Raw genomic sequence first — 72089 nt, forward strand, 5'->3', positions numbered from 1 at the left:
AAAAATCTCCCAACAAACAAAAGTCCAGGGTCAGATGGCTTCACAGGGGGATTTCTACCAAACATTTATAGAAGAGTTAATACTTGTTCTTCTTTCTTTTTTTTTAATATATGAAATTTACTGTCAAATTGGTTTCCATACAACACCCAGTGCTCATCCCAAAAGATGCCCTCTTCAATGCCCATCACCTACCCTTTCCTCCCTCCCACCCCACCATAAACCCTCAGTTTGTTGTCGGTTTTTAAGAGTCTCTTATGCTTTGGCTCTCTCCCACTCTAACCTCATTTTTTTTCCTTCCCCTCCCCCATGGGTTTCTGTTATATTTCTCAGGATCCACATAAGAGTGAAAACATATGGTATCTGTCTTTCTCTGTATGGCTTATTTCACTTAGCATCACACTCTCCAGTTCCATCCACGTTGCTACAAAGGGCCATATTTCGTTCTTTCTCATTGCCATGTAGTACTCCATTGTGTATATAAACCACAATTTCTTTATCCATTCATCAGTTGATGGACATTTAGGCTTTTTCCACAATTTGGCTATTGTTGAGAATGCTGCTATAAACATTGGGGTACAAGTGCCCCTATACATCAGTACTCCTGTATCCCTTGGGGAAATTCCTAGCAGTGCTATTGCTGGGTCATAGGGTAGGTCTATTTTTAATTTAATTTTTTGAGGAACCTCCACACTGTTTTCCAGAGTGGCTGCACCAGTTTGCATTCCCACCAACAGTGCAAGAGGGTTCCCGTTTCTCCACATCCTCGCCAGCATCTATAGTCTCCTGATTTCTTCATTTTGGCCACTCTGACTGGCGTGAGGTGATATCTGAGTGTGGTTTTGATTTGTATTTCCCTGATGAGGAGTGACACTGAGCATCTTTTCATGTGCCTGTTGGCCATCTGGATGTCTTCTTTAGAGAAGTGTCTATTCATGTTTTCTGCCCATTTCTTCACTGGATTATTTGTTTTTTGAGTGTGGAGCTTGGTGAGCTCTTTATAGATTTTGGATACTAGCCCTTTGTCCAATGTGTCATTTGCAATTATCTTTTCCCATTCTTTTGGTTGCCTTTTAGTTTTGTTGGTTGTTTCCTTTACAGTGCAGAAGCTTTTTATCTTGATGAGGTCCCAATAGTTCATTTTTGCTTTTCATTCCCTTGCCTTTGGGGATGTGTCAAGTAAGAAATTGCTGTGGCTGAGGTCAGAGAGGTCTTTTCCTGCTTTCTCCTCTAGGGTTTTGATGGTTTCCTGTCTCACATTCAGGTCCTTTATCCATTTTGAGTTTATTTTTGTGAATGGTGTGAGAAAGTGGTCTAGTTTCAACCTTCTGCATGTTGCTGTCCAGTTCTCCCAGCACCATTTGTTAAAGAGACTGTCTTTTTTCCATTGGATATTCTTTCCTGCTTTGTCAAAGATGAGTTGGCCATACTTTTGTGGGTCTAGTTTTGGGGTTTCTATTCTATTCCATTGGTCTATGTGTCTGTTTTTGTGCCAATACCATGCTCTCTTGATGATTACAGCTTTGTAGTAGAGGCTAAAGTCTGGGATTGTGATGCCTCCTGGTTTGGTCTTCTTCTTCAAAATTACTTTGGCTATTCTGGGCCTTTTGTGGTTCCATATGAATTTTAGGATTGCTTGTTCTAGCTTCAAGAAGAATGCTGGTGCAATTTTGATTGGGATTGCATTGAATGTGTAGATAGCTTTGGGTAGTATTGGCATTTTAACAATATTTATTCTTCCAACCCATGAGCATGGAATGTTTTTCCATTTCTTTATATCTTCTTCAATTTCCATCATAAGCTTTCTATAGTTTTCAGCATACAGATCTTGTACATCTTTGGTTAGAGTTATTCCTAAGTATTTTATGCTTCTTGGTGCAATTGTGAATGGGATCAGTTTCTTTATTTGTCTTTCTGTTGCTTCATTATTAGTGTATAAGAATGCAACTGATTTTTGTACATTGATTTTGTATCCTGCAACTTTGCTGAATTCATGTATCAGTTCTAGCAGATTTTGGTGGAATCTATCGGATTTTCCATGTATAATATCATGTCATCTGCAAAAAGCGAAAGCTTGACTTCATCTTTGCCAATTTGGATGCCTTTGATTTCCTTTTGTTGTCTGATTGCTGATGCTAGCACTTCCAACAGTATGTTAAACAACAGCGGTGAGAGTGGGCATCCCTGTCGTGTTCCTGATCTCAGGGAAAAAGTTCTCAGTTTTTCCCCATTGAGGATGATATTAGCTGTGGGCTTTTCATAAATGGCTTTTATGATGTTTAAGTATGTTCCTTCTATCCCGACTTTCTCAAGGGTTTTTATTTAGAAAGGATGCTGGATTTTGTCAAATGTTTTTTCTGCATCGATTGACAGGATCATATGGTTCTTATCTTTTCTTTTATTAATGTGATGTATCACGTTGATTGATTTGCGAATGTTGAACCAGCTCTGCATCCCAGGAATGAATCCCACTTGGTCATGGTGAATAATTCTTTTTATACGCTGTTGAATTCGATTTGCTAGTATCTTATTGAGAATTTTTGCATCCATATTCATCAGGGATATTGGCCTGTAGTTCTCTTTTTTTACTGGGTCTCTGTTTGGTTTAGGAATCAAAGTAATACTGGCTTCATAGAATGAGTCTGGAAGTTTTCCTTCCCTTTCTATTTCTTGGAATAGCTTGAGAAGGATAGGTATTATCTCTGCTTTAAACGTCTGGTAGAACTCCCCTGGGAAGCCATCTGGTCCTGGACTCTTATTTGTGGGGAGATTTTTGATAACCGATTCAATTTCTTCGCTGGTTATGGGTCTGTTCAAGCTTTCTATTTCCTCCTGATTGAGTTTTGGAAGCGTGTGGGTGTTTAGGAATTTGTCCATTTCTTCCAGGTTGTCCAATTTGTTGGCATATAATTTTTCATAGTACTCCCTGATAATTGTTTGTATCCCTGAGGGATTGGTTGTAATAATTCCATTTTCATTCATGATTTTATCTATTTGGGTCATCTCCCTTTTCTTTTTGAGAAACCTGGCTAGAGGTTTGTCAATTTTGTTAATTTTTTCAAAAAACCAACTCTTGGTTTCGTTGATCTGCTCTACAGTTTTTTTAGATTCTATATTGTTTATTTCTGCTATGATCTTTATTATTTCTCTTCTTCTGCTGGGTTTAGGCTGCCTTTGCTGTTCTGCTTCTATTTCCTTTAGGTGTACTGTTAGATTTTGTATTTGGGATTGTTCTTGTTTCTTGAGATAGGCCTGGATTGCGATGTATTTTCCTCTCAGGACTGCCCTCACTGCATCCCAAAGCGTTTGGATTGTTGTATTTTCATTTTCATTTGTTTCCATATATTTTTAAATTTCTTCTCTAATTGCCTGGTTGACCCACTCATTCGTTAGTAGGGTGTTCTTTAACCTCCATGCTTTTCGAGGTTTTCCAGACTTTTTCCTGTGGTTGATTTCAAGCTTCATAGCATTGTGGTCTGAAAGTATGCATGGTATAATTTCAATTTTTGTGTACTTATGAAGGGCTGTTTTGTGACCCAGTATGTGATCTATCTTGGAGAATGTTCCATGTGCACTCGAGAAGAAAGTATATTCTGTTGTTTTGGGATGCAGAGTTCTAAATATATCTGTCAAGTCCATCTGATCCAATGTGTCATTCAGGGCCCTTGTTTCTTTATTGACCATGTGTCTAGATGATCTATCCATTTCTGTAAGTGGAGTGTTAAAGTCCCCTGCAATGACCACATTCTTATCAATAAGGTTGCTTATGTTTATGAGTAATTGTTTTATATATATATGGGGGCTCCGGTATTCGGCGCATAGACATTTATAATTGTTAGTTCTTCCTGATGGATAGACCCTGTAATTATTATATAATGCCCTTCTTCATCTCTTGTTACAGCCTTTAATTTAAAGTCTAGTTTGTCTGATATAAGTATGGCTACTCCAGCTTTCTTTTGGCTTCCAGTAGCATGATAAATAGTTCTCCATCCCCTCACTCTCAATCTAAAGGTGTCCTCAGATCTAAAATGAGTCTCTTGTAGACAGCAAATAGATGGGTCTTGTTTTTTTATCCATTCTGATACCCTATGTCTTTTGGTTGGCGCATTTAATCCATTTACATTCAGTGTTATTATAGAAAGATATGGGTTTAGAGTCATTGTGATGTCTGTATGATTTATGCTTGTAGTGATGTCTCTGGTACTTTGTCTCACAGGATCCCCCTTAGGATCTCTTGTAGGGCTGGTTTAGTGGTGATGAATTCCTTCAGTTTTTGTTTGTTTGGGAAGACCTTTATCTCTCCTTCTATTCTAAATGACAGACTTGCTGGATACAGGATTCTCGGCTGCATATTTTTCCTGTTCAGCACATTAAAGATCTCGAGCCAATCCTTTCTGGCCTGCCTAGTTTCAAAAGAGAGATCAGTCACGGGTCTTATAGGTCTCCCTTTATATGTGAGGGCATGTTTACCCCTTGCTGCTTTCAGAATTTTCTCTTTATCCTTGTATTTTGCCCATTTCAATATGATATGTCATGCAGAAGATCGATTCAAGTTACCTCTGAAGGGAGTTCTCTGTGCGTCTTGGATTTCAATGCCTTTTTCCTTCCCCAGTTCAGGGAAGTTCTCAGCTAGTATTTCTTCAAGTACCCCTTCAGCACCTTTCCCTCTCTCTTCCTCCTCTGGGATACCAATTATGCGTATATTATTTCTTTTTAGTGTATCACTTAGTTCTCTAATTTTCCCCTCATACTCCTGGATTTTTTTATCTCTCTTTTTCTCAGCTTCCTCTTTTTCCATAACTTTATCTTCTAGTTCACCTATTCTCTCCTCTGCCTCTTCAATCCAAGCCGTCGTCGTTTCCATTTTGTTTTGCATTTCGTTTAAAGCATTTTCAGCTCCTCCTGACTGTTCCTTAGTCCCTTGATCTCTGTGGCAAGAGATTCTCTGCTGTCCTGTATACTGTTTTCAAGCCCAGCGATTAATTTTATGACTATTATTCTAAATTCACTTTCTGTTATATTGTTTAAATCCTTTTTGATCAGTTCATTAGCTGTTGTTATTTCCTGGAGATTCTTTTGAGGGGAATTCTTCCGTTTGGTCATTTTGGATAGTCCCTGGAGTGGTGAGGACCTGCAGGGCACTTCTCCTGTGCTGTGGTGTATAACTGGAGTTGGTGGGCGGGGCCACAGTCAGCCCTGATGTCTGCCCCCAGCCCACCGCTGGGGCCACAGTCAGACTGGTGTGTGCCTTCTCTTCCCCTCTCCTAGGGGCGGGATTCCCTGTGGGGTGGCGTGGCCCGTCTGGGCTACTTGCACACTGCCAGGCTTGTGGTGCTGGGGATCTGGCATATTAGCTGGGGTGGGTAGGCAAGGTGCACGGGGGGCAGGAGGGGCAGGCTTAGCTCGCTTCTCCTTAGGTGATCCACTTCAGGAGGGGCCCAGTGGCAGCGGTAGGGAGTCAGACCCGCTGCCTGAGGGGTGGCTCCGCAGAAGCAGAGCGTTGGGTATTTGCGCAGAGCAAGCAAGTTCCCTGGCAGGGACTGGTTCCCTTTGGGATTTTGGCTGGGGATGGGCGAGGGAGATGGCGCTGGCGAGCGCCTTTGTTCCCCGCCAAATAGCTCTGTCGTTTCGGGGCTCAGCAACTCTCCCTCCCGTTGTCCTCCAGTCCTCCCGCTTTCCGAGCAGAGCTGTTAACTTATGACCTCCCAGACGCTAAGTCGCGCTTGCTGTCGGAACACACTCCGTCCATCCCTTCCGCTTTTGCAAGCCAGACTTGGGGGCCCTGCTTGGCCGGCAGGCTGCTCCTCCGCCCTGGCTCCCTCCCACCAGTCCGTGCAGCGCGCACAGCCTCTCCGCCCTTCCTACCCTCTTCCGTGGGCCTCTCGTCTGCGCTTGGCTCCGGAGACTCCGTTCTGCTAGTCTTCTGGTAGTTTTCTGGGTTATTTAGGCAGGTGTAGGTGGAATCTAAGTGATCAGTAAGACGCCTCACGTTGGACTCTGCACTGAGTATGGAGGCTTCTTAAGATTCTCTCTCTCTCGGGGTTCCTGGGTGGTTCTGTTGGTTATGTGTCTGACTTTGGCTCAGGTCTTGATCTTGTGGTTTGTGGGTTGGGACCCTGAGTCGGGCTCTGTGTTGACAGCTCAGAGTCTGGAACCTGTTTTGGATTCTGTGTCTCCCTCTCTCTCTGCCTCCCCCTGCTCATGCTCTGTCTCTCTTAAAAATAAATAAACATTAAAAAATTAAAAATAACAGTTCTATTTTCCCCTCTCTCCTGCTTGTTGTCTCTCTCTCTCTCAAAACCAAATTAAAAACAAGAAAAACACACTAAAGTTTCTAAGATGATTGAAAACATTTTAGTAGGTTTTTCCTATTGCCATGATTTTATAGCTAAAAGGCATTTTCACATATATTTGATTGTTGATGTAAGAACAAGAGAATATTGTCGCTCTCTGGGGGAGTTAAGAAGAGGTACCATGTGAGGTATGTCTTGAGGAGTAATTGATAGTCACTAGGCCAATTGTGAAGAGAGAGGCATTGCAGGGAATAAGGCAAAATACAAAAAAGAGCTGAATATATGCATGATATGATATGGTTAGGAGAGTGAAGTTCAACTAACAGGCTTCATCCAATTGTAAGGTATTAGGGTAAAAATATAACAGAATGAAAGCTTCAGAAATATTGAATACTTCCTTTCTTTGCAGATTATTTACATATACAGAAACCCTAAGGACGTTATGTGCTCATATTTCCACTTTTCAAAGAATGTGACATTACAAGTTACAAGTTCCTTTGAGGAATTTATGGAACAATTTCTAGAAGGAAAAGGTAACTAAAGTTTTATAAACTAAGTAATAAGTCTGGTGTCTTGTGGTGTTTTTAGACTTAGTGAATGGCAGAGGGAAAGAGGATGCTGAACAAGAGTTGCATGGGTCAGTAATCAACATATGAAGCTAGTTGGTAGGGTCACTTGGGTAACCAAGTTCAGCCACTGTTGCAAACACTGATCATTCTCTCTCCCTCTCAGGAGAGTGTCAAGATTTCAGTCATACCACCAGAAAATATGTGCATCTAATATGAAAAGAATATTTCACTAGCACACAGATTTCTGTTCTAGCTAAGGGAGAAGCATCTCAGTTTAGATACCGGTTGGGAACTTTGCACTGCGTATTGCAGGGGGCACCTCCCAGCTTTTTGACAAAGTTCCGTTCTACTTTCTTTTCTTTAAAAAGTACTTTTAAAAATATTTTTATTTGTTTTTTAATGAATCTCTACACCCAACTTTGGGCTCGAACTCACAACTCCGAGATCAAGCGTTGTATGCTCTATTCACTGGGCCAGCCAGGCAACCTCACATCGTTAGGATTGATTCTGAGGATGATGATCTGGAACAGCAGAGTTAACAGATTAGTCTGTAATGCACTGTGCCCAGCTGCAGTGACTCATCAGCAAGTCCTCATGTTCCACGCAGCAGGGAAATAGCTCCATGTGCCTTTGTGTATCACTTAGTTCTCTAATTTTCCCCTCATACTCCTGGATTTTTTTATCTCTCTTTCTTTCAGCTTCCTCTTTCTCCATAACTTTATCTTCTAGTTCACCTATTCTCTCCTCTGCCTCTTCAAGCCGAGCCATCGTGGATTCCATTTTGTTTTGCATTTCGTTTAAAGCGTTTTTCAACTCCTCGTGACTGTTCCTTAGTCCCTCGATCTTTGTGGCAAGAGATTCTCTGCTGTCCTGTATACTGTTTTCAAGCCCAGCGATTAATTTTATGACTATTATTCTAAATTCACTTTCTGTTATATTATTTAAATCCTTTTTGATCAGTTCATTAGCTGTTGTTATTTCCTGGAGATTCTTCTGAGGGGAATTCTTCCGTTTGGTCATTTTGGAGAGTCCCTTGCATGGTGAGGACCTGCAGTGCACTTCCCCTGTGCTGTGGTGTATAACTGGAGTTAGTGGGCGGGCCGCAGTCCGACCCGATGTCTGCCCCCAGCCCACTGCTGGGGCCACAGTCAGACTGGTGTGTGCCTTCTCTTCCCCTCTCCTAGGGGCGGGATTCACTGTGGGGTGGCGTGTCCCGTCTGGGCTACTTGCACACTGCCAGGCTTGTGTTGCTGGGGATCTGGCGTATTAGCTGGGGTGGGTAGGCAAGGTGCACGGGGGGTGGAGGGGCAGGCTTAGTTCGCTTCTCCTTAGGTGATCCACTCCAGGAGGAGCCCTGTGGCAGCGGGAGGGAGTCAGATCCGCTGCCGGAGGTTTGGCTCCGCAGAAGCACAGAGTTGGGTGTTTGCGCGGAGCGAGCAAGTTCCCTGGCAGGAACTGGTTCCCTTTGGGATTTTGGCTGGGGGATGGGCGGGGGAGATGGCGCTGGCGCCTTTGTTCCCCGCCAAGCTGAGCTCTGCCGTCCGGGGGCTCAGCAGCTCTCCCTCCCTTTGTCCTCCAGCCTTCCCGCTTTCCGAGCAGAGCTGTTAACTTATGACCTCCCAGATGCTAAGTCGCGTTTGCTGTCGGAACACAGTCCGTCCGGCCCCTCCGCTTTTGCCAGCCAGACTCGGGGGCTCTGCTTGGCCGGCGAGCCGCCCCTCCGCCCCGGCTCCCTCCCGCCAGTCCGTGGAGCGCGCACCGCCTCGCCGCCCTTCCTACCCTCTTCCGTGGGCCTCTAGTCTGCGCTTGACTCCGGAGACTCCCTTCTGCTAATCCTCTGGCGGTTTTCTGGGTTCTTTAGGCAGGTGTAGGTGGAATCTAAGTGATCGGCAGGACGCGTTGTGAGCCCCGCGTCCTCCTACACCGCCATCTTCCGGAACTCCCCCTGCTCCATGTGCCTTTGGAATCAGCGAGAGGAAGAAGCAGAGGATTCCTTCTTCTGTTCCCTTTTGGTTTTTCTTACCCCATGTTAAGGTGATTTCCTGTCTATATGAAATGCGCTTTTAAGAGACCAATTTCTCCTTGAGTCATGTAATTGTTTCGTGGTGGAAGCTGGATGGTTTTTCCACAACCAGGCGCGAGTGGAAATCTGAAATCTAGCAGCACATTTCCTTTTCCTTCTTTGTTACTGAGGCATCCTGCATCTTCTAATACTGTATCTTATTTTCAACGGGTTCAGCATATTTACCTAATTATGTATCTGTTCTCCCCACAGTGTTGGGAAGCCTTTGGTTTGACCACATCAAAGGTTGGTATGAGCACAAAAGCCTCTTCAACATTCAGTTCTTGATGTATGAGGAGATGAAGAAGGTGAGAAATGTGACATTAGTGACTTCTCTGAAGCTGTAAGTCATCCTGGCCGAATGAATATCAAGGTTCATGCTCAGAACATCCAAAGGACGATATCAAATTTGAGATCCCAGATACAGTGTACCAGGAGACGTTCTTCCAGTATCACTTCTAAGCTTTCTTTACCAGGTGTTCATTTCCAAAGCATACTGGAGCTTTCTTTTCAAAGATTGTCTCTGTGTGAGGAATTGTCTGTTGATGTATGTGGGCATGCATATCTTTGATTATTTTGAGCCAGGTTATTGGTCTCTCTTTCATGGATTGTTAAGTCTGTTTTCTGCACTATGTAATCTAGTAACATTCTACATGTTATGTTACACCTCTTGGGAAATTTTAATCTTGTCTGCATTGTATATGGTTAAGCATTGCAAGAAAAATTAAATGAAAATGGCTGTGTGTGATTAGAAAGAATTCAGCTCCTGGACAGTCAAGTCCAAGTGGCTTAAAACAGAAGAAGTTCTACTGCTTATTGGCTGAATTCCAGAGGTAGGACATCCTGATGCTGGGTGTGGCAGCTCAGACATGTAGAGAATGTCCCTGCATTTTCTGTCTTTCCTTCATATCATATTTGGTGTGGTTATGATGTCTCCCCTCATACTAGAAGAATGGTTGTTGTAGCTCCAAAGTCATGTCCTTAGGTGATAGCATGCATGGGAGAAATAAAGGGAAATGGGAGAAAAAGGGCTTTCTGGCCTTGCACTGTTTGCACCTTTTCTCCATGAGGAAAATCCCTCTCAGAAGTTTCTGTTTCATTTCCTCTTTCTGTTTCAATGCCAAAATGGTGTCATGTGACCACCCCAGACTAATGTCTTGTAGAGGACAATTGGATTGCCATGAGGGTCTTAGATCAATCAGGATCATTACTAGAATGGGCCTGGGCACTGCTGCCAGGACACCCCCCCCCCCCAGGGATCTCTTAGCGAGAAAGAAGACAAAGAGTTCAAAGGCAGGCAAGATGAAGGGCCGATGAATAGTTTTCACTAGTTTGGGTTCCAGCTGCCCCAGTATCATGACAGCGAGACTAGACTGTCTTGTTGAGACCATATCTCCTACCAAATAAGAGATTCAAGTATCTGGCCAGCCTTGCAACCTTCCTCACAATATGGGCCATCCATTGCCTCCAACCTCATCTCCCATCTTTCTCACCCAAAGCCTGTCAGATATAGCTCCAGGGAAACTCAACTTCTAATACCCTATGACCTGATATTTCATACCTTCCATGCAACCACAGTGTTGCAGATATTCTTTCTTTTGTCTAGATTCCATACCTTTAGTTTGTCTACCTAGAAAACTCCTGTTTTTGCTTTAATCCCCAGAACAAATTTCTCATCTTTGTTGAAACTTTCTCTGAAATCTGTTACACAATTACTCTCGGCCCATAGGTCCTACTACTGAATTCCCAGCACTGATCCCCTGTTGTGCCTCTGATCACCGGCACCATCATGCAGGGCAGTGTTTGACACAATAGCTACTCCCCAAATACTTGCCAAGTTACCACAGATAAAATGAAATATGAGCGTTCCTAAAATTAACCCAAATGTGTTCTAAAACGGTGGACAAGTCAAAGTTTAATTTACCAAGAAAGATAAGCAAGTCACTGCTTATGGTCAGCTCTAGTTCTTTTTTTTCTTTTCTTCTAAAATTGTTTTATTTTTTCATTCAACATTATGTATGTTATCAAGTTTTGTATTGGCTTTTTCTTTTCTTTTCTTTTTAAATTTCCATCCTAGTTAGTTAGCATATTGTGCAATAATGATTTCAGGAGTAGATTCCAGTGATTCATCCCCTATGTATAACACCCAGTGCTCATCTCAACTAGTACTTTCCTTAATGACCTTTGCCCATTTAGTCCATCCTCCACCAACACCCCTTACAGCAACCCTCTATTTACTCTCTATATTTAAGAGTCTCTTATGTTTTGTCACTTTCCTTGTTTTTATACTATCGTTGCTTCCCTTCCCTTGTGTTCGTCTGTTTTGTATCTTAAATTCCACATATGACTGAAGTCATACGATATTTGTCTTTCTCTGACTGACTAATTTTGCTTAGCATAATACCCTCTAGTCTGATCCACGTTGTTGCAAATGGCCAGATTTCATTCTTCTTGATTGCTGAGTAATGGTCTACTGTATACATATACCACATCTTCTTTATCCATTCATCTGCCAGTGGACATTTTGGCTCTTTCCATACTTTGGCTATTGTCAATAGCGCTGCTATAAACATTGGGGTACATGTGCCCCTTCGAAACAGCACACCTGTATCCCTTGGATAAATACCTAGTCAACTCCATTTATCAAACCAGCCTTAGTACCTATGATATTTAGTTGTGACTCATGTGTAAGTCTTTCTTATAATGTGAATAATTTATCATACTGTGATTTATTATAGGATCTCAAAGGTTCTCTGTCAAAAGTCTGCAAGTTTTTGGGGAAAGAGCTGAGTGAGGAGGAAATGGATGCCATTGTGAGACAGGCCACATTTCAGAACATGAAATATGACCCACGGGCAAATTACAAGAATATAATAAAGACCCGATATGGGTTAGAAGCTAAAGGTCATTTCCTTCGCAAAGGTGAGGTTGAACAGTGAATGGCTGTCCTACACGATGGTATGAGTGGATTAAAATGTAGCTTCTCAGCTTCTTGGGTTACTTTTATAACATGGAGCTCTCATGGCCCAGTGCCCTTCTGTAGACAGATGATTTTCCATGATTTCCTCTTGGTGCTCTTCAAGAGACTATATATCATATGGTCCCTGAATGTATCTGATTAATAATCTAAAATCATAAGGCCTTCTCCATGGCCCCTAGAATTCCACCAAAGACTAGTACAATGTCTGCCACAAAAGGGATGTTCATTTACTATTAGATTCTTTCCCCCCATTAACATGGGATGAGCACATGTGATGATGAGTTTAATGGTGGGTCTGTTGGCCATCACTGGCTGCTCTTCCATCTCTATTTTTTCCCAAACCTCCGCCAGGACTGATTTAACAACACACTTTTGCTGTTCTCTTGTATTGTGCATGACTATCATGTGTCCTCTACTACCAGAAACTTACGTCATAAAAATGTATGGAAATATCTCCATTAGGTCAATATCTCTTACGTCATCCTGAGTGAGTTTTTAAATGAATTTACTTTCATAAACTAATAAATTTGAACATGTTAGAATATTTTTATTATTTTATACAATCATTCTACTTCATACTTTGTGATATTCTAACAGTACATGGGACATCTATAATACAGAATTTTAGACATAAATTTTCTACTTAATCACAGGGTTCTATGCTTGCATGTATAGTAACAGTAAATATTTGGTTTGATTTCTCTACATGAGTATTTCCTTCACTAAATCTATTTATAGATCTTTATCCATTCAGCTCAACAATGTGAATCACTGGTAACTCGAAGCCAAACTGAGTCCCCTTCCTGTTACTCTCGGCATACCCTGTCATGTTGTAGATGTTATGACCCCTCTCAGCTGCCATTATCATTGTACTTGCAATTTTTTCTTTGAAAAAAGAAAATTTTCTGTTTATACATCTTTAACCCACCTGCAAATGAGACTGAAATGGCCAAGAAGACAAATAGCAGGAGCCAAATTTCCTTGTGGAAGCGAGGAACATTTTCTTATGTTTCTTCTGCCCAGACACGTACTTTTCTTTTACATCTTATGTAATGGAATGTCATTTGCCCTAGCTTTACCATTCCTGCACTATTTGTATTTTCAGTTTCATTAGTATTTCAGTCTGTTTCAGTTATTGGTTTACACTTCCATGTGCTTTTACAATCAGTGTTTCTTTTCTTGCTTCTTCTATCAGCCTCTTTTGTCATCACAACTCTGTGTCTATAAGTTTAAGTAAGACTTTGGTAAACCTACAGTGAGTACAGATGGAATAATTATAGGTGAGCCATTCCAAATGGTATGAGCTTGGCTATATTTTAAAAATGTCTCTGAGCATCCATGTCCTCATCAGTAAATATTTGTCCAAGGAAATCTGATTTTGGGAATTTTTAAAGGACCTCTGTAAACTAACACTAGCCCATGCTAACCTGGAACAAAATAGTAAACAAGCTGCAGGAGTTTTCTCCTTTTCCCTGTGGCTGACAGCTGAGGAGTTGGGCTAATTACTTAAATTATAACCTAATTGCCATGATGAGTTTGTGTCCCCCTCGCTGGCCATAAGGTGGGAGAGGCAGGGCATGGTCATATGCAGGAGCAACTGGGGCCTCAGTGGGGAGGAAAATAAAAAACTAAAAACTGATGTTCCTCCCAACTCTAGGGCATCATGTTCCCTCATCTCAGAATCTTCACTGAGGCAATTTCTTTGCTTTACCTCCCAGGTACCATTGGAGACTGGAAAAATCACATGACTGTTGAGCAGAATGAAAGGTTTGACAAGATTTTCCAAAGGAAAATGAAAGATTTTCCCTTGAAGTTCATCTGGGATATGAATGAAGAATAGAATTTTAAGCAATGCAAACTATTTTAAGAAAGCACTTTCAGAAATAAATATATTGAAGTGTATAATTTCATCTTTGACTACCATTGGCTCATTATTGACAAACCTCAGTGATTAATAAATATATATATGTGCCTTTATATCATTTTCTATCTGTGCCCTGTTTTCCATTTGCTGGAATTCCTCAGTTACTGATCAGGAGAGTATTTCTTTCTTTGATTTGGCATATGATTATGAAATGGTTTTTGTTTTATATTCAGAAATTCCAAAGCTCTTGAGCAAAAAGCAAGTCATAACAGGTGGTTGATTTGACATCTTAAAATAGATGATTCCTAATATATGCAAAACTACTTATGGGCTTTCTTGATATTTAAGATTTTAATTTTTAGGTAATCAAAGAAGTCAACCTTTAATTTTATGGTTTCTAGGTTTTGTGTCTAACTTAGAATATTGCTACGACAAGTATTTTCATGTATTCATAAAGCTTATCCTTATTTAATCTGAATACTTAATATATGCTGTAAGACCAGTATCCTGTACTTTTCTAACAGATAGCCAATTGGCCCAAGGTCATTTATTTAATAGCCACCATTTTCCTAGTGATTGAAAGAGACATAATCTTGTTTTATACAAGTGTATGTACATGAGTTGACTTATGCAAAATGACATATTTTCTGATGATATACTTTTCTTTTTCATTACCATGTCATAATTTCTAACATAAGTTAATAAACTGTCATAAAGAGTAGTGTTGGAATTTTGCTAAGTATTACCCTACTCTTTTTGTTTTTAATATAATTTATTGTCAAATTGGCTAACATACAGCGTGTACCGTGTGCTCTTGGTTTTCGGAGTAGAAGAATCCTGTGGTTCATTGCTTACATACAACACCCAGTGCTCATCCCAACAAGTGCCCTCCTCAATGTCCATCACCCATTTTCCCCTCTTCCCCACCCCCCCACCCATCAACCCTCAGTTTGTTCTCTGTATTTAATAGTCTCTGATGGTTTGCCTCCCTCCCTCTCTGTTTGTAACTATTTTTTCCCCTTCCCTTCCCCCACAGTCTTCTGTTACATTTCTCAAGTTCCACATATGAGTGAAAACATATGATATCTGTCTTTCTTGACTGACTTATTTCACTTAGTATAATACCTTCCAGTTCCATCCACATTGTTGCAAATGGCATGATTTCATTCTTTCTCATTGGCAAGTAGTATTCCATTGTATACATAAACCACATCTTCTTTATCCATTCATCAGTTGATGGACATTTAGGCTCTTTCCATAATTTGGCTATTATTGAAAGCACTGCTATAAACAGTGGGGTGCATATGCCCCTATGCATCAGCACTCCTGTATCTTTTGGATAAATTCCTAGTAGTGCTATTGCTGGGTCGTAGGGTAGTTCTATTTTTAATTTTTTGAGGAATCTCCACACTGTTTTCCAAACTGGCTGCACCAGTTTGCATTCCCACCAACAGTGCAAGAGTGTTTCCGTTTCTTCTCATCCTCACCCGCATCTGTTGTTTCCTGAGTATTTTTTATTTTTTTTTTAATTAATTTATTTTTTTTTTCAACGTTTATTTATTTTTGGGACAGAGAGAGACAGAGCATGAACGGGGGAGGGACAGAGAGAGAGGGAGACACACAGAATCGGAAACAGGCTCCAGGCTCTGAGCCATCAGCCCAGAGCCCGACGCGGGGCTCGAACCCACGGACCGTGAGATCGTGACCTGGCTGAAGTCGGACGCTTAACCGACTGTGCCACCCAGGCGCCCCTCCTGAGTATTTTTTAATTTTCATTTATTTTTGAGACAGTGTGAGAGACAGAGTGCAAGCAGCGGAGGGGAGGGAGACACAGAATCTGAAATGGGCTCCAGGCTCTGAGCTGTCAGCCCAGAGCTGGACGCGGGCTCGAACTCACAAACCGTGAGATCATGACCTGAACCGAAGTCAGATGCTTAACTGACTGAGCTGCTCAGGTGCCCTCCTGAGTTGTTAATTTTAGCCACTCTGTCCAGTGTGAGGTGATATCTCAGTGTGGCTTTTATTTGTATTTCCCTGATGAGTGATGTTGAGCATCTTTTCATGTGGCCATTGGGCATCTGGATGTCTTCTTTGGAAAAATGTCTATTCATGTCTTCTGCCCATTTCTTCACTGGAGTATTTGTTTCTCAGGTGTTGACTTTGATAAATTCTTTATAGATTTTGGATACTAACCCTTTGTCCTATATGTCATTTGTGAATATCTTCTCCCATTCTGTCGGTTGCCTTTTAGTTTTGTTGATTGTTTCCTTTGCAGTGCAGAAGACTTTTATCTTGATGAGGTCCCAATAGTTCATTTTTGCTTTTAACTCCCTTGCCTTTGGAGATGTGTCAAGTAAGAAATTGCTGTGGCTGAGGTCAAGGAGGTTGTTGCCTGCTTTCTCCTCTAGGGTTTTGATGGTTTCCTGCCTCACATTCAGGTCTTTCGTCCATTTTGAGTTTATTTTTGTGAATGGTGTAAGAAAGTGGTCTAGTTTCATTCTTCTGCATGTTGCTGTCCAGTTCTCCCAGCACCATTTGTTAAAGAGACTGTCTTTTTTCCATTGGATGCTCTTTCCTGCTTTGTCAAAATGAGTCATCCATACAGTTGTGGGTTCAATTCTGGAGTCTCTATTCTATTCCATTGGTCTATGTGTCTGTTTTTGTGCCAATACCACACTGTGTTGATGATTACAGCTTTGTAGTAGAGGCTAAAGTCTGGGATTGTGATGCTTCCCTCTTTAATTTTCTTTTTCAATATTGTTTTGTCTATTTGGGGGTCTTTTGTGATTCCATACACAAGCATGGAATGTTTTACCATTTCTTTGTGTCTTCTTCAATTTTCTTCATAAGTTTTCTATAATTTTAAGCATACAGATCTTTTACATCTTTGGTTCGGTTTATTCTTAGCTATTTTATGGCTCTTGGTGCAATTGTAAATGGGATTAATTTCTTGATTTCTCTTTCTGTTGCTTCATTATTGGTGTATAGAAATGCTACCGATTTCTGTACATTGATTTTGTACCCTGCGACTTTGCTGAATTCATGTATTAGTTCTCGCACCTTTGGTGGAGTCTTTTGGGTTTTCTATGTAGAGGATCATGTCATCTGTGAAACTTGAAAGTTTGAATTCTTCTTTGCCAATTTTGATGCCTTTTATTTTGTTTTGTTGTCTGATTGCTGAGGCTAGGACTTCCAACACTATGTTAAACAACAGTGGTGAGAGTGGACATCCCTGCTGTGTTCCTGATCTCAGGGGGAAAGCTCTCAGTTTTTCCCCATTGCAGATGATATTAGCTGTGGGCTTTTCATATGGGGGTTTTATGATGTTAAAGTATGTTGTTTGTATCCCGACTTTCTTGAGAGTTTTTATTAAGACAGGATGCTGTATTTTGTCAAATGCTTTTTCTGCGTCTGTTGGCAGGATCATATAATTCTTATCCTTTCTTTTATTAATGTGATGTATCACATGGTTTGATTTGCAACTATTGAACCAGCCCTGCTGCCCAGGAATGAATCCCACTTGGTCATGGTGAATAATTCTTTTGATATGCTGTTGAATTAAATTTGCTAGAATCTTTTTGAGAATTTTTGCATACATGTTCATCAGGGATATTGGTCTGCAATTCTCCTTTGTTGTGGGGTCTCCATCTGTTTTGGGAATCAAGGTAATGCTGGCCTCATAGAATGAGTCTGGAAGCTCTCCTTCTATTTGTATTTTTTTGGAACATCTTGAGAAGGATAGGTATTAATTCTGCTTTAAATGTCTTAGAATTTCCTTGGGAAGCCATCTGGCCCAGGACTCCTATTTGTTGGGAGATTTTTAATAACTAATTCAATTTCTTCACTAGTTATGGGTCTGTTCAAATTTTCTATTTCTTCCTGTTTGAGTTTTGGTAGTGTGTGGGTGTCTATGAATTTTTCCATTTCTTCCAGGTGGTCAAGTTGTTGATATATAAGTTTTCATGACATTCCCTGATAATTGTTTGTATTTCTGAGGGATTGGATGTGATAAGTCCATTTTCATTCATGATTTTATATATTTGGGTCGTCTCTCTTTTCTTTTTGAGAAGTCTGGTTAGGGGTTTATGAATTTTGCTTATTTTCTCAAAAAAAAAAACCCACGCAGCTCTTAGTTTCATTGGTCTCATGCTTTTAAAAATTTTTTTTTAAATAAAAATTTTTTTTTGCATTCTATATTGTTTATTTCTGCTCTGGTCTTTATTATTTCTCTTCTTCTGTTGGCCTCTGGATTTCTTTTCTGTTCTGTTTCTAGTTCCTTTAGGTGTGCTGTTAGATTTTGTATTTGGAATTTTTCTTGTTTCTTGAGATAGGTCTGGACTGCAATGTATTTTCCTTTTAGGACTGCCTTTGCTGCATCCCAAAGGGTTTGGATTGTTTTATTTTCATTTTCATTTGTTCCCATATATTTTTAAATTTCTTCTCTAATTGCCTGGTTGACCCATTCATGTTCTTTAGGATGTTCTTTAACCTCCATGCTTTTGGAGGTGTTCCAGACTTTTTTCCTGTGGTTGACTTCAAGTTTCACAGCATTGTGATCTGAAAGTGTGCATGGTATAATCTCAATTCTTTTGTATTTATTGAGGGATGTTTTGTGACCCAGTATGTGATCTATCTTGGAGAATGTTCCTTGTGCACTTGTGAAGAAGTGCTGCTTTAGGCTGAAAAGCTCTGTATATATCTGTCAAGTCCATCTGGCCCAGTGTATCATTCAGGGCTATTGCTTCTTTACTGATTTTCTGCCCATATGATCTGTCCATCGGTGTAAGTGGAGTATTAAACTCCCCTGCAATTACCACATTCTTACCAATAAGATTAAGTATGTTTGTGATTGTTTTATACATTTGGTGCTCCCAATTTGGGTGAATAAATGTTTATAATTGATAACTCTTCTTGATGGATAGACCTCATAATTATGATATAATGCCCTTCTTCATCTGTTGTTACAGCCTTTAATTTAAAATCTATTTTGCCTGTAATAAGTATGGACACTCCAGCTTTCTTTTGACTTCCAGTAGCATGATAGATGGTTCTCCATCCCCTCACTTTAAATCTAAAGATGTCCTCAGGTCTAAAATGGGTCTCTCGTAGACAGCAAATAGATGGGTCTTGTTTTTTTTTTAATCCTTTCTGATACACTATGTCTTTTGATTTGAGCCTTTAGTCCATTTACATTCAGTGTTAGTATTGAAAGATATGGATTTAGAGTCATTGTGTTATCTGTACATTTCATGCTTGTAGTGATGTCTCTGGTCCTTTGTGGTCTTTGCAACATTTCACTCAGAGTCTCCCTTAGGATCTCTTGTTGGGCTGGTTTAGTGATGATGAACTCCTTCAGTTTTTGTTTGTCTGGGAGAACCTTTATCTCTCCTATTCTGAACGACAGGTTTGCTGGATACAGGATTCTTTGTTGCATATTTTTACTCTTCAGCACATTGAATATTTCTTGCAATTCTTTTCTGGCATGCCAAGTTTCAGTAGATAGGTTTGCTACTATCCTCATGTGTCTACCCTTGTAGGTTAAGCCTGTTTATCCCTAGCTGCTCTCAGAATTCTCTCTTAATCTTTGTATATTGCCAGTTCCACTATGATATGTCATGCAGAAGATCAATTCCTGTTACGTCTGAAGGGAGTTCTCTGTGCCTCCTGGATATCAATGTCCATTTCCTTCCCCAGATTGGGGAAGTTCTCAGCTATTATTTGTTCAAGTACACCTTTTGCCCCTTTCTCTCTCTCTTCTTCTAGAACTCTTATGATACGGATATTATGTTTCTTTGAATCACTTTGAACCCTTAATTCTCCAATTCTCCCTTCATGGTCGAGAATTTTTTATCTCTCTTTTTCTCAGCTCTATCTTTTTCCATACTTTTATCTTCTATTTCACTTATTCTACCCTCTGCCTCTTAAATCCTCATTGTCACTGCCTCTAGTTTATTTTTCACCTCATTTACAGCATTTTGTAATTCATCATGACTATTTTTTAGTTCCTTGGTCTCTGTAGCAGTAGATTCTCTGCTCTCTTCTATGCGTTTTCAAGCCCAGTGATTAATCTTATGACTATTATCCTAAATTCTTGTTCAATTATATTGTTTATATATGTTTTGAGGAATTCTTTAGCTGTAATTTCTTCCTGAAATTTTTTTTGAGGAGAATTCTTCTGTTTCATCATTTTGGCTGGTTTTCTGTCTGTTATGTGTTTCAAAACTTGTTATGGGTCTTGCACCTGTGAGCACTACTATCTTAAAGAGGGCTCATACACTTTCCAGAGCCTTGCCCTTCAGGAGATCTTTATTGGAGTGTGTTTCCTGCTCTCTGTTGTTGTGACTTTGTTTGCTTTATCTCCCTACTTGTAGTAATGTTTTGGACCCTCCACCAGGTGTGCTTTGATTTGTTTGTTGAAGTAGCACTGGGAAAGCAAGCAAACAAGCAAAATGCAAAAAAAACAAAAACATACAAACAAAAACAAAAAACCAAAGACACAAATAAAAAAAAAACCCAGAACACCAGCTACAACAAAAAAATGGGGTGGAGTGGAGTTGGTGTTGATGGAAGAGGCTTCATCCCATAGAAAGAGATAAATGACAGGATTGGGGAAAATAAAATAAAATAAAATTGACCAGGCAGAGAAACTGTACAGCTTAATCCAGAAAGAGAGAGGAAAATAAAGAAGGAGTTATAGAACAGGCGTAAAGGGGATAGATTAAATATGTCTGCTTAACAACCCAACAACCAGAATAACTAGACTGGAGGAGGGAAGAAATAAGAAGGAGAAAAGGAAGAAAAAATATATATATAATAAAAATTGTCCAAGAATTAAATCAGGAAATACAAAACCACTGGGTGCCTTGGAACCGATGGCAGCACTCATCTGGCAAAGGGGCTGTCCGGTCGCTGTCAATCCCACTCTAGTAGATATGCAGTTACCAGGCGTGGAGAGGCGTTGTTTGCTGTAGGCTGGTCCTGCCTCCTTTGTGGGCTCACTATCCATTCCCTGAAGCCCCACCTTGTTGGTGATGGGGAGAGAAATGGTGACACCCTAGTCTTTCCTCTACAGGCTGGGTGTCCCAAACCACTCTGTTCAGGCCATCCTCACAGTGCTGCAGGCACTCATGAGGTGGTGTGTTCCATTCTCCCAACTCCCGTGCCTCCCTGGTGCTCGACTGGGATTTAAACCCCAATGTCTTAAAGGGTCCTGCTCTGTGCGCTAACCCCCCCCCCCCCCCCCCCCCCCCCGCCCCCCCGGGGGAAGTGCCGCTCTGCGCCTCTCATATCTGGTCTCTGACTGGCAGGTGCAGGCAGTCTTTTTCCTGTCAATGGTTATATACCTTCTTCCCACAGCACTCCAGGGAGGGGATTGCTTTCTCCCACTGTGGACTGTGCCTCTGAACTAGTTACTGAGCCCGGGGCTGGCTCCCCTCCTCCTCAGGTGCATGAAGAGAGCAGCTGACCCCAGTCCAGAGAAAGCCCTGCAGTTAGAGATCGGATCTTTCTCCATCCTGGTCTGTGGTTTTTCTCTTGTCCAGATACAGTCCTACACTTCCCCAGCCTGTCTTTCTCTTCCCTTTGTCTCTCTGCAGAAGGGGATTCCTCCCATCCATGCCTCGCGACCTGTTTTATCTCTCCCAGTTTGCAATCATGCACCTCTGGCCCACCAGGTTGTCCCCTTGGTCCCTGGAGATATCTCTGTCACTCTGCAGGCCGGACTCTTGGAATTCTAAGTCCTTTGGTCTCAACACTGCTGTGTCTGAGGGACAAGGGAACTTTGGGTCCCCCTACTTCTCCGCCATTTCCCAAACAGGTTCAGTACTGCTTTACTCTTAAAACGTCATTTAAAAATGACATCAGCACTCAGGGAGTCTACCCATTCAGAAATAATGTACACTCACCATTTATTTGTGTTTTCTTTTGGATCGTTTGGTTAAGATACATGGTGCTCCCCTGATGAGGAGTGCTATAGCGCTGCTATAAACATTGGGGTGCATGTGCCCCTTCGAAACAGCACACCTGTATCATTTGGATAGATACCTAGTAGTGCAATTGCTGGGTCATAGGGTCGTTCTAAGAGATTCTACTGACAAGAAGAGACATGGGGTGACAATATGGAGGCTCCTGGGTAACAGGAATCTGAGACCTTGGGTAGAGGAAGATCTGTGGTCACCAGCATGAGTGGCTGATGTCATATGACAGACACCTGTGCTGGACACCATGACGGAATGATAGAAGTGTCAGTGGAGGCCTGCAATGTGCAAGAAGGCAGAATATGGGCCAGACGAGGAGAGCCTCCCTCCACCAACATGTGGACACCTAGCTTCTTCAGTGTCACATGCCCTTTTGGGAAGGAGGAATAAAAGGGAAGATCTATTAGGAGGGAAGAAACAGTCCTAACAGGGAGTTTAGACTTACCTCAAGTTAATGTTTTCACGCTGGAGAAGATATGTGATCTTTAATCTATATGCTTATTTATTTATTTAGGTATTTTGACAGTGAGAAGGAGGATTGGAGGATAAAAAGAAGAGATTGGTTATCGAAAACAGAAGATAATCTTTTTTTTTTTTTGGCACATACTGCAGGGTCATGGAGTATAACTCATTTACTGGGTCATAGGAGAATTAAATGAAATGAGGTAATTAAAGGCTTATTCTGCAGTTATACTTTAAGAATATTCAGTGTTAGCGATATCCAAAGAACACAGTGCGTGTGATGGAGTGAGATCGATGCAGGCAGGGTCAGAGAGCCCAGGAGAGGATTCTGCAGGACCAGTCAAGAGGGTCCTTGGCTTCACGTAGGACTGAATTTCAATATGAGCTGGAGAATGTAGAAACAGAGTTTACCAAAAGGTGTGAGTTACAGATAAAGAATAGTGGATGGAGCGCCTGGGCCACTGGGAAGGGGGCTTGGAGTTTATATTGGAAAGGGGTGTAGGGTCCGTGTTCCTTCAGGAATCCAGTGTAGGGTCCGATCAAAGGCGAATGTCAGGTGAACCGTAGGTATTGTTCCATGAGGTACCAAAGGCAGGGGGTGTTGATGCCAGCGTCAGCTGAAGTTTGTTTGAAGTTGGTGTGCTGGATGTGTTCAGGATCTGGCTGTTCTCGGAAGTTACTAGGTATTAGGGGCCTAGGACAAAACTCAGAGAATGATAAACTTTGTTTCCCCTTGGAAGTGGGAACATAGTTTGGCTTATCCAGAGGAAAAATACAGAACATGAGTAAATGAGACCTAACAGAAAAACGGCAGAGATGGAGCCTTTCTAGAATGAAGTGTCTTCAGTTTCCCTACTTCATCTCCCTGCTATGGGATTTTTATCCTCCTCATTCTTATAGGGGGTGTTGGAGGGTGAAGGCCTCATCTTCTGTAACTTCTTCAAGCTGAAAGGGGTTGTAGACTCTGTCTATTGGGAGGCATAAAAATCCCGACCCATCTGATTAAATGAAGGGCTCCCCATTATAAGTTGTCTGGCTTGGAAGAATATATGAGGCCTCCTCACATGAATTAGCATATTTAGATTTGGAAGCCGCGCAGCAACAATTGCATCCACAGAAAAGGAAGATTCCTGTTGTAATTATTATTATTTGTAAAAAATACCGATGTGAAGTGGGAACAGAACAAAGGGAACAATATTTACAGAAGGCTGTAAGGGCATGGAGTTTTAAGAAACCATATTTAAAACATTTTTTTAATGTTTATTTATTTTTGACAGAGAGAGAGAGAGAGAGAGAGACAGAGCATGAGCAGGGGAGGGGCAGAGAGAGGGGGAGACACAGAATCCAAAGCAGGCTCCAAGCTCTAAGCTGTCAGCACAGAGCCCATGCGGGGCTCGAACCCACAAACTGCGAGATCGTGATCTGAACCAAACTCAGAGGCTCAACAGACTGAGCCACCCAGGCACCCCCAAGAAACCATATTTAGAATCAGTATATATATTGAATGTTAACTGCCTAATTGTAGTGCTTAAATTAAAGCAGTTAGTTTAGCCTCTTGTCCTAAAATATGAGGAGGTGGTTTGCCCTTGATTACATCCTGCACAATGATAAATTTTATATCAAGCTTTCCTTATTGCTGTATGCATACAACTGCTTCTATCTATAAACCAGTCAGCCTCTGGATTAGACAGAGATTTATTCTTGAAGACAGGCCTACTTGACTATACTTGTATACTGTTCTTACAAGAGTGGATTAGAAGTTCTTTATTGTCTTTGTCAGGCAATAGAGTATCTGGGTTGAAGTCTTGACACACCTTGAGGGTTATATCAGGGGTGCCAAGAAGAAGGGCTTGTTATTTTATTAATCTCCTTCCACTTAGCCACTGATGTCCTTAGGCCTCTAAAACTCCTTGAACTTGATGTGGGGTCATAACATCCAGATGCCATCCAAGAGTAAGTTTATTAGCTTCTTCAACTAGCAAGGCAGTTGCAACTATTACTCGAAAACATCCTGGCCACCCTCTGCTACTGGGTCTATCCGTTTGGAGAGAGAGATTGCCTGTGTGAGAACAGGCCACAGTTTTTGGGTTAGGACACCCAAAGTGATTCCTCTTCTTTCCCCTACATATAGGATAAAAGGCTCTTGTAAATGACATTGACTGTAGCAACTTCTTATTAGATATGTTGTCTGAGGCAAGGGAAAGAAAAGCAAAAATAAACTATTGGGACTTCATCAAGATAAAAAGCTTCTGAACATCCAAGGAAACAATCAACAAAATTTAAAGGTAACCTTTAGAATGGGAGAAAATATTTGGAAATGACATATGGGGTAAAGGGTTATATCCAAAATAAGTAAAGAATTTATGAAGCAAAACATCCCCAAACCAAATAATCTGTTAAAAAATGGGCAGAAAGCATGAGTAGACTTTCTTTCTGATCCTATAAATGACTATAGGACACATGAAAAGATGTTCAACATCACTCATCATTGGGGACTACGAATCAAAGCTACGATGAGATATCACCTCACACCCTTCAGAATGGCTAAAATTCGGAAAGAACACGAGGAGAAGGTGGAGAAAGGGGAAAGGGAATTTCTAGGGCAGGGGGATTACTTAATTTTTCTTTTAGTTCTTTAACATCCTGGTGGTAACAGTTACCCCATTCCAATCCACCCAAATTGTTCCTCTGAATGGCTCCAGAAAGAGGTCTGGATGTGAGGCTAAACCCAGGGATCCAGATGCAGTGATAGCCTACCATGCCCCAAATGGGGATGGTTCTTTGCTCATGATGGAGTCTTTCTAAACGAGTCCCTTCGGCTTCCTCACCACTTCAAGAGGAATTTCTTTTTTTTTTAATTGTTCCATATTTTTTATGATGACAAATCGGGGAAAAGAAGCACATGCCGAGGCTTATCTGAAAGGGTTGTGAAAAGGAGGAGTGAGATTGATGTGAATTTCATTCTGAATTACCATATGATGCAAATATATTATTACCATTTCATGCGAATTTTTTGTTTATAATGGAGTCCCCTTTGCTAAGCACATGGTATATTCCTCAGACTGCCTGTTCTGGTGAATACGTAAATTTTGTTAAATTTAAATACGTCTTTTGATCATGAAAGGACACCATGGCCATCTTCCAGCCAAATGGAGTAAATTATGCTGAAAATGCTGTGTTTACCAGTACCATCTGGGGATGAAAGAATCCACTTCATTTTGAGCCACCTGTACTGTTCTGCAATTGTGGCCATTTCCAGGGACGAAGGGGGCAAAAACAACAAACAAAACCCAGAAAAATTTATCCCCACTCTGCCTGGCCACTTCTTCAAATTTTGTCTCTCCTCCACCAAATGCTTGCCTTTGCTTACTCTCTAGTATCCTCAGCTAGTTTTGAGGCTTTTCTTTTTTTTCATCCAGTGTTGTTTATAGATGCTTCAAAGATGGCGAAAGGTGGTTAATACCACCATACTGAAACTGGAACTCTAATGACAGTTGATTTTTTTAATTATTTCAATGCTTAGTTATGTTTACATTTTTAAGTTTTTATTGTAATTCAAGTTTCCAGTTTACAATTCAGTGATTCAACACTTCCATACATGTCCCGGTGCTGAATGACAGTGTAGACTCTATGGTTTTATGGAACTTGGAACAACCATGTCTGTTATTGAGGAAGCATTATCAGTAGAGAGTAACAGCATTTAAGGTCCATAACCCAAGTACGTATAGAGGGATTTTGAATAGGCCTTAGAATCCTTTATGGCCATTCTATTTGGACCACAAACCGATTGAATAGAGTGTGAAAAAGAAGACATAAAACGCTACCCGAAGAGCCAATCCCATAACTTATCTCTCCTTCTGTGGTATCACTAGCATGGAAAAGTTTGCAAATGGTGGCCCTTTGAAGGGAATAATGACAGGAAATGTTGATTGGTAGTTGGACGTGTATTAGATTTGTGTCAAGCATATGATAGTCGGATTTGGGAAGGCACTTTATCCTTCAAAGTATTTGCTACTTACAGATGTGGATTTCTTCCCTCCACTTCTTAATTGTTCACACTACACCTATTCTCAATACCATTTCATAAGAGACAACACAAAGATTTAAAGACACTAAGAGTAGTACTAGGGAAATAGAAGCAACTGAAACCATGGTATTAGTAACCTACAGCCTTAAGAGTATTGCGGAGTGGGACAGCAAACAAATCCATCCTTGTTTTTTAATGTTACTCCAAAGCATACTTTGAACCCTGCCCAGGAGCACTGAGTGCCAGTGAGCTAGCTGAATTATTTGACATTCACTTTTTTGTGTGGTAAAGTTATCAAGGCTCTTCACCAGTCTGTTAGATGATTTACCATCATTACCAGCCTAATCCCACCTCATGATTAAGCTGTTGACTCTGGGAGATCTGCTAATTGGTGAATCATTAAATCTCTTCATAGAAAACACAGTCTTGAGCTAAGTCTTTTTCAACCAGTGGCAGCACGATTATTCTTCCCATTGGCATTGATGTCAGAAGTTCAGTCTTCATTTCAACAAGCTCTTATTGGTGAGTAGTTGCATTTTTGATCGAGGGTGAAACCCTTTTCCATTTTCTTTCTATGTTCTTTGGCTGATATAGTAATTAAGTTGAAATAAGACAGGTTAACAGGAGAAAAAAACAAATGTAATTACCTACATATGGCAGCCCCATATAACAGGAAGAGTCAAATACAGTCCCACAACTGAGGTTTATATATTATCCTGAGCTAAAGAGAAGAGGGTGAAAGCATTGGGAATTCAAAGAAGACAAAGACGATTGACAGGAACATGTGAAGAGCACATATTCTTTGTGTTTACTCAACCTCAACCATGTGATTGAGTCTTTATGATGTACAAAGTTATCTCTGGTATAAGTTTTCTTCCTGGTACAGGCCACCTGTGGAAATTCTTTTAGGCAGTTAAGGAAAAGTAAAAAGCTATTTGGGTCTGCTGGATCTGTATTGCTTCTGTCGCAAAAAAATCCACCTGCTAATGCAGTATATTTCTGGGCACAAACTCTGCTCCCCTTAACTTGTCTGAACTGTACTAATTATACAGTCTCAGGTGAGACTTTTTTCCTTCTTTTTAAAAAAAATTTTTTAAGTTTATTTATTTTGAGAGACGGAGAGAGCAGAAGAGGGGCAGAGAAAGAGGGAAAGAGGGAAAGAGAGAATCCCAGGCAGGGGCTGGGCTGTCAGTGCAGAGCCCTGGTGGGGGGCTTGAAACCACGAACCATGAGATCATGACCTGACCCGAAACCAAGACTGAACCACCCAGGAGCCCCTCAGGTGATCTTTCTAAACACTGGGCTAGATAAATATAAGATATCAGCTCATATATTTGAAGCAAAAATATTATGTAATTGTTTTGCATTGATTTTCAATCAACTTAGCTGTTTTGGTTCCAAAATATTTATATAGAGATTCAAGAACATTTTACACTAAAACAAAGATATAATGGACCATAACAGTAGTGTTTTATACTAGATTCTAATACACGGAGAATAGAAGAGGGTAGAATGTATAGTATGTATGATAGCAGAATACCAGATTCATTCTAGTTTATCTTCTTTTTTACCCCCTTTTCGGATCACACTAAGTTTTTTCATATGTTTTCAAATAGTTTACTTCCCTAGAAAAGGAGTCCATCGATGATATGTCCCCTTTTGTCTACTTATCTTGTTACTTTATTTCCTGTTAACACAGCCAATTCGAGGAAAAGGCATGTGTCCTATGTGTCCTATGGCCTTTTCCTTGAGCTCCCTCAGAAGCAATATCTTTTGGCCACAAAAGATATTTTTGCTCTGTTTTCCCCACTTTTAAAGGTATATTCACATCCTCCCTGCCACTTCCCAAGGATTTTAATTGCTACACCACTTCCTTTAGGTATGAACGTTTCTTGCTGTTTGGCCACCAGTGCTAAAGGCAAATCCCTTACTTTCAGTGCATTTCCTGGTGCTCCTGAACATCAAAAATTAGATATTGACAGGTGTTCCAACTAACCTCAACTGACTGTGAATCACCTTCATTCTAATTATAATTCCACATCTATTGTACAAGAGCTTCAACTTTCTACCCTGGGTAATATTACATATGTCACATGCCAGGTTTTCTTCCCATCCAATTTGCAATCACGTTGGGCTCAGATGGGGGCATATGCCTTCCCCTAAAGCCTACTCTACACATTTGGACCCTGAGGAACATATAAGCCCTTTGCTATAGGGGACCCGTTGGATAGCCAGACCATGTCAATCTCTGACACAGATGCATTGTTTACAATGTCCCTGCCTAGGCTCCAGTATTATAAGATACCATTATTCTACTTTTGTGAAAAGATAAAAGGGACCAATTTTCACTCCCCAACATTCCTGTATCTTTTACATAAGTTTTTCTAACTTTTTATCTCACTGTTAGAAGTCACTCTGTATTTTCCATATTCTTGTTAGTAATTCTCATTATTCCCCCATGTTAATTTACAAACCAGGCATATTAAAAAAAAATTTTTTTTTTACGTGTATTTATTTTTGAGACAGAGAGAGACAGAGCATGAACGGGGGAGGGTCAGAGAGAGAGGGAGACACAGAATCTGAAACAGGCTCCAGGCTCTGAGCTGTCAGCACAGAGCCCGATGCGGGGCTCAAACTTACGGACTGTGAGATCATGACCTGAGCTGAAGTCGGACGCCCAACCTACTGGGCCACCCAGGCGCCCCTGTATTTTTTTTTTTATCTTTGTGATTCTATGCTGGTTTAATGTTTTTTAAAACATAATTTATTGTCAAAATGGCTTCCACACAACACCCAGTGCTCATCCCAACAAGTGCCCTCCTCAATGTCCATCACCCAGTTTCCCCTCTCCCTCACCCCCATCAACCCTCAGTTTGTTCTCTGTATTTAAGAGTCTCTTGGGGCGCCTGGGTGGCTCAGTCGGTTAAGCAGCCGACTTTGGCTCGGGTCATGATTTCATGGTCCGTGAGCTTGAGCCCCGCGTCAGGCTCTGTGCTGACAGCTCAGAGCCTGGAGCCTGTTTCAGATTCTGTGTCTCCCTCTCTCTGACCCTCCCCCATTCATGCTCTGTCTCTCTCTGTCTCAAAAATAAATAAACGTTAAAAAAAATTAAAAAAAGAGTCTCTTATGGTCAGGCATATATATTTTTAAATGTTCTCTAAACACGACCTTCCTACTTTTACTAACAATGGATAATTCTTACCTGGTTGCTTATTAGAATTTCATGATTTAATCTTATGAATCCTGTTAAGGCTTTAAAAATTTGTTGCCGGTTTGTGTGGCCACATTTTAATAGCATCATCATGAAGTCACGTTTGTACAAAACTTGTTTACTTGTTCTGATCTTTGCCCTGGCAGTCCTCATGTTGGTCCTTTTGACCCCTGAGTACCACCTCTGATAGCAACAAAATCTTGTTTGCTTTATGAAAAGATCAAAATGTTACGGGCTTATTGTTATTTTTTAATCCCAAGACGTGGAACTGGCTGCACTAAGGAGCCACTGCTTCTTTATAATGCAAGTTACTATTACAGCCCAATGTGGGGATCGAGATGTAAATTATGTTCTTCATCTTGGACACTGCAGATGGCAAAGAGACTCTTTAAATATCTCCAGTGACCGAAAACTCATCTTTCCTGTCTTTCTCCATCCTTTGCTGTCTGGTCCCCCACTTTCTTTCTTGCCTATGAATTCATGTTGATGATTCCAAGTAATTTGGTTTTTTTTCGTAAATCTCTTTTGTAAAGAGAGGCTACCAATCCTAGGTTTTCCAGTAACAGTGTGACTGTGAAAATATATTTAAAGTTGTTTATTTGGGGGCATCTGGGTGATTCAGTTGGTTAAGCATCAGACTTCAGCTCAGGTCATGACCTCACAGTTCCTGAGTTGAGCCCCGCATTGGCTCTGTGCGGACATATCATAGCCTGGAGCCTGCTTTGGATACTGTGTCTCCGTCTTTCTCTGCCCCTTCTGTGCTCGCGCTCTGTCTCTCTTTCTCTCTCTCTCCAAAATAAATAAACTTTAACAAAATAAAAAACATGCTTATTTCCATTTTTCTATAATGACCCTTGGCTCTGGCTTTCTGGAATTGTTTTCAAATTATGCAATTCTAAGCTCTTATTTTGTCAGCTACTGCTATGATCAACTATTTTGAGAACTAGGAATAGGACACTTCAGAGTCATCTGGAAGTACCTCTGTAAGGGTTAAATTGTAGTGTAGAGCTAATGCTTAGCTTGAAAAATAACAGCTTTGGGTTGACACCGAAGGTTAAGAGATAACAGCCTTGCTTTGCTCTGGTAAACTATGCCTCATACCCTTGTAAATTAGGCTTCACCAATTAAGGAAACAAAAGTTCAAAGAAAAGAGCATCAGAGGCAGGGTCAAGGAGATCCACTGGTTGCAACTTAGAGGCAGAAAGTCTAAAGTAAACACCTCATTAGACAACTGTTTCTAACTCATCTGGAACTGTTTCTTTGTTCTGTTCCCAGGTGATGATAAAACGATGTGATCGGTTATAAAAACTCTGTACCCCGGCTGTTCGGGGCCGCACTCTTATCAAGAGTGTTGGTCCCGATCGGTCGGCCTTGCCTCTCATTGTAATAAACTTTGTTGTGACTGTCACTGGTGCCCGTAGCATTCTGTTTCAGGAGTCGTGTGGATGCAACACCTCCAAGAAAACTGAAACCCAGAGTTCTCATATCAAAATGCGTTTTTCCATATAGTTAGGGACAGATAATAATGAAAGGCAAAATATGTACCTAAATGACGACTCACAAGTCTTGGTTTGTACTTTCTACATGCGATCCATTATTTAAATGTTTTCTTTCATGCTTTTCCTTTGTGCCATTGTCCATATTATCATTATGGGCAATTTAATTGCTCACACGCAATGTCTCAGGCTTCCCGGAATAGACTCATGCCTGTGACCATTCATGCTGGTACTACCCCAATAACTTTAAAGATGTCACAAGTTAAAAAAAAGAAAAAAAAGAAAGTTAAATTCAAAGGTACCAAGATTACTATAAACAGATAATGCCTACCGAGAAATTATATAAAAGAAATCTTTTATGAACCTACTAAGACCTAAGCAAGTGAATGTAGTTCATTTACAGGGGGGAAAAAAGGCCAGCTGATAAAGGACTATGTGGTTGGTCTGATAGCCAAGTGTTTTTGAAGCCCACTTAAATCCTATTTGTATATACATTTTCTGTTCAAATATACATAAGATTTCTGATTAAGAGCATCAGTTTTTAGAAATATTACAATAATTACTCGTAAGCTACTTTCCCCATACCTACATGAATGGAGCACGCACAAATAAAACCAAGAGCTAGCCCATAAATAGAAGTCTCTTGGGCATTCCCCAAATTCCACACATCCACAATCCAGGCTTTCAGAGCCAACAGGTTTTCAGTGTTTGTGTTTGTTAAAAAGGAAAGATACAGAAGGGAAAACTATATAACATTCTACTAAATTTCTCTCAAATAATTTATCTGTATTTTGCAGGCAACAGAAATATGGAAGATACAAACAAATTTTTAACCAAATTTAAAGGATGTTATTTTGCAAATACTAAACTTAATCTTGAATTTTTAAAAAATTTAGATGATTTTGAAATCAGAGATGATGATGTCTTCATAATCACATACCCCAAATCTGGTGAGTCCTGTATTCCAACAGCTAATACAATTAATAAAATGGGAGGGAGGGCAGGGTGGGTGATGGGTATTGAGGAGGGCACCTTTTGGGATGAGCACTGGGTGTTGTATGGAAACCAATTTGACAGTAAATTTCATATATTAAAAAATAAAAATAAAATAAAAAAAAATAAAATACAAGAATTGGGCAAGCCAAAAATAAAATAAAATAAAATAAAATGATATTTCTGTAATATGGGAGCACTGTTTTTTTAGGAGCATATTCTATTTGCATATATAGTCAATCTACTGGATATAAGTAATTTCTCATGTGGGCAAGGGAAATGGGCATAATGAAGAAGGAGAGAGATTGACGAAACCCTATCAAACACTGAGTTGCTGAAATGGGCTGGGAAAGGACACAGGAATATTTGCCATTTAGGCAGCTTCTTGGGACATACTTGAAGCTGTATTTAATGACCAAGTACCTGAGAAAGAGGAAATTGAACTTATACTAATTATGATCATTCCCCAAATACTTTGGGTCTTATTTTTGATACCACTCATATATATGTGTAGAATATATACATACATTTTGTGTGTGTGGGCCTACACATACATCTATTTACATTCTCTACCTGTGTTTTATTTTTTTATTTTTATTTTTTGAAAAATAAGGATGTTTATTAAGGACATTTCTAGCCCACAGCTAGGGGTCATACTCAGCTCTATGAGCCACTGTCCGGCCTCATCCCCATTCAATGTGAATGACATTAGGGAGGCCGAGCCACAGGTATATCCCATTGATCCCACAGTAGGGGGGTCCCTTCCATAGCCAGGTATAGATAGAAGATATACTGCTGAGAATGAAGAGGGAAATCACTGGATTAATAAGTTTCTCTACACCTTGCCTGGACCCTTTCATTCTCACCTTCAAAGACCATGGGTTGAAGGTGCCTAGTACCATGATGTGGGGTATTCTCTACCTGTGTTTTAATGGGATTGGGGGGAATGTTTTTTGCTGCTGTGTTGTATGAGTTCTCTATATGGTTTGATATTACCTATTATGAGAAATATGATTTCCAAATATTTTATTCCATTCAATATGCCTTTTCATTTTGTTTGGGCTCTTTGGTGTACAGAAACTTTTCAGTCTGATATACTCCCACTTACTTATTTTGTTTTTGCTGCATTTGCTTTTGGTGTCATGTCCCAAAATATCATTGCCAGCATGAATTTTGGGGCACTACTGCCCTTGTTTTCTTATAGGAGTTTTGTTGTTTCAGGTCTTACATTCAGAGTTTAATCCATTTTGAATTAACTTTGTGTATGGTTTAAGGGAGTGGTTCATATTCTTCTTTTGCCTATGCCAGTCCAGTTTTCCCAATACCATTTATTGAAGAGTCCACCCTATATTTTTTGCTCCTTTGTCAGAAATTAGTTGATTATACATGTTTAATTTGGGGCTCACTCTCTTGCTCTGCTGATCTATGCATCTGTTTTTATGCCAATACCATAATGTTTTGATTACTATAAATTTTTAATATTATTTGAAACTAATAAATGTGATGCCTTTAGCTCAGCTGTATTTTCTAAAGATTGCTTTGGCTACACAGGGTCTTATATGGTGCAAAAAAATTTTATGGTTATTTGTTTTATTTCTGCGAAAAATGTCATGATAATTTTGATAAAGGTTGCATTGAATCTGCTGACTGCTTTGTGTAGTATGGGATTTTAACAATATTAGTTCTTCCAACCCATGAACAGGAATGTCTTTCTATATACTTGTATTTTTTTTTTCAGTTCCTTCTATCAGTACTTTACAATATCCAATGTGTAAGTCTTCTACCTCCATAGGTAAATTTATTCCTATATATTTTCTCCTTTTTGATGCTATCATAAATGGGATTGTTTTCTTAATTTCTCTTTCTGATAGTTTATTGTTAGCTTATAGAAATACAAGTTATATTTGTATGCTGATTCCTATCTTGCAAGTTCACTGAATTCAAATGATTAGTTCTAACAGAATTTTTGGTGAAATGTTTAGGGTTTTTGATATATAATATCATCTACGAATAAAGACACTTTTACTTCTTCCTCTGCAACTTAGATGCCTTTTGTTTCTCTTTCTTGTCTAAGTGCTCTGGCTAGGATTTCCAGTAAAACTAGTGAGAAGCATCTGATCTTGGTCATTACTTTAGATGCCCTGGTTATGATCTTAGATGGAAAACTGAAATTCTTACTATTGAGAAAGATGTCAGTTATGATCTTGTCATAAATGGCATTTAACCTATTGAGTTATGTTCCTTCTACATTTTGTTGAGAATTTTTATGATGAACAATATTCAATTCTGTTGAATTTTTTCTGTATTTATGGAGATGATAATATGGTTTTTATGCTTCATTTTTTAATGCATTATCAAACTATTCTATTTGTGGATGTTGAACCATCCTTGCATCCCTGGAATGAATTGTATTTGATCATGGTGTATGATCCTTTTAATGTGTTGTTGAATTCAGTTTGCTAATATTTTATTGGGGATTTTTTGCATCTATATTCATCAAGACTGATGGCCTGTGACATTCTTTTCTTCTAGTGTCTTTTCTGGTACTTAGCTGGGTAATGTTAGCCTTGTAAAATGAATTGGGAAGTGTCCCCACTTTTTTTATTTTTGGAAGAGTCTGTGAAGGATTGTTACTAATTCTTAAAATATTTGCTAGAAAAAAATGTTTTTAATATTTTTTTTCCCCAGAAAACACTGATTCTCTTGCTCTACCTCAATTTAACAGACATGTTCCTATCTCTGGCTCTTTGCACTCACAGAATCTTTTTCCCTTGATGCTCTTCTACCTGATATGTGCATGGTTTACTCCCTTCCTTTGGGTCCTTATTTTAAACTTATATTATCATTAAGGCATTCTGGATGGTCATATTTAAAAATGCAGCCTCACTCAAAATTCTCACAGTCTTCTTTGCTGCTTTATTTTCCCTCCATAATATAACACATATCACCTTATACTATACCATATATCTACATACTTAATTTGTTCATTCTTTACAAAGCCATCCTTAGGAAGCACATCATAGCATTTAGACAAGAACAAATAACCCAGAAGAACAGGAAAGACCTAAAAAAGAATTCCATGTGTATAACAGAACTCAATATAAATTTAAGTAAGGTGCATTTATTAATGGGGAAAAGATAGTATATTTGGTCCCAGGAAATCTGTGTCACTATATGCAGGAAGTTCACCTGGAATCGAACAGCACGTAAAAGAGTAAACTCTAAGTGTATTCAAGACACTAATATTAAAGGTAAAATTATACAACTATTTCTATTAAAAATATTGTAGAAAAATCATTGTAACTAAGGAGTGGTCAAGAGCGTCTACACAAATGTCCAAAGAAAAATATACAGGTAAAAGTTTGATAAATTCAGTTACATCAAAATTAAGATGTTTGGGCTTTGCTTAACAGTGAGTTCCCTAGGCAAAGTTAATAGGGTCTGAAAGAGAGGAACTACTGGCAATGACTATAATTAAAAATAATTAATACCTAGAATATATTAGGTATATATACAGATCAACTGGAAGAGAACAGTGATCTACTTATAAAAAGAGCCAAAGAGATGAGCTGAAAATTTACCGAAGGAAACCACTCTCCACCAATACCAACAAAAAAACACAAAGCTCGTACACAATAGTCACTTGCTTTATATCTAGTACACTGACAGCAATTAGAAAGGTCAGAAACCCTGAATGCTGACAAGGAGTACACACACATCTGCATGCTTTAGCATAATACTGCTGGGAGAGTAGACTGAAGCAGCCATTCTCTGGGAAGCAGTCTGGCACTAGCTGATCAACTGAAATACAGACATACCAGGCAATTTTGCTCCTGAGTATATGTCTCCAAGAATATCTCATATGGGTTCATAGGCAACATGAGTGAGGGTGTATGTGGCAGTGTTGTTTGGGGTGTGCTGTCCATTGGGGGAAATTAGACAGGTCAGTGCATGAATGCACACCCTGAAACACAGACAGCATCTGTTAGGTGCAATGGATCAGCAGTAGCATGTAAAGGAATGTTAAACCACAGCTCACAGTGACAAACAGTAAGAAATGACGTGCATGGATTAAAAATCAAGCACATACAACAATACATATTTCAAAAGAACATCTTCCAAGAAAGAATATACTTTAAACCCTAAAGTCTTCTTGTCTGTGGTGGAAGTGGGGGTAGGAATGGAAGCAGGAAATGTGAATATAAGGAATTAATAGATCTTGGAGTGCCTGCAGTGAATCAGTGATGTTAGTATAGCATGACTGCAGAAAATGATAAATATCAACTTACATTAACCTCTGACATCCAAAAAGGCAAGAAGGAGAAAGAAAGAAAGAAAGAAAGAAAGAAAGAAAGAAGAAGAAAGAATGGAAGAAAGAAAGAAAGAAAGAAAGAAGAAAGAAAGGAGGGAAGGAAGGAGGGAAGGAAGGAAGGAGGAAAGAAAGAAAGAAAAGAGAAAACGAGAAAGATAGGTTGTGATAGGGGAGTGGATATGGAAGCAGAAGCAGGAGAGAGGACAAAGACAGGAAAAACGCAGCCTATTTTGCCTGGGGAACACGTTCTTCCAGTCCTCATAGTCTTAAATTTCTGCAGATTTGTAACCCATTAAGGTCATGTTTGGTAATTCCTCGGCACCCCTGAAGCTGTGATACCTGATGCAGAAGCAGTACTTCTTATCTGGGAAAGGTTGGAGAATGTAAGAAACCCTTTTAGAGCTTCATAACAATGAATTTTCTTTGTGTTTGAACATCAGCTGTGGTAACATGTAAGCACACATGATCTTGGTCTTCCCTGGGCAACACTGGAGGATTTATGCCCATCATGCTCCAGACAAGGTGCATACCACCTGACAGCAAGGCATGTATTCTTAACAATGATCTTGCTTACCAGATGCTGCTGCTTCACAGGCAGGGTGATAGGGTGGTCTCAGGAAGGAATTATAGGATGGGAATTGATGAGGGGCCAATGTACTTTCTCATTTAAGATGTTGATTTGAACCTTTCTGGGACATGTGACTTCTTGTTGGGGTAGGTTTTTGAAGCATTGCCTGTATATATGAGAAGCATGACCTTACAGAAGGTGCGTTTTAACTCTTAATATTCCCATATATGAAGCATGCAAAATGAAGTGGAAGGAATCTAGAGTAGGCAGTACACCCGTGTATTCTGTGACATATGTCCACTCTAATTGGAATTGGGAGAAATAGTCATCCTTAGAATTTGTCACATCCCACTTACAGCAAAAGGTCTAATCTTTTCCTTCCTGTCTCCATGTGGATCACAGGGCCTCCTTTAGGGATTTATAATGAACACTATTTCCCGAAGTGACATCATGGGCACAGTAAGAAACATAGGGAACGGGGGAAAGATGGAAAGTGACTCTATCAGTAAAATGCCAGTTTTTTTCCTCTATATTAGCTAACGTCCTAGGAGTGGGGTTGGGGAAGGAAATCTTGAGGCAGGCATAGAAGATAGTTTAAAATTCCCATATATGAAGCAGAAGAAAGTACAGAAGACTCAAGAAAAATTTGTGGGACAAATGCCCATGGAGTTTCACATGTAGAATCTCCTTATAACGAAAAGCAAAGGCAACGTGTGTTTGTCTTTACCCACACTGCACCCTTTATATATTAAAAATTCCATTGAGACAAAATTACCTTTGTACGTATTATAATAACAACCTCTGATTAAAAAACTGATGACACATCTATATACTTTTTGGATAAATTTTCGCATCATTAAAACAAAATTATTTCTTTTACAGGGACTGTCTGGTTTCAGCAGATATTGTGCTTGATTTATTTTGAAGAACATCGCAAAGGCATTGGGAATCTGGAAACAGTTGAACGCATCCCCTTCATTGAGTACGCCTCTCGAGAAGTGGATTTTGCTGAAAGACCATCTCCTCGTCTCTTCACTACCCACATCCCATACTACTTGGTTCCCAGGGGGCTAAAGAACAAAAAAGCCAAAGTAGGAAAATAGACTATGGCTGCTGAAAGACAACTGCTTTTTCATTATTTCATTTCTATTCATTACATTGATGCTGCACTCGTCCAGGTGTTAGCAAATGTGGTATTTGTCATGCATTAATTTTCAACAGACTTTTGTGTTCTTATCTTCCAGTATCTGATTTTATCTTTCACCCTTTGTTTTCTGATCACATATGGAACACAACCATTGGAAAATGAGACTATATAGGAGTGTATTTAATTTACTTCATAGAGTATATTATAATATCATGTACATTATATATTATATACCCTCTCATTTGTTAGCTATATTACCATGTGTATATAAACTGCCAACAATTCCTTTTTCTTTTTTCTGTATGCTCTCCTCGCTTCCTTCTGACGCTTCCAACCTGTTTTGCCCGCTTTCTCTGTGAATGTACCGAGTTCATTGGAAATCTGAGGGAAGCTCAGAGAGAATCATTTGTATCTACTGAGTGATTTTTCTGTCTCTCCCAGTATCAGTCACCTCCACCCACTGATAATTTCAACTCTTGACTCATTTTCTCCCTCTCTACCTCCACTCCTCTGACTCACGGGATTATTTCAAAGTTGATGTACATTGTCTCTGGCTGGCCAGATAGGAGTGAGGCCAACTGCGCTCAAAGGATCAACATGAAGGAGGCACTTCCTGTCAGGGCCACACAAGTGTGGGATTGCCTCCTTCAGGTTGACCCATCAGGCTCTGCACTGGCCTCCCAGACCCTAGCCCTGCCAGGCCTCTCCGGTTGATTTAAACTCCAGCCACTTTTCCTCCACCAACCTCAGTAACCCTCTTCTGCAACCCACGTGTTATGCACCTGCCTTTGTCTATGACTGTTTTTGCTTTCTGATGTAATACATACTTACCTGTTTATTTATTGTCTATGTTTCTGGCCACAGTGTAAAACCCTTGAGACAGATGGAGTTTGCAGTGCATAGAACCCTGTCCAGAAGGCATTAGAGTTGAATGAATGACAAAAGGGATCGCCAGTAATTGCCCTAATGCGGATCTTTGCTTCAAGCACCTTATTATCTGAGTGCTGTCTCCTTTTCCTCCTGCTCTTTTCAGGTGTTCCGTTCAATGATGTGTCAGCACATTCATTTCTCCAGCCCCCTCCCCACTCCTATTCCCCACACTCACTCTCATATATATGCGTGTCCCCAATTGCTCCTTGCCCACCAATGACTCTACATTTTAAATTCAAATCCTTTTTGTCTAAATTCTTTTGCTAATTCAACTGTTATGATTTGTTGCCAACCCTTAATTCTGCTGAAACACAATTGTGTTATATTAGTACCTATATTCATGAATCTGGTAGTGTGGTCAGAAAAAATCAAAACAGTTAAAAATTGTGTCTTTCTTTACATTTATGGCCACAATTCTCACACTTTACTTTTTAAAAATGTTTTGCTTCCCCCCCTTTCCATACTGACTTTTCATACTTTCTTTATCTTCTCAAACCTCAGCAGCATTCTGCTCTACCTATCCCAGTAAAAGACTCCAAGTAAACCATTAATAGTAGATGCCCTCCACATGCAAAACCTCCCCTCACTGCTGTCCCTCCTTAAGAGGAAAAGGTGGGATGTGTACACAGTTTTGTTCTCATTACATATCTGCCCCTCCATTCATGGTCTGGATCCCTTTTTGGATCCCTTTTGTCTGTACCACTGTTTCGCAAATGGGAGTCAGGCCAGGCCAACATCTGGGAATCATCAGCTCTCAGCTCTGCGTATTCCCCACAGGATAGTTAGCATATTTGAGGCATTTTTGGTTATGGTGGTGGTGCTGCTAGTTATAGTGGGTTGAGGCCTGGGATGCTGTTAAATGTCCCATGATGCTTACGGTAGTCCCAACCACAGACCGTTATCTGGGGAAATGTCCATGGTGCCACTGTTGAGAAACTTGTTCTACTCTCAAAGACTTTCCTTAAGCAATATAATTTGCTTTTTTTCATTCATTACCAATTTCCTTATGCTGATTGGATCATTCTGTTTGGCCCATAATGAAGTTTTCATGTGGCATTTTTTAACAGTAAAATAAAACTTGTCTTGCTCCATTTCAATTTTCATTTTCTGCCTTTCATTTTCTGTTTGAGATAAACTTCTTAAAAGCGTTTAGCCTCATTCTCCGCGCTTTCACTGAATCCTGAATGTCAACGTCCCTTGTTATTATAGTTTTTGAAAAGGGGGGATCATTTCTTGATCACTTTACTTGGCCTATCACTGGCATCTGACATAGTTGATCACTTTCTATGTCTTTAAACATTTTCTTTTCCTGCTGTTCCAGACACCACATTCGTGGTATCATATTGTCTCAGTGGACACTTAGAGGAGATTCTACCCAAAAACCTTTCCCTCTCTTCATATTTCATTTCAGCAGAGCTCTCATTTTGTTTGGACTTGTATCCTGTATATGCTTCTGGTCTGATGGTTAGAGTGGTAAAATTTGGTTGGTGCAAAACCAGGGCTTGGTACCAGGCATCTTGCCATTAATTTTTAAGGCACAGGTAAGTGACAAGCTTATGAACAACAACACAAGTAAAGAAGAAGTTTCTTTCGTGTCCTCTGAAAGAAGGTTTCTTCATTATTTTAATTGACCATGGGGATGAAAAGTGGCAGCTGTGTGGGACATAAAGAAGGGTTAGCATGTCATAGTGGAAAAGTAGGAGACTCAGTCTATGACTACATCGAGATGATGAGTTAGCCTAACCTGTTGCACTCTCATCTTGGGCTTTGGCTTTTTGTGAGAAAAGTTGATACTTTCACTATTTAGGAAATGTTATGTGAGATCTTTTCTAACTTATACAATTATATTTTGAGACGCTGCTCCTTCCTCTTTACTGGCTTCTCCTTCTCTGTCTAACCTCTGAGAGCTGATGATTCCCAGATTTTTGGCCTGGCCTTCTCCTATTCTCCCTCTATAGTTAATCCCTCAGTTAGATTATCTAATCACGTAAGTTAAATACAATGTATGTATAGTTGATTTCTCCCTTTAATTCTAGATTGATGTAAAGTATTTAAAAACTCTATATCTATAGAGATGTCAAATATATCTCTATATAGGTATTATCCAAATATGGGCTCCAATACCAAAAGGAGTTTTGATTTTATCTTCAAACCACTCCTTTTCCCAGTTTCCTTATATATTTTGTTCTATTTATTATGTATAGAGAGAGCATAGTCAGGGGAGGGGCAGAGAGAGAGGGAGTCACAGAATCCAAAGCAGACTCCAGGCTTTAAGCTGTCAGCACAGAGCCTGATGCAGGGCTCAAACCCATGGACCATGAGATCATACCTAAGCTGAAGTTGGACGCTTAACCCACTGAGCCACCCAGGCACCCCAATACTTTGTATTTTTAATGTCTTTGGGTTGCTTCACTGCTTTATGAAATTATGGCTTCTGATTGGTTACAATATACATTTTTAAAGTTAAATCTCATAGTCCTTCAATGCAAAAAATATTGAAGAAGTAACTACTATGGGTCAAGTACTTGTGCTTTATACTGTGAAGATATATAAGAATTATGTGAACCATACACTGAAGGATGAGAGAAATACAATCTAAACTTTCACAGATGATTTGAAAATATCTTAGTAAGTTTTTCCTATTGCCATAATTGTATAGCTATGAGATATTTTCACATATGTTAGCTTGTTGAGGTAGGGACAGGAGAATATTGTTGGTTTCTGTCTAGGGGAGTAAGAAGAGGTACCATGTGAGGTAATTGATAGTCACCAATAATTAAGTCTCCCAGTCATTAAGGGAGAGCCATTGCAGAGGAGAAATGCAAAATACAAAGAGGGCTGAATATATACAAGACATGGTTAGAAACTGTAAAGTTAAGCTAACAGGCTTCATTCAGTTGGAGGGCATTAGGGTACAAATATGACATTATGAAAGCATCAGATATAATGAATACTTCCTTTCTTTCCAGGTTATTTACATATACAGAAACCCTAAGGATGTTATGTGCTCATATTTTCACTTTTCAAAGAAACTGACAGCATCCACTACAGATAACTTTGTGGAATTCATGAATCTATTTCTAGAAGGAGAAGGTAACTAAAATTTCATAAAATACTAAGTTTGGTGTCTTGTGGTGAGTTTTTAAGCTCTAGCAGAGAGAAAGAGTTTGCTTAAATAGAGTAGAATGGGGATCAGTAATCAACGTATCAAGCCAGTTGGTAGTGTTGTCTTAGGTGACCATGTCCAGCCATTGTACAAATATTGCTAACTCTCTCTCCTTCTCAACAGATTGTCAAGATTACAGTCATACCAACAGAGAATAATTACATCTAACCATGGAGAGATTATTTCACTGGCACACAGATTTCTGTCCTAGCTTAGTGAGAAGTAGCTCAGTGAGAGCGTACGTTTGGAGCTTTGCACTTCATATTTCAAGGGGCTCCTCCCAAGGGTCCTTTAAAAAATATTTTAGTAAATTTTTATTCATTGTTTAAGTAATTTATACACCCAGAATGGGGCTCACAACTCTGAGGTCAAGAGTTGCATGTTCTATCCATCGAGCAAAACAGGTGCTCACCACATTCTTATCTGAGGAGCCAGTGCAGCTATTTGACCAGGAACAAAGCTTGCAGAAGTAAACGTGATGATCTGGAACAGACTTACGATTGTGTCCAATGCATTGTGGCAGAGCTGAAGTGACTCTTCAGAGACCTCTCGTGCTCCTTGCAGAGTAGAAATACCTCCATGTGCCTTTGGGGATAGTCGAGAAGTAAGGAGAGGATTCATTCCTCCTTTCCCTTTTCAGTTTTTCTTACCCCATGGCAAGATTATTTTCTATTTATATGAAATGCATTTTTAAGAGACTAATTTCTCCTTGACTGTATGTTTGTTTCCTGGTGGAAGTTGGATGGTTCTCCCACAACCAGATGCTAGGGGAAATCTGGAATCTAGCAGCACACTTCCTTTTCCTCCTTTGTTACTAAAAGTTCCTGCATCTCCTAGGACTGTAGATTCTTTTCAATGTGTTCAACATATTTACTTAATGATGTATCTGTTCTCCCCACAGTGGCAGGAAGTCTTTGGTTTGACCACATCAAAGGTTGGTATGAGCACAAAAACCTGTTCAACATTCATTTCTTGATGTATGAGGAGATGAAGAAGGTGAGAAATGTGACATTACTGACTTCACTGAAGCTGTAAGCCAGCCTGGCTGAATGAATTGATTGTTTATGCCCAGAACACCCAAAGGATGATATCAAATTTGAGAACCCAGATTGTGTACCAGGAGACATTTTTCCTATATCACTTCTATGCTTTCTTTACCAGGTTTCCATTTAGAACTACCACTGGAGGTTTCTTTTCAAAATTTATCTGTGTGTCAATAGATGTCTGTTTATGTATGTTGGTGTGAATGATTTGATTATTTTGAGTCAGATTATTGGTTTCTCTTTCGTGAATTGTTATATCTATTTCCTTCCATTTTTAATTACACTAACGTTGTAGATGTGTGTTCCTCACTTGCAGGTACATTTCTTGGGAACTTTAATCCTGTCTGTATTGTGTATGATTAAACCATGCAGGAAAAATTAAATGAAAATACCTGTGTATGATTAGAAAGAATTCAGCTCCCAGTACAGTCAACTATATGTGCCTGAAAAGAAAACTTTTATTGCTTACTGACTAAAACCCAGAGCCAGGCTACCCTGATGCTGGGTGTTTGGCTCATGCATGTCAAGAATATCCCAGGGTTTTCTGTGTTTCTTTTGTTCCATATTTGGTGTGATGACGATGTTTCCCTCATGGTAGCAGGACAGTTGTAGCTCCAAAGTCATGTCTTCACATGATAGCTTACATGGCAGACAGAGTGTTAACGGGGAGAAAAGTGGCATTCTTGCCTTGCTTTGTTCCCACTTTTGCTCCGTGAGGAAACTCACTCTCAGAAACTTCTGTTTGACTTCCTCTTTCAGACCTAATACCCAAATTGGGCCATGTGACCACCCTAAACTAATCTCTTGTAGCAGACAGTGGGATTGCCACGAGGAAGTTGGATTAATAATGATCATTATGGAATGTGGCTGGGCACTGCTGCCAGGACACCACCAGGATCTCTTAGCAGGAAAGAAGAGAAAGAGCTGAAAGGCTGGCGACCCTAAAGGCTGCCACCTGCTGCGTGTTTGTCACTAGCTTCTGTTACCCCTGCCATAGGGCATATACCAAATCTAGACTCTCTGGCTGAGTGCATATCACCTACGAAATAGAGATTCAAGTGTCTGGCTGGCCTTGTAATCTTCTTCACAATATGGCCCTTCTTTTTTTCTTTTTATATGAAATTTATGGGCAAATTGGTTTCCATACAACACCCAGTGCTCATCCCAACAGGTGCCCTCCTCAATGCCCATCACCCACTTTCCCCTCCCTCCCATCCCCCATCAGTTTATTCTCAGTTTTTAAGAGTCTCTTATGGTTTGCCTCCTTCCCTCTCTGTAATTTTTCCCCCTTCCCCTCCCCCATGGTCTTCTGTTAAGTTTCTCAGGATCCACATAAGAGTGAAAACCTATGGTATCTGGCTTTCTCTGTATGATTTATTTCACTTAGCGTAACACTCGCCAGTTCCATCCACGTTTTCCAGAGCGGCTGCACCAGTTTTCATTCCCACCAACAGTGAAAGAGGGTTTCTGTTTCTCTACCTCCTCTCTAGCATCTATAGTCTCCTGATTTGTTCATTTTAGCCACTCTGACTGGCGTGAGGTGATATCTGAGTGTGGTTTTGATTTGTATTTCCCTGATGAGGAGTGGTATTGAGCATCTTTTCATGTGCCTGTTGGCCATCTGGATGTCTTCTTTAGAGAAGTGTCTATTCATGTCTTCTGCCCATTTCTTCACTGGATTATTTGTTTTTCGGGTGTGGAGTTTGGTGAATTCTTTATAGATTTTGGATACTAGCCCTTTGTCTGATATGTCATTTGCAAATATCTTTTCCCATTCTGTTGGTTGCCTTTTAGTTTTGTTGATTGTCCTTCTATTGCTTACAGGCTCACCTCCCATCTTTCTCATCCCAGACCTGTTCCCATATAGCCCCAGAGAAACTCAAATTCTCATACTCCTGTGACCTGAGATCCCACACCTTCCATGCAACCACAATTTTGCAGATAGTCTTTTTTTGATTTAAACACTGTATCTTCAGTTTGTCTATCAAAAAAGTCCTGGTTTTGGTTTAATTCCCAGAACAAATTTCTCATCTTTGAGGAACTTTCTCTGAATTGTGTTACATAATTACTCTTTGCCAGTAAGTGCTTGTACTGAATTCCCAGAACTGATTCCCTGTTGTGCCTCTGTTCACGTGCACCATCATTTAGGGCAGCATCTGACATATAGTAGCTATTCACCAAATACTTGCCCACTTAACACAAATAAAATGAAATATGAGTGTTCCTAATATGCACTCTAAAACAGTGGACAAGGGAGGAATTAATTTATCAAGAAGGAATAAGCAAGAACCTTCTCATGGTCCTGCTCCACTTTTCTAAGTATCCTAAGCACCTACATTTTTCACTCCCATAATGATATTTAGCTGTGACTTTTGTGTGTGTCTTCTTTCTTATAATGTGCATCATTTATCATATTATGATTTATTCAGGATCTCAGAGGCTCTGTGTTAAAAATATGCAAATTTTTGGGGAAAGAATTGAGTGAAGAGGACGTGGATGCCGTTGTGAGACAGGCCACGTTTGAAAACATGAAGAATGACCCACGAGCCAATTATGACAATAAACTCAAGGCCTATTTTGGGATACAAAAAAAAGGTCATTTCCTTCGCAAAGGTGATGTTGAACAATAAATGCTTGGCTATCTTGCACTGTGATACAAACATAACGAAGTGTAGCTTCTAAGCTGTCCCGATGTGGAGCTGCTATGGCCCTGTTCCCTTCCCTACACAGTTGATTTTCCATGATTTCTTCTTGGTGCTCTTCAAGAGACTATATTATTTGGTCCCAGAATGTGTCTGGATGAATAGCCTAAAGTTGCAAGGCCTTCTCCTTGGCCCCTGGAAATCTACCAATGCCTATCACCATGTCTACCACAAAAGGGATGTTCATTTAGTGTTAGACTATTTTCCCCCAGTACAATGGGTTAGGCACATGATGATGAATTAATGGTGGCACAGTTGGCCATCACTGGCTGTTCTTCCATCTCTGTGATTTAGTCTGAACCTCGTCCAGGACTGAATTAACAACACATATTCACTATTCTTTTGTTACTGGGGAGGACTATTATGTATACATATAATAGTATACACACACACACACACACATACACACACACACACACACACACACACATAATAGTATAGTATACATAATAGTCCTTCCCAGTAACAAAATAATCTTCCATCATAAAAATGTATAGGAATATCTCCTTTATCTCAATATGATACCTCTGGTGAGTGCATTTTTAAATGAATGATTCCTTCATATAAATGATAAATGTGAACATGTTAGAATATTTTTATTATTTTATAAATTATTCTAAGTTAAAATGTATGATCTTCTTAGTACCTGGAAAATCGATAATACAGAATTGACATAAATTTTACACTTAATCAGAATGTTTTATGCCTCTACGCCAATCGCAATAAATAGTGGCTTAAATACATTAGTATTTCCTTCACTTAACTACTTTGTACATCTTCACCCATTCAATTAAAAAATGTGAAACACTGGTAACTTGGAGCCAACCTGAAGTGGGGACATGCCCTTCCCTTTACCCTCAGCGCATCCTGTCATGTTGTAGATGCTACAATCCTTCTCCAATGCCATCATCATGGCACTTGCATTTTTTTTCTTTGAAAAAAGAAAATATTCTGTGGTTACACATCTTTAACACACCTGAAAAACGAGAGACTGAAATGGCCAAGACAACAAAAAATGGAGAAGCCAAATTTCCTTACGGAAATGATGCACATTCCCTTGTTTCTTCTGCACATACTTTTCTCTTAGATGTTATGAAGTGTAATGTCATTTGTACTGGCTCTACCACTCCTGCACAAATTGTGTTTGTGTTTTCAGTTTCATTAGCATTGAAGCTGGTTTATTTATTTGTTTACACTTTAGCGTGATTTTACATTCAGTGTTTCTTGCCTCTCCTTCTATCGACCTCTACTTGCCGTCCCAACTCTGTGTCTGTAAGTTTAAAGTAAGATTGTTGTAAACCTACACTGGGTACAGATGGAATAATTACAGGTGGGCCATTCCAAACTGTATGAGCTTGGGCTATATTTTAAAAATCTCTCTGAGCATCCATGTCCTCATCAGTAAATATTTGTCTAATGATATCTGATTTTTGGAATTTTTAAGGACTTCTGTAAACTACAATAGCCCATGTTAGCCTGAAACAAAATAGTCAACAAGTTGCAAGAGTTTTCTCCTTTGTCAGGTAGCTGACAGCTCAGGGCTTGAGCTAATTACCTTAAATTACCTCATAATTGTGATGATGAGTTTTCTTTTCCCCTTGCCATAAAGTGGGAGAGAAAAGGGCCATTGCCATGTGCAGGAGCAACAGGGGCCTTACTAGGGAGGAAAATGAATGTCCAAAAAATGGTGTTTCTCCCAGCACTAAGGCATCATGCCCCCTCCTCCCAGAATCTGCCTTGAAGCAATTTCTTTGCTGTTCCTCCCAGGTACAATTGGAGACTGGAAAAATCACATGACTGCTGAGCAGAATGAAAAGTTTGACATGATTTTCCAAACGAAGATGAAAGATATTCCCTTGAAGTTCATCTGGGATATGAATGAAGAATAGATTTCTTAACAATGCACAAATATTTTTACGAAACTTCTTTCAGAAGGAAATATATTGAATTGTACACTTTCATCTTTGATTGTCACTGGCTTATTATTGAAAAAACTCATTGAGGAATAAATATTAATATGCCCACACTACATCATTTGCCATCTGTGGCCTGTTTCAATTTGCTAGGAGTCCTCACTTTCTGATCAGAAGAGGTTTCCTCTCTTTGTGTTGCAGTATAATCATGGAATAGTTTACCTTAAGTTCAGAAGTTCCAAAGCCTTGAACCACAAAGGAGACCATAACATGTGATTGATTTGACATCTTAAAATAGAAGCCTTGTCATTTATAAAAAACTACTTATGGTCTTTTTTCATATTTAAGATTTTAATTCTTAGGTAATCAAACGAGTCAGCCTTTCATTTTATGGCTTCTAGGATTTGTGTCCAACTAGGAGTGTTGCTATCACAAGTATTTCCATGTATTCATAAGTCATTTCTTTATTTAATCTTAATATCTATCTTTTGTTGTTAGATACCTGTCAATTTTTTTTTCCTAACAGATAGCCAAATGGCCCAAAATCATTTATTGAATTCACATCATTTTCCTACTGATTAAAACAGACATTATCTTGTTCTACAATATTGTATGTACATAAATTTTCTTATGTAAAATGACATATTTTCTGTCGATATAATTTTCTTTTTTATAACTATGCCCTAATTTCTAACATAGATTAAGAAACCAATAAATCATGATGTATTGTGTTGGAATTCTGCTAAGTGTTGCTTTACTCCTAAAATGTCACATAAAAATTGACATCACCACTAGTTGAGTGTTCCCATTCAGAGGTATTTATACTCACACTTATTTGTGTTTTCTTTCCAGTCATTTTGTAAGGACACCTGGTCCTTACATTAAACTTGCTCATTTCCTGTGAAGATTATCCTATGCCAGCATAGAAAGTATCTGTAGATATTGGGAGGAGAATATTTTTGAGTCAAGTGTTCTAACTGCTCTCCTTTTCTCATGGACTTTTGCCTGCTCAGGCATACACTGGGTTTCTTGTGGTCAGGCTGGCTCATTGCAAATAGTACGGTCAGTCTAGGCCTGTAGGGGTGTGGATGCTGCCGTCCATCAGATTCTGTAGACCCACTTGTATCTTTGTGTGTCTGTGCCCAACTCGGGGTTGCTGGCTGCATCAGTGCCTTTATTTCCATTTGCTCATTGCTCTGTTCATCTTTCTTAAGTAACATACATAATTTCTTTCCTATGCTGCACTTTTAAGAAAAGTTATAAAGGTCCCTGATCCTTCTATTAGGAAAGGATTTCACATCCCCAGGAGCCCACTACTGCTACATTGTCTCCTGCTTTTCTGAACTCCTTTCTTCCAAGAGTTCGTAAATTCCACAGCTGTGGCTTAGGTGATGTACGCCTTTAGAGAAACATATCTTTTCTGCTCCCTTCTTTTATCTTCTCAAAAAAGGTTTATGTGTGGTAGCAGAAAGGAAATATTGTTTAAAAAAATATTTTTGTATATAGGCACCTTCTGTGAACAAGACACCAACTTTAGAATTACATATGCATTATTTCCTTTATTTAAAAAAATGCTTATGGGGTAGGTGGTGTTTCATAACAGAAAACAAGAGGTGAAGAGAGGAAATGAAATTTACCTTGAGAAAATATATAGTGTTAGTACTCTCATTCAAACTTGCTCTGTCTTACTCTAGAAATAAAAAATCCTTAATATTCTTCTTTTAGCATTCAGTGTCCAATTATGGATTGAGTTGGGTGAAATGAGTTTTCAATGTAACAAGATTCAAATCTGTCTGATTCATCCCCATTCCACTGAGAGACCAGGGGGTGTGTTTCTCCTTAGCCCTTAGAAATGAGAGTATTTACCTCTTCTCTTTAGCTCTTCTCTTCAGTGGTGTGGATTTTAGTTCTTTATTCTCCTGTTCTAGTTTCAAAATGTGACCTGAGCCCATACTTGGCAAATGCTCTGAGGAAAGGACACGAGGATACCTAAAAAAGGCTCTTCCCACTCTGGAATTTTAGTTGAGCTAGTTCTTTCTGTTTCCAGAGATCTATGGTCTTTAACAATAAAACTTATGTATTTTAGTTGTGTTTTTTAACTAATTTTAGCCATTGTGCATTGGCCTCTCCTAACCTACTCCATTCTGCCTACTCAGGAGAATTCTTAGGAGGAGAATTCACAATGATTTGACCAGTTTTGCCGACCTCCTGACAATTACGCAGGTTTTCTAGTCTTTCAGTGTTAGCAGAAAAGTCAGTTGACACTTTGTGGTAGGAATTTCACTGTTTGTACTCTACCCTCAAATGCATCTAAGAGGACACAAGGGTCTGAAGTAAATTGAGTTATTCTACTATAAGTCCTCATTCATGGCACAGGTTTTGTACCAGTGATTCCTGATGCCAGGATGTACTATGGCTTATAAACCGTTCCTCTGAACCAATTCTCCTGAGTATGTTCAATTCTCTTATTAACATAAAACCTCTTTACACATCTTGTTATTGAACTATCATGTACTAGGGAGAGGATGAATGTACCAACCTCAATTCATCAGTGGGAAAACTTAGATTTCTGATTGGTAATCTGCAAACAATGATCATTAATAGGGCTAATAATTTCACAATATACATACATGCTTCTGCCTACATGAATAACACATTTATACTGCTTTTTACATCGACCCATCTCATTTTACCTTCCCCAAATGAGGTAAGGCAAAGGATTTACTTGAAAAAGAACACACACTCCCTGTGACAGTGGTTTCCGATCATCAGTAGATAGACGTATCCTGGTTTGTGTGTGAAAATAAAAATTTCAAGTCCTCACTCCATTGAAATTCAGATTTTGAGGATTTTCAGGAAGGTCCAGAAGTCTGAGATTTGTAGGTGGTCTGTAACCAAACTTTAAGCGATGTCCAATGATGGCTTCCATGTATTGATCCTGGTACTAATGTGGTGTGCGTTTGTGTGTACGTGTGTCTGTGTGTGTCGCTTGTCTCTATCTTTCTATTAAATCATTGTTACAGTTAACTTTTAAAAACTTAACCAATGATCTGTCAACAGCTTTTCAAATTAACTTCACTAGAATTTTCTGATCTTTTTATCTTGGATAATCTGAAATCATTTTTGATAGCTTGAAAAACGGAAGACTGTTACTAGGTTTAATTTAACAGTGGGTTGTTTCTATGGCATATGTGTTCTGTATATTTATACTGATTTCCAGAATCTGATTAGATTTCTGGCCATAAAAAATTTGTGTTTAAATATAATGTGCATCTTAGTATCTGAACAGTAGCTAAATATATACAGTTTTAAAAGAAATCAGTGGGATTCTCTAGGTGAAATAAATCAACATTGAAAATCCAGAACGCCAAAAATTATTGTTGTTAAATATTAATGGTTGCAAGGGCAACTGCCTTATAGATTAATTGTGATGTACATATATTGTTCATGAACATGGATAATTTATTTCACTTGAAAATAATCAAATTAATTTTAAAGACAAGAGAGAACATGTAGAGCGACAAAGGTGGATTTTTCTCATATACTGGAGGTTCAGCAGTAAAATCCTGAAACTCTCTGTCCATCTCTGCTGCCAGGGTCTGTGGCATTTCTGCACCAGGGTTTTCTGCCTGCCTTTCAGGGAACGGAGCAAGTCCATTCTCCACTGTTCGCTTTCATGAGTTCCTGAGTGAGACAAGCTGTACTTGGGATTCGAGACATTCTGGTGGGAAACTAAACATCACATTGGGTTAAATAAGATCCAGAGAATGCCCCAGTGCCCAGGTTGTTCTTACACATTGGGAAAAAAGAAACGAACAAAAGATTCAATTCTTACCTACTGACAAGATCAGATCATCTGAGGATATTGCAGTAACTGGCCAATTAGTCGCTACTGCCATCCTTGTGTTCTGCCCAGTTTTTCCTCATTTATTGAGAGTGGTTTTTCTTTGAACAAAGGAAATTTTATGTGTTTATGCATTTTTTTACACACCTGAAAATGAGAGATGAAATGGCTAAGGAGACACAGAGGAGTAGTCAAATTTCCTTGTGAAAGTGAAGCACGTTCCCATATGTTTCTTCTGCACATAAACACACTTTTTTCTTAGAGATGTTATGAAGTGGAAAATAATTTACACTGGCTTTACCATTCCTGCAGTTTGTGTTTGCGCTTTCAGTTTCATTAGTATTTCAGTTTGGTTTAGTTATTTTTTTATACTTCAGAGTGATTTTACAATCAGGGTTCTTTGCTTTTCCTTCTACCAATATCTATTTGTCATCCTAACTCTGCATCTATAATTTTAAAATAAGACTTGTAAACCTAAAGAGGCTAAAGATTGAATCATTACACGTATGCCGTTCCAAACTGTATGAAAACATGCTATATTTAAAAAAATCTCTCTGAGCAGCCATGTCCTCATCAGTAAATATTTGCCCAACGATATCTGATTTGGGGAATTTTTAAAGGACTTCTGTAAACTACAATAGCCCATGCTAGCCTACAACAGGACAGTACACAAGTTGCAGGAGTTTTCTTCTTTTCCAGGTGGCTGACAGCTGAGTTATAGGGCTAATTACTTAAATTACATCATAATTGCTATGATAAGTTTGTTTTTCCCCCTTGCTATAAAGTGGGAGAGTTAAGGTTCATGGTCGTGTGCAGGAGTAACCCGGTCTTAGAGGGGAGGAAAATAAAAGTCCAAAAACTGGTGCTTCTCCCAACACTAGAGCTTGACGCCCCCACTTTCTTGAATATTCAGTGAAGCAATTTCTCTACTGTTCCTCCCAGGTACCACTGGAGACTGGAAAAAAATCATATGACTGCAGAACAGAATGAAAGCTTTGACAAGATTTTCCAAAGGCAGATGAAAGATTTTCCCTTGAAGTTCATCTGGGATATGAATGAAGAATAGAATTATCAGCAACGCAAGCTATTTTATGAAAGCACTTTCAGAAGAAAATATACTAAATTGTACACTTTCATCTTTCATTGTCATTATCTCATTATTGAAAAACCTCAGTGATTAATAAATATTAATATGCCTCTTTTACATCATTTGCCATGTCATCTGTTTTCCATTTGCTGGAATTCCTCAGTTTCTTAGCAAAAGAGGATTCCTTTTTTGTTTTGCAATATAATTATGGAATAGTTTTTATTTCACCTTCAGAAATTCGAAAGTCTTGAGCAACAAAGGAGGTCTTAAGATGTGATTAATTTTGCATCTTAAAATAGAAACTTGTGGCTCAGTTGGTGAAGTGTCCGACTTTGGTTCAGGTCATGATAGTGTGTTTGAACCCTGCATGAGGCTGCTGCTGTCAGCGCAGAGCCTGCTTTGGAATGTCTGTCCCTTCTCTCTCTGCCCCTCCCCCCCATCTCTCCCTCAAATATAAATGAACATTAAAAAAATTAGAAGGCCGGTAACTATAAAAAACTACATGAGTTTTGTCTTCACATTTAAGATTTTAATTTTTAGGTAATCAAATGAGTCAAACTTTCATTTTTTAAATTACATATGTAATTATTAATTTTTTAATTTACATCCAAGTTAGTTAGCATATAGTGCAACAATGATTTCAGGAGTAAATTCCCTCATGCCCCTTACCCATTTAGCCCATCCCGCACTCCCACAACCCCTCCGGCCACCCTCTGCTTGTTTTCTATATTTAAGAGTCTCTTATGTTTTGTCCCCCTCCCTGTTTTTATATTATTTTTGCTTCCCTTCCCTTAAGTTCATCTCTTTTGTATCTTAAATTCCTCATATGAGTGAAGTCATATGATATTTGTCTTTCTCTAACTTCACCTAACGTACTAACCTCTAGTTCCATCCACATAGTTGCAAATGGCCAGATTTCATTCTTTTTGATTGCCGAGGAATACTCCATTGTATGTATATATATATACCACATCTTCTTTATCCATTCATCTGTTGGTGGACATTTGGGCTCTTTCCACACTTTGGCTATTGCTAATAGCGCTGCTATAAACATTGGGGTGCGTGTGCCCCTTCAAAACAGCACACCTGTATTGTTTGGATAGATACCTAGTAGTGCAATTGCTGGGTCATAGGGTAGTTCTATTTTTTGTTTTTTGAGGAACCTCCATACTGCTTTCCAGTGTGGCTGCACCAGTTTGCATTCCCACCAGCAGTGCCAAAGAGATCCTCTTTCTCCACATCCTCGCCAACATCTGTTGTTGCTTGAGTTGTTAACGTTAGCCATTCTGACTGGTGTGAGGTGGTATCTCATTGTGGTTTTGATCTGTATTTCTCTGATGACGAGTGAAGTTGAGCATTTTTCATGTGTCGGTTGGCCATCTGGATGTCTTCTTTGGAGAAGTGTCTATTCATGTCTTTTTCCCATCTCTTCACTGGATTATTTATTTTTTGGGTGCTGAGTTTGGTAAGTTCTTTATAGATCTTGGATACTAACCCTTTATCTGATATGTCGTTTGCAAAGATCTTCTCCCATTCTGTCGGTTGCCTTTTAGTTTTGCTGATTGTTTCCTTCGCTGTGCAGAAGCGTTTTATTTTGATGAGGTCCCAGTAGTTCATTTTGCTTTTGTTTCCCTTGCCTCCAGAGACGTGTTAAGTAAGAAGTTGCTGTGGGCAAGATCAAAGAGGTTTTTTCCTGCTTTCTCCTTGAGGATTTGGATGGCTTCTTGTCTTACATTGAGGTCTTTCATCCATTTTGAGTTTATTTTTGTGTCTGGTGTAGGAAAGTGGTCCAGGTTCATTCTTTTGCATGTCGCTGTCCAGTTTTCCCAGCACCACTAGCTGGAGAGACTGTTTTTATTCCATTGGATATTCTTTCCTGCTTTGTCAAAGATTAGTTGGCCATACGTCTGGGACCATTTCTGGGCTCTCTATTCTGTTCCATTGATCTAAGTGTCTGTTTTTGTGCCAGGACCATACTGCCTTGATGACTACAGCTTTGTAATACAACTTGAAGTCTAGGATTGTGATGCCTCCTGCTTTGGTTTTGTTTTTCAAGATTGCTTTGGCTATTCGGGGTCTTTTCTGGTTCCATAGGAATTTTAGGATTGCTTGTTCTAGCTCTGTGAAGAATGCTGGTGTTATTTTGATAGGGATTGCATCGAACCCCTGGGGGGGGGGTGGATGGAAGTAAATGATGGAAGTAAAATAGAATTTGAAAAAATTTACACAAAAGTAAAAAATATAGTAAAAAAGTTAAAGAAAAATATTTTTAATAAAAATTGAAAATAAAACTGAATTTTTTCTCTTTCTGTATTCAAGAAAAAAAAGAAGTGAAAAAGAGAAAAAAAAGAAAATTGAATAGATGGATCTGCTAACAGATTGAAATATGACTGAAATTACTTCATTTCCCCTAGAAGTCAGACTATGAAGCGCTTTATAGTCCATAAAGTAAGCAGGCGGTGAGACTTGTGTTCTTGAAGAGCCAGGTTGGCCCAGTCGGGTGGAGCTTAGTGTAACGGCTCAGTTCTCCACTAGATGGCGCCGCTAGTCTACTGGGGTGGATTGTTGTGGCGCTGTAGGTGCATATGCGCATTCAAGGGAGTGGTGAAAATGGCATCACCCAGCTACCCAGTCTCTAGTATCAGAACTCTGTTCTCCCCAATCAACAATCATGCACCGGTCCTCTGTCTTCAGCTTTTGTCCACTCCCCGCCTTTTCACTGTCCGTGACCAAGCCCCAGGTAGTACCTCTCTCCTGAGTTTTGTTTCAGATGTGGCTGTTTTCCCTGGCCCCTTACTTCTGAAGGACTGTGGCTTTGACCCATTTCTCCCCTCTGTGGGAGGGTCTCACTAAGCAATGGCCAAATGTTGGCTGCACCCAGGAACACTTGCTGGACCCTGCTGCTGCGGGTGCCCTGCACTGCAGCCAGGTGCCAGCTCACCCCAGAAAAAGTTCACGAGACAGTGTAGCAGCAGCGTTTCAGGGATTACAGAAAATCACAACACACATCTGGCACCCTATAGTCCTGGAAGTGTGTGATTGATTCATTTTCATATATAATCATACAATGCTTACCTTTGCTCCCTGATGTTATGTTTCTGAACGACAAATACTGTGAACTACCTGAGGTAGTATACTCACTATCTGTTGTAACATAAATAATGGGCTAACACGTGAATATTGAAACCCATGTTCTCTGTTCTCCTGGAATCTAAGAATGCATCTCTTTGCTTCTTGGCACATAGATCTTTGGAGTTTGTGACAGTACAATCAATGAACTTATTCTTGCATCTGTAATATTTTTGATCACTTTTCCTGGTTATACCTCAACTAGGAAATGTTCATGTAATGCTTTAATTGAGTTTGCCTTATATTGTGTTTATCCATGTGTTTTCTAAAGCATCCTTATGGAACAAAAATATGAAGTAATGCAAAATCCAGAGATATGGGTAAAAGATGCAGGTAACAAAAATATAATTTAATTATTATATCAGCCAAAGAACCTAAAAAGAGAATAGAAAAAACTTTCACCCCCAATCAAGATTGAAACTACTCTTCAGTAGGAGTTCATTAAAATGAAGAGTTAACTTCTGATATCAATGTCAGTGGGAAGAATAATTGTGTTGTTGCTCATGGAGAAAGCACAGTTCAAGACTAAGTTTTCCATGAAGAGATTTAATGATTCACCAATTAGCAGAGTTGCCAGAATCCATAACTCATTAAGAGGGAGGGATTAGATTGATGCTGACCAGTATATCATCTAACAGACTGGTGAAAAGCCTTGATGATTTTACCACACAAAAAAATGGATGCTAAGTGCTTCAACCAGATCAGTGTTACTCAATGTTGTTGAGTATGGTTTAAAGTCTCTTTTTCTGAATAACTTCAGAAAACAAAGATGGTTTTGCTTGCTGTCCACTCATGATACTCTTAAGGCTGTAAATCGCTAATACAAAGGCCAGAGTTGCTTCTACTTCACTGGCACTAGTTTTGGAGTCTTTTAGATATTTGCGTTGTTTCTTATAAAATGGATTTATAATAGTTGTGGTGTTAACAATGATAAGGGGAGGGAAGACATTCATATCTGTAAGTAGTGAATAGATTTACATTGAAGGATTAGACACTTTCCCAAATTCAATTATCATATGCTTGACACAAATATAATACACATTCAACTACCAATCAACATATCTTGTCATGATTCCCCTCATATGGGCCACTACTTGCAAGTTTTTCATACCACTATATCACAGAGAGATAGGTGGTGGGGTTGGCTCTTCAGATACTCTTTGGTGTCCTCTCTTTCAGGGATCCGCATTCCATCCAGTCAGTTTGTCACCTAAATAGAATGACCATAAAGGATAAATATTCTATGGTCTGTTTAAATTCCCTCTATATATACTCATGTTATTTATCTTAAAAGCTGCTACCCTCCTATTAATGCATTACACATTAATGCTTACACAAGAACAGACATGTTTTTTTTCAGTTTCATACCATCCTAGAATCTAAACTCATTCAGCCCTGGGTGATACACGGAAATGTTGAATGACTATGTTGTATGCCTGAAATTAATTAGCATTATGCTCTCGAGCTCCATTTACATCCTTGCAAATGGAAAGATTTCATTCTTTTTTATGGCTGCATAATATTCCATTTTATGTATATACCACATCTTCTTTACCCATCATCAGTCAATGGACATTAGGGATCTTTCCATAGATTGGCTATTGTTGGTAATTTTGCATTAGGGGGGTGCATGTATCCTTCAAATCAATATTTTTGTCTCCTTTGAGTAAATACCTAGTATTGCAATAGCTGGATCATATGGTAGTTCTATTTTTAACTTTCTCATGAACCTCCATACTGTTGTCCACAGTAAAAAGTGTCCACACTTTTTATTCCAACCAACAGTGTAAGAGTGCTCTCCTTTCTCCACATCCTTGCCAATATGTGTTGCTTCCTGTGATGCTAATTTTAGTCATTCTGACTGGTGTAGTTTTGATTTCTATTTCCATGATAATGAGTGATGTTGAGCATCTTATCATGTGTCCCTTAGTCATCTGTAGAGTTTAGAAAAAAAATCTATTCATGTCTATCGCCCATTTTTTAACTGGATTATTTGTTTTTTGGGTGTTTTGTTTTATAAATTCTTTACATAGTTTGGACACTAACCCCTAACAGACATGTCATTTTCAAATATCTTCTCCCATTTCGAAGGTCTGGGACAGCATCTGGATGTTATGACTCCACATTGATGTGGTTCAAATGGGGTTCAAGGAGTTTTAGAAGCTAAAGGACATCAATGGCTAACAGATGGGAGATTATTAAAGTAACAGACCCTCAGTGTGCCTGGGTAGCTCAGTTGGTTGAGCATCCAACTCTTGATCTTTGCTCAGGTCACAATCTCATGGTTTGTGAGTTTGAGCCCCACATAGGGCACTTACAGCATGTAGACTGCCTGGAATTCTCTCTCCCTTTCTCTGGCCCTCCTCCACTCACACTCTCACTCTCTCTTTCAAAAAAAAATCGAAAGTTAACAAGCCCTCCTCCTTGATACCCCTAATGTAACCCTCAGGGTGTGTTGAGGCTTAAACCCAGTTACTCTACTGAGTGATAAAGACAATAAAGCTCTTCCAATTCACTCTTGTAAAGACACTATAAAACAAGTATATTCAAGGAGGCCTGATTTAAAGATGAACCTCTGCCTAATCCAGAGGCTGAATGGTTTACAGATAGAAGTAGTTGTATGCATGAAAGAATAAGAAAGGCTTGATATGCTGTTGTCGGTCTGTAGGATGTGCTCCAGGTAAAAATGTCTCCCCATATTTTGGCACAAGTGGCTGAACTAACTGCTTTAACTTTAGCACTACTATTAGATAAAGAGTTAACATTCAACATATATACTGATTTTAAATATTGTTTCTTAATCCATGACCATTAGCCTTCTGGAAATATTGTTTCTTTGGTTCTGCTCCTACTCCACACTGTTATTTTTTACAAGTAATAATCATTACAATAGGAATTTTTTTTTGTGGTTGCAGATTTGCTGCATGGTTTCCAAATTTAAATATCCTATCCATTTAATGAAGCTTCATCTACTCTTGACAATGTACAATTAGGAGCCTTTCATTTAATCAGATAGGTTGGGATTTTTATGCCTCCTAATAAACATGGTCCTCAATCCTTTTCAGCTTATAGAAGTTACAAAAGATGAGGCCTTCACTCTCCAACACCCCCTATAAGAATGAGGAGGATAAAAATCCCATAGCAGGGAGATGTAGTAGGGAAAGAAGCGACTTTATTTTAGAAAGGCTCCATCTTGTGCTGTTTTTCTCTAAAGCAACATTTACTCATCTTCTGTATTTTGCCTCTGAATGAGTCAAACAAGCTATGTTCCCACTTCCAGGGGAAAGCAAAAAAAAAAGACATCATTCTCTGAGTCTTTTCCTAACCTCTGTTCTGCATGGAAAATGTTTGTATGACTTGTCATGAATTTCTTCCCAGAGCCACACATATATGGAGGGCTTAGTTGGCTTGAACTTCGTGTCTTGCCTCAAGATCATAAATGTACCTTCTGTTCCTGACACCAAGAGGGATTAACTTGCCTCATCTCCTTGACCCAGACCAGGCTGGCTCCCTGGAATGGATCAGGAGGGGAAGAGAAATATACACATGCCCAGGCACCCTGTTGTAGGATACCATAAAGAGAGAGAGAAAAACATCTTGCTTGGGACTCCACTTAAGCAAACTTAATGACCCACCATAAATCACACACGGTTAGTATATATATTTCCCTGTTGGAAATAGGTAGTTGGAAGCCTCACCTAAGGAAAGGATGCTTGGCTCAGGGCCCTCAAAGGGTCTCCAACCTGGCTGTTCACTACGGGGCTTCCTGTAGTGAAGGTTGGAAGTTGTGACTACCCAATTTGATGTATTAAGCCTTCCCTGTTCTTCTCCATACTCTTTCCCTCTTTATGTTGATTATAATTGTTTAATCCCTTATATTCCCTTTCTCTGATAATTAATAAAGTTTTCCTCCATGAAATAGTGCAGCTATTGTGAATTTCTATTATTCACAACAACCCCTAACACTTAAGAACATGAAAGAAGAGCCAGATCCTGAACATGTCCCAGCACATGGACTTCAAACTAAACTCAGTGGATGTTGGCATTAACACCCAGAAAATTATAGTGTAGTTAATTTGAGACGCTGTTGGCAGGTAATTGGTTAAATTTTTAAAAATTAATTGTGAGAGTGATTTCATAGAAAAGTAGAGACATAGTGACACACACACACACACACACACACACACCAAATTACTACACCATACATGGAAGTCATTGATGAGCATCACCTAAAGTGTGACTATAGATTACCCAGAAATCACACAGTTCTGGGCCTTCCTAAAAGCCTGCAAAATCAGAATTTCTAGGGAGTGGGGCCAGAAAACCTATATTTCACAAACAAACCAGGAAATTTCTATATAGTGGAGGTACAAAAACCACTGCACAGGTAATGCATATCTTGTTTGAAATACATCCTTTGGGGGCGCCTGGGTGGCGCAGTCGGTTAAGCGTCCGACTTCAGCCAGGTCACGATCTCGCGGTCCGTGAGTTCGAGCCCCGCGTCAGGCTCTGGGCTGATGGCTCGGAGCCTGGAGCCTGTTTCCGATTCTGTGTCTCCCTCTCTCTCTGCCCCTCCCCCGTTCATGCTCTCTCTCTCTCTGTCCCAAAAATAAATAAAAAACGTTGAAAAAAAAAAATTAAAAAAAAAAAAGAAATACATCCTTTGCCTCATCTTAGGGATGATCACTTGGGGAAGTTAAATGGGATGGATCTATGTGAAAGGCAGTAGAAAGATGTTACTCATGTAAACAGAAACATCTAAGTATATTGTGAAATAATTAAAGTAATTCACTGAGGTATAATGAATTGTTTGCAGATTACCTATCGAAAATCTCAGTTTTCCCACTGATGAATTGGGGTTGGAATGTTCATCTTTCTTCTTATAACATATAATGGTTCAATCATAATGTGCAAAAGAGCTTTTATGTTAATAAGAGAAATGGATAACTCCAGGAGAAAGTGGTTTAGAGGATTGGTTTATAAGCCATAGAATGTCCCAGCATCAGGAATCACTGGTACAACACCTGTGCTATGAACAAGGTCTTGCACAAGGACAACTTAATTCACTTCAGACCAATGTTGCCCCACAGTTGTATTTGAGAGTAGCTGCAGCTTAAGAAAGAAATTACGTGTGTTTCTTGGAAAAGACGAACACAGCAATGAGAAAATTGAAATTGAATAAAGGCATTGACACCAGGCATGTGCCCCCAGCTGGGCACAAACATACAGAGATACACAAGTGGGTCTATAGAATTATGGATGGCGCATCTACACCCCTATGGGCCCAGACTAACTGCACTGCTTTCACTCAGCCAGCTTTACTACAAGAAACCCAGATGATGCATGAGCAGGCAAAAATCCGTAAGCAAAGGAGAGCAGTTAGAAAATGTAACTCAAAAATAGCCTCCTCCCAATAGTGACAGACACCATCTATGCCTGCTGAAAATAATCTTCACAGGCAATGAACGAGGCTAATATAAGCACCTTGTATTTGTACCAAATAACTGGTTAGAAAACACAAATGCAAGGTGAGTATACAATATCTCTAAGTGGAAACTCTCAGTGGTGATGTCAGTTTTTATGTGACATTTCAAGGTAAAGCAATAATTAGCAGAGTTCCAACACAACTCATCATGACAGTTTATTAATTTATGTTAAAAATTAAAGCATGGTTATAAAAAAGAACAATATACCAACAGAAAAGATGTCATTTTACATAAGACAATTGATGTACATACAATTGTTTAGAAGAATACAGTGTCTATTTTAACCAGTAGGAAAATGATGGGAATTCTGTAAACAATCTTGGGCCAATTTGTTTTCTCCTAGAAAAGAAATAGACAGGTGTCTTACAACATCAGATAAATATTCAGATTCAATATAGATCAGATTTATGAATACATGCAAACATTTGTGACAGCAACATTCTAACTTAGATACAAACCCTATGAGCCATAAAATGAAAGGTGGAGGAGAGGGGCCAAGAACAGCATGGAAGTTTTTTTTTGCATCTCTTGTCCCTGAAATGCAGCCAGATCAACAATGAACCATCTTGCACACCTAGACAACTGATTTGAGGACTAACACAAAAATCTGCACAACTTGAACCACAAAACTTGGCAGTTACCTGGTGCATAGAGGTGAACTGGGGGAGAAAGAAGCCATGGAGGGCAGGGAGCTATTTTTGCTTTTGGAGACAGGACAGAGACAGGGGGAGAGTACTGGAAAGCACCCCACCTAAAGCAACTAGAGAGAAAAAGAAGAGTACACAAGGGACTGAACAAAACAAGGGAGAAAGGAGAAAGGAGAGGGTTGAAATTCACTTAGGACTCTATAAACATGGGGAGCACAGAGTCTAAAGTTCCACAGCTCGATACCTGGCAGTGCTCTGGTGGGAAGCACGAATCCCCAGGAGCAGAGAGTGAGGTCCAAGGGGTCCTCGGGTGACATGGGGAGAGGTGGTACCCTTGCTTGGAGGACCTTTGGTAGAGGCTATTCAGCCTCCCCACAGGCAAAGGTCCCAGCGGACCCTGGAGAACAACCACATTTGCTGGTACTGAACAAGGATGTTAAGGGGGAAGCCTGGTGCCAGATGTGTGTTGTGATTTTCCATAATCCCTGAAACGCTGCTGCCACACAATCCCATGAACTTTTTCTGGGGCGGGCTGGCACCCAGCGGCAGTCTCTGGGGGTCAGCAGCAGCACGGTCTTGTGAATGTTCCTGGGTGTGGGCGGGGACCTGGCCATTGCTTGGTGAGACCCTCCTGCAGAGGGGCAGAATGGGTCAAAGCCGCAGCCCCTCAGGTTGGGAAACACAGGTGCATCTGATATAAAACTCAGAAGGGAGGTGCTGCCTGGCAGCCTGATGGCTTGGTCACGGACAGTGTGAAAGCAAGGAGTGGATGGAAGCCAGAGACAAAGGCGGGTTGCTCGTTGCTGGTGAGGGAGAGCACAGAGTTCTGATACTAGAGACTGGGTAGCTGGTGATGCCATTTTCACCCCTCCTGCACATGCACATATACGCCTCAGTGCACCACAAAAATACACCCCAGTAAGCTAAGCATCACCATCTAGTGGAGAACGGAGCCGTTACACTAAGCCCCGCCCAACTGGGTCAACCTTGCTTTTCAATAATACAAGTCTCACCACCTGCTTAGTTTATGGACTATAAAGTGTTTCATAGTCTGACTTCTAGGGGAAAATGAAGTAATTTCAGTCATATTTCAATCTGTTGGCAGGTCCATCTATTCAATTTGCTTTTTTTTTCTCTTTTTCACTTCTTTTCTTTTTCTTGAATACACAAAGAGAAAATTCAGTTTTATATTCAATTTTAATTAAAAACATTTTTCTTTAATTTTTCACTATATTTTTTACTTTTGTGTAAAGTTTCTCAAATTCTATTTTACTTCCATCATTTTATTTTAGTCTACTACAGTGTATTCGCTTTTTCCAATTTTCAAATGATTCCCTTTTTTGTTTCTTTTTTTCTTTTTCATTTCTTTTCTTTTTCTTGAATACAGAGAGATAAAAATTCATCTTTATTTTTAATTTTTATTAAAAATATTTTTCTTTAATTATTTTTCTATTATTCTTTACTTTTGTGTAAATTTTTTCATATGCTATTTTACTTCCATCATTTCATTTTAGTCTACTTCAATGTATTAATTTTTTTCAAATTCTCAAATGATTTCCTTTTTTCTTTTCCCCCCTTTTTTCTCTAATCTATCAAACTATTTTCAACACTCAGACCAAAACACACCTAAGATCTAGCGTCATTTATTCAATTTTTTAAATTGTTTTTTTTTAATGTTTATTTATTTTTGACAGAGAGACAGAGCATGAGCAGGGTAGGGGCAGAGAGAGAAGGAGACACAGAATCTGAAGCAGGATCCAGCCTCTGAGCTGTCAGCACTGAGCCTGACGCAGGGCTTGAACTCACAGACCATGAAATCATGATGCTCATGATTCAGATGCTCAACCGACTGAGCCAAAGCCAGACGCTCAACCGACTGAACCACCCAGGCGCCCCATTTATTCGATTTTTTGTGTGGGTGTGTTCTTATTTTTTTCATTTTAATATTTTTTAATTTTAATTTTTCTACCTCATTAATTACTTTTCTCCCTTCAAAATGATGAACTGAAGGAATTCACCCCAAATGAAAGAGCACATAGAAACAACAGCCAGGGATTTAACCAACACAGATACAAGCAAGATGTCTGAACCAGAATTTAGAATCATGATAATAAGAATACTAGCTGGAGTTGAAAATAGACTAGAATCCCTTTCTGTGGAATTAAAAGAAGTAAAAACTAGTCAGGATGAAATAAAAAATTCTATAACTGAGCTGAAATCACGGATGGATGCCACAGCAGCAAGGGTGCAGGAGGCAGAACAGCGGTATAGAGGACAAACTTATAGAGAATAATGAAGCAGAAAAAAGGGGAGATTAAGGCAAAAGAGCACGATTTAAGAATTAAACAAATCAGTGACTCATTAAAAAGGAACAATATCAGAATCATCGGGGTCCCAGAAGAGGAAGAGAGAGAAATAGGGGTAGAAGGGTTATGTGAGCAAATCATAGCAGAAAACTTTCCTAACCTGGGGAAAGACACAGACACCAAAATCCAGGAAGCACAGAGGACCCCCATTAGATTCAACAAAAACCGACCATCAACAAGGCATATCATAGTCAAATTCACCAAATACTCAGGCAAGGAGAGAATCATGAAAGCAGCAAGGGAAAAAAAGTCCCTAACCTACAAGGGAAGACAGATCAGGTTTGCAGCACACCTATCCACAGAAACTTGGCAGGCCAGAAAGGAGTGGCAGGATATATTCAGTGTGCTGAATCAGAAAAATATGCAGCCAAGAATTCTTTATCCAGCAAGGCTGTCATTCAAAATAGAAGGAGATATAAAAAGTTTCCCAGACAAACAAAAATTAAAGGAGTGTGTGACCACTAACCCAGCCCTGCAAGAAATTTTAAGGGGAAATCTCTGAGGGGAGAAAAGATGAAAATATAAATAAATAAATAAATAAATAAATACCAAAAGCAACAAAGATTAGAAAGGACCAGAAACACCACCAGAAAACTCCAACTCTACAAGAAACATAATGACAATAAATTCATATCTTTCAGTACTCACTTTAAACGTCAATGGACTCAATGTTCCAATCAAAAGACACAGGGTAACAGAATGGATGAGAAAACAAGATCCATCTATATGCGGTTTACAAGAGACCCATTTTAGACCTAAAGTCACCTTCAGATTGAAAATAAGGGGATGGAGAACCATCTATAATGCTAATGGTCGCCAAAAGAAAGCTGGAGTAGACATAATTATCAATCTAGACTTTAAAAAACAGACTGTAACAAGAGTTCAAGAAGGTCATTATATCATAATTAAGGGATCTATTGACCAAGAGGATCTAACAATTGTAAACATTTATGCTACAAAAGTGAGAGCACCCAAATATATAAATCAATTAATCACAAACATAAAGAAACTCATTGATAATAATACCATATTAGTAGGGGACTTCAATACCACACTCACAGCAATGGATAGATCACCTAAACAGAAAATCAACAAGAAAAAAATGGCTTTGAATGACACAGTGGACCGGATAAACTTAACAGATACATTTAGAGCATTTCATCCTAAAGCAGTGGAATACACATTCTTCCCCAGTGCACATGGAACATTCTCCAGAATACATCACATACTGGGACACAAATTAGCCCTCAATAAGTACAAAAATATCGAGATCATACTGTGCATATTTTCAGACCACAATGCTATGAAACTCGAAATCAACCACAAGAAAAAATGTGGAAAAATAACAAATACTTGGAGACTAAAGAACATCCAACTGAAGAATGAATGGAATAACCAAAAGCTAAAGAGGAAATAAGAAGGTACATGGAATCCAATGAAAATTATAGCACCACAGCCCAAACCTCTGGGATGCAGCAAAGATGGTCATAAGAGGGAAGTATATAGCAATCCAGAACTTTCTAAAGAAAGAAGTAAGTTCTCAGATACACAACCTAACCTTATACCTTAAAGAGCTAGAAAAAGAACAGCAAATAAAACCTGAAACCAGCAGAACACAGGAAATAATAAAGATTAAAGCAGAAATCAATGCTATCTAAACCAAAAAACAGTAGACCAGATCAATGAAACCAGAAACTGTTTCCTTGAAGAATTAAAATAATTGATAAACCTCTAGCCAGTTTAATAAAAAAGAAAAAGGAAAAGACCCAAATAAATAAAATCAAGAATGAAAGAGGAGAGATCACAACCAACACAATAGAAATACAAACAATAAGAGAATATTATGAGCAATTATATGTTAATAAAATGGGCAATCTGTAAGAAATGTACAAATTCCTAGAAACATATATGCTACCAAAACTGAAACAGGAAGAAATAGAAAATTTAAACAGACCCATATCCAGTAAAGAAATTGAATTAGTAATCAAAACTCTCCCAGAAAACAAGAGTCCAGGGCCAGATGGCTTTCCAGGGGCTTTCCAGGGGCTTTCCAAACATTTCAAGAAGAGTTAACACCTATTCGCTTGAAGCTGTTCCAAAAAATAGAAATGGAAAGAAAAATTCCAAACTCTATGAAGCTAGCATTACCTTGGTTCCAAAACCAAAGACCCCACTAAAAAGGAGAACTACAGACCAATTTCCCTAATGAACAAGGATGCAAAAACCTTCAACAAGATATTAGCCAACTGGATCCAACAATACATTAAAAGAATTAGTCACCATGACCAAGTGTGATTTATACCTGACATTCAAGGCTGGTTCAATATCCACAAAACAATCAATGTGATACATCACGTCAATAAAAGAAAGGACAAGAATCACATGATCCTCTCAATAGATGCAGAGAAAACATTTGACAAAATACAGCATCCTTTCTTGATAAAAACCCTTAAGAAAGTAGGGATAGAAGGATCATACCTCAAGATCATAAAAGCCATATATGAAGGACCCACCGCTAATATCATCTTCAATGGGAAAAAACAGAGCTTTCCCCCTAAAGTCAGGAACACGACAGTGATGTCAACTCTCGCTACTGTTACTCAACATACTATTGGAAGTCTTAACTTCAGCAATCAGACAACACAAAGAAAGAAAAGGCATCCAAATTGGCCAGGAGGAAGTTAAACTTTCACTCCTCACAGATGACATGATACTCTATATGGAAAACGCAAAAAATTCCACCAAAAAACTGCTAGAACTGACCCATGAATTCAGGAAAGTCGCAGGATATAAAATCAAGGCACAGAAATTGGTTGCATTCCTTTATACCAATAATGAAGCAACACAAAAGAAATCAAGGAATCGATCCCGTTTACAATTGCACCAAAAACCATAAAACACTTAGGAATAAATCTAACCAAAGAGGTGAAAAATATGTACACTGAAAACTATTGAAATCTTATGAAAGAAATTGAAGAAGACACCAAAAAAAAAAATGGAAAAGTTTCCACGCTCCTGGATAAGAACAAATATTGTTAAAATGTCAATACTACCCCAAGCAATCTACATATTCAATGCAATCCCTATCAAAATAACACCAGCATTCTTCACAGAGCTAGAACAAGCAATCCTAAAATTTCTATGGAACCAGAAAAGACCCCGAAAAGCCAAAGCAATCTTGAAAAACAAAACCAAAGCTGGAGGCATCACAATCCCAGACTTCAAGTTGTATTACAAAGCTGTAGTCATCAAGGCAGTATGATGCTGGCACAAAAACAGACACTTAGATCAATGGAACAGAATAGAGAACCCAGAAATGGACCCACAGACGTATGGCCAACTAATCTTTGACAACACAGGAAAGAATATCCAATGGAATAAAAACAGTCTCTCCAGCAAGTGGTGCTGGGAAAACTGGACAGCGACATGCAGAAGAATGAACCTGGACCACTTTCTTACACCAGACACAAAAATAAACTCAAAATGGATGAAAGACCTCAATGTAAGACAAGAAGCCATCCAAATCCTCAAGGAGAAAGCAGGAAAAAACCTCTTTGATCTTGCCCACAGCAACTTCTTACTCAACACGTCTCTGGAAGCAAGGGAAGCAAAAGCAAAAATGAACTACTTGGACCTCATCAAAATAAAACGCTTCTGCACAGCGAAGGAAACAATCAGCAAAACTAAAAGGCAACCGACAGAATGGGAGAAGATCTTTGCAAACGACATATCAGATAAAGGGTTAGTATCCAAGATCTATAAAGAACTTACCAAACTCAGCACCCAAAAAATAAATAATCCAGTGAAGAGATGGGAAAAAGACATGAATAGACACTTCTCCAAAGAAGACATCCAGATGGCCAACCGACACATGAAAAAATGCTCAACTTCACTCGTCATCAGAGAAATACAGATCAAAACCACAATGAGATACCACCTCACACCAGTCAGAATGGCTAACTTTAACAACTCAAGCAACAACAGATGTTGGCGAGGATGTGGAGAAAGAGGATCTCTTTGGCACTGCTGGTGGGAATGCAAACTGGTGCAGCCACACTGGAAAACAGTATGGAGGTTCCTCAAAAAACAAAAAATAGAACTACCCTATGACCCAGCAATTGCACTACTAGGTATCTATCCAAACGATACAGGTGTGCTGTTTCGAAGGGGCACATGCACCCCAATGTTTATAGCAGCACTATCAACAATAGCCAAAGTATGCAAAGAGCCCAAATGTCCACCGACAGATGAATGGATAAAGAAGATGTGGCATACACACACACACACACACACACACACACACACACACACACAATGGAGTATTCCTCGGCAATCAAAAAGAATGAAATCTGGCCATTTGCAACTATGTGGATGGAACTAGAGGGTATTCAGGGTAGTCAGAGAAGTATTGTGTATTCAGGGTAGAGGGTAGTCAGAGAAAGACAAATATCATATGACTTCATTCATATGAGGAATTTAAGATACAAAAGAGATGAACTTAAGGGAAGGGAAGCAAAAATAATATAAAAACAGGGAGGGGGACAAAACATAAGAGACTCTTAAATATAGAAAACAAGCAGAGGGCGGCTGGAGGGGTTGTGCGAGTGGGGGATGGGCTAAATGGGTAAGGGGCATGAGGGAATTTACTCCTGAAATCATTGTTGCACTATATGCTAACTAGCTTGGATGTAAATTATAAAAAAAATTAAAATTAAAAAAATTTTTGTGATGGAGAATGTATCATTGAAGAGCAAACATTTTTGAGATTTTTTTGGATCTGTTTTAAAACTGCAGTTTGGCAGATTCATATGTTTACACTGTGCTGTGTCCCACCCAACTTGTAAATATTTGACAAACGTTACCTTTTAATTCCTGATAACATTATGAAAGTGTTAGGAAATGTTGTGGCCGATAACCTCTTCCTGAGCCTAAGATTCACATTTACCATGTAGTTATTGATTGACTAGAACAAAATGATTTTGTTTTCAGGGAAACAGAGTCTCTCAGAGCCACATTCAAACTTTCCCTTCATTTAGTTGTATGTTTTCCAAGGACAGAGATAAGATTTTTTCCCCATTCTGCTTCTCAAGCAGGTCAACCTGGATCTAGTAAGACCAAATATTTATGGACATATGTGAGTATGCAATTCCCTAATGAAAAATGTGTGATAATATGTCAGAATGAAAGATTTTTGAGACAGTAATGCTGACTGTATGAGTTGGGCATTTACTTAAGCGGCGTTGCTGGGAAGCAGATACCTGGCCCTCCATCAAATAAAGCTTTCTCTAATAAAAAAAATAATGGGAAAATGCTGGAAAAGTTTCAAGAAGATTGTAGAGGGATTTAAAATCAAATTTTAAATAACATTACTGTGGGGGCGCCTGGGTGGCTCAGTCGGGTAAGCCTCCGACTTCGGCTCAGGTCATGATCTCACAGTCCGTGAGTTCGAGCCCCGCGTCGGGCTCTGTGCTGACAGCTCGGAGCCTGGAGCCTGCTTCAGATTCTGTGTCTCCCTCTCTCTGACCCTCCCGCATTCATGCTCTGTCTCTCTCTGTCTCAAAAATAAATAAACCTTTAAAAAAATAAAAAAAATAACCTTACTGTGCAGAGACATCTTGACACGTGAGGTAAAAGAAAATTTGGTAATATTTTAAAATTTGGACACTTCATTATCAGAGATTTTATCTCATTTGATTTTTTTTTACTACTGCATTAAAATATTATTTACCCTAGTAACTGAATTGTGTGCCTCCTTAACTTTTGCACCCAAGATCAGTGCTCACTCATCTTGCTTTGTCCTTGTTAGGTCCCAAAGGCTTTCAGGGTTCTCTGGCCTCCATTCTAAAACTATTAGGAAGAAAGAGTTGGAGGTGGAACCATGTGGAATTTTAGGTAAGGGGGGCTTCTTGGTGTAAATGAAGGTGCTCAGGGAAAAAAGAGAATGAAGCCATATTATTTCCCCAAGAAGATAATTAAGCTTAAAGGAATTAAAGGCCTAGAAATTACTAGTTTGTGGGTTAGTGCCACATGCATAAAACGTTAAAATTTGGGTTACTTGTGGAACCATAGCAGTTCAAATATATCTACGTATGATATAATCATTAAAATAAAATAATTTATACTCCAGATTTGGTGATATCTTTAATAGATTGATTCTTGTGGAACTCAGTCTATTCAGAAAGTATGGATCCAGGATATTTTTCAACCTTTACATTTGGTGGATAAAGCTTTTAAAATAACTTCTTGAAATGAATTTGGAAGTGTATTCTGACATTTAATTTACTTTTCAAAGGTCAGGCAGATACATCTCTATTTATCTAAAGGCCCTGAAAACAGGATCTGTTACTACAGGTGTTTGTTTTAAAAAGTAAATATTGAAGCTCTGCCCTTGAAAATGACATTAAAGGAGAGCGTTAGGCACATCCTCAAAGATGCATTAGTGTCTATCTGTTTCCTTGCTATTATCAACTAATCTTACAGAACTCTTTTGAGACCGAAAGTATCCCTATGCTATGGTGGTTTATGAAAGGAGCTTGGGATTTCTCTCTGACGTTGCTGCTCTTTTGGTAATGAAACAGCACATGTTGAGTCAGCACCTGAGAGCATTGACACAAGGTGAAAAAGTGAAGATTTAATATTTAGTACTTACTGTTTTAGTTCAGCAATGAACTTGGATGTTTTGGGTAGTTGAAAACACACGAGAAGTTTCTGGTGGAAAGATGAGAACTGGAACAACAGAATCTGCTACTAACTGGGAGCTTCCACTCACTCACTTAACCTCTGATCCTCAACCTCCTCACCTGTAAATGGGGGATCACAATACTTCCTGAATACAAAAGTTTTTATTAAAAAGCGTAACTAGTAAACACGCTGAAGTTGGTGCGTTACCACTGAAGTTATCCTTGGGGCTTCGTCTACAAATCTCCCCATGTTTCCCACTCCACCTTTCCCCCTGCCTCACACAGTGAAATTATAGGGAAGAAGTGTACTGCCTTGCTTGGACTGAATGTTTGTGTCCCCCAGAAATCCATATTGTGAAATTGTAGGGGATGATACTAGGAGGTGGGATTTGGGGAGGTGATGATTGGGATATAAGCGCCCTTATAAAAGAGGTCTTGAGCTCCATTGCTGCTTCTGCCATGTGAGGTCACAGGGAAGAGGCCACGAAGAAAGGGGATTCTGTCTAGACACGCATCTGCTGGTGTCATCATCCGGACTTCCCAGCCTCAGAACTGTGAGGAACAAGTGTCTGTCCGCACAAGCCATCCAGTGTATACTGTACTGTGATAACAGCCTGGCTGGACTAAGACAAATACTCCTCCATCTTTTTTTTTTTTTTTGACATTATTCACCAAAAAATCGAATCCATGAGAAAACCAGCCATTTAGCAGTGCATGCGGCACTTCTGTCAGCAGCAGTTACACAAATGTTACCTGCATTGACATCTGTAGCAGCCAAACTGCCTCAAGGTAAGACAATTTGAAGGGCAGCCCAACTCCTTAGCTCCTTGTGTGATCACTCGTGGGTTTTGTTGCTGGTGCATCGCAGTCCAACTTCTCCCTCTGCCCAGAGCACCTGCCTTCACTCCCTCACAGGTGTTGTTCCTGAGGGCAGTTCCCAGTCCTCATGCAAATCTCAGTGTGTGTCCTGGGAGGACCCAAAGTAAAACACCTTACGAAATGATTTCAATTAAAGCAGCCTGGTGTTCAGTGGCAGAACAGCACTAGACCAGAACCGGCTGAGGGCAGAGTTTCGTGGGATGGGTGTTGACTAGGGCCCTTGGTGACCCACACACCCCAAGGACTGTGAGGGAATTGGG

General features: G+C 39.4%; 2 protein-coding genes across 2 annotated transcripts in view; both read left to right on the forward strand.

The window, feature by feature from the left end:
• Window positions 1-13843, forward strand: part of LOC125939131 (amine sulfotransferase-like) — a 38002-nt gene extending 24159 nt beyond the window's left edge. Inside the window, exons 2-4 of the mRNA XM_049654656.1 lie at window positions 9083-9229; window positions 11660-11843; window positions 13620-13843. Coding sequence (XP_049510613.1) covers window positions 9083-9229; window positions 11660-11843; window positions 13620-13741 — 453 coding nt within the window. The 3' untranslated portion in view covers window positions 13742-13843. The remainder of the gene's footprint in view (window positions 1-9082; window positions 9230-11659; window positions 11844-13619) is intronic.
• Window positions 13844-23795: 9952 nt separating this feature from the next.
• On the forward strand, window positions 23796-48445 carry LOC125938840 (amine sulfotransferase-like). Its single transcript, XM_049654231.1, has 7 exons — window positions 23796-26752; window positions 31735-31887; window positions 37693-37901; window positions 41857-41980; window positions 42955-43049; window positions 45526-45709; window positions 47566-48445. The coding sequence occupies exons 1-7, from the start codon at window positions 26713-26715 to the stop codon at window positions 47685-47687; spliced, it is 927 nt and encodes a 308-aa protein (XP_049510188.1). The 5' UTR covers window positions 23796-26712; the 3' UTR covers window positions 47688-48445.
• The last annotated feature ends 23644 nt before the right edge of the window (window positions 48446-72089 follow it).

This window comes from Panthera uncia (genome assembly GCF_023721935.1).
Source record: "Panthera uncia isolate 11264 chromosome B2 unlocalized genomic scaffold, Puncia_PCG_1.0 HiC_scaffold_24, whole genome shotgun sequence".
Classification (NCBI taxonomy): Eukaryota; Metazoa; Chordata; class Mammalia; order Carnivora; family Felidae; genus Panthera; species Panthera uncia.

Excerpts from the sequence above, each read along its gene's own strand:
- LOC125938840 (XM_049654231.1), top strand. The coding sequence starts at position 26,713 with ATGTCAGAAGTTCAGTCTTCATTTCAACAAGCTCTTATTG. Across the intron at positions 31,888-37,692 it reads AATCACATACCCCAAATCTG|GGACTGTCTGGTTTCAGCAG; the intron begins GTGAGTCCTGTA and ends TTTCTTTTACAG. Across the intron at positions 37,902-41,856 it reads TAAAGAACAAAAAAGCCAAA|GTTATTTACATATACAGAAA; the intron begins GTAGGAAAATAG and ends CTTTCTTTCCAG.